Here is a 69,106-nt window from a genome sequence, read left to right on the forward strand (position 1 = left end):
TGTCCCGTGAAAAATATTATAATTCAATCACAACATATTTCTCAAATTAAACACATGCATGGATTAAAATGTACATGCTTTGTGCATGATCAGTGATTATTGAAATGCTTGAAAGATTATATTTCTTGTTTTTTGTGCCATAAATATGAAATATTATAGAAAAATGAAGGGTTTACAGAGATAAACCAAGCCCAGTGAACAAAGTGCAAACATGAGAAACAACACAATAAAATAAATTCTAAACCCAATACAAAATGATATAAGGAAAGAAAAGAAATGGCACAACCAAAATCATGCTGAACCTTAAAACAAAACTAGAAAAAAAAAAATGCTGTTGTTGTCATGAAAGCTCTAAAACACTAGAAGTCATGCATGAAATGGAGATGAGAGTTCATAGAATCATCATAACGACCTATTCCTATGAAAACAATAATGACTACTCAGAAAACATATTTACTACCTTTGTATATTAGATTACACATGGAGAGAATCAAAACCACCATAAGTGACAAACAACTAGTTACTGTTATTGTATTGTAAAAAAGCACCCCCATTCTTAGCGCAAATCATTACCCATCAAACTGAGAAGCCCATCAAATCATATTAACAACAACAGATGAAAAATGCAACATCCCACACTAACAACAATAGATGAAAAACTAACCACTAAAAAAAATAGTGAATTAGTGATGATAAAATAAATTTATATTGCTAATTTATCAACAAATTTAGTGATGAAACTTTTCATCTCTAAAATATCAATTGCTATTCCGTCATTAAACTATTAAAAATAATTTTATAAACAGAATTTCTGTCATTAAACTATAAAAAATAATTTAGCAACAAACTTTTTTGATAGACATGTCTATCGCTAATTTTTAAGATACGTTATTTTCATTTTGTGATAGTATTTGCAACAGAAAATCCTATCACAAATCTTTCTGTGTAATCCTGTTGCTAATTCTATTGCAATTGTTTTAAATTTTATTTACAATTTATAATATATATTTATATATAATTTATTATTATGCTATAATAAATAATTTAAAATTATAATTTATTATTTTAATTCATTTAGATATCAATAATAATTATAATAATTGAAGGTATCTATTTAATTTTTTTATTTTTTGATACATACCTAATTAGTTTATTTAAAAACAATTTAAAAATATAAAATATTATATATTATAAAAATTATAATATAATACACAGTGATGATAAAATATTTGTTCAACGTAATATTAAAATTTTCATCAAAAATAAGTTTTTAAAATATAATATAAAAAATTATTATATAAAAAATTAATTCATCAACTACTAAATAAAAATAATGTTAAATAAGTTAGTATATTTAAATAATATATTTATTAATGTGTGTGTAAGCGATTAAATATTATATATTTAATTTATTAATTAAAGATTAAATATTTTCTCTGCTCAACTAGCAATAAAGTTAGACACAAAAGCTTCACAAAGATGTGAGGTTGTGGGTTTAAACTTTATTAAGATACATTTAAAATTAATATATGACATGGAGGCAACGCACAAAGGATGTGGTGATGAGATCGACTGACAGTGACATGGTGATGAGGTGACACTAGTTCATTGAATAACATGACAATAATTTCTATGGAACTTTCAGCAACGACATGCTAGTAACAGGGTACATTTTACTGTGGAATTTGAATAGTTTATCTTTGTTTAGAGAAAATTTACATTGATTAGCAATAAAATTTTTCATTATTAATTCACAGTTTTTTTACAGTGAACCATACACTCACTCATGTTGGACACCCCTCCTCTCATGACAGAAGTTACTAAGAGAGGTGCGGAAGAACAAAAGTCATTTGAAAAAACCTCCCATGTAAAAACATCACTAGAGGAATTATTTCTTGATTCAAGGATAAAACTTGAAATATGCTCGTGTTAGTGGGGCCACCTCTCCACTTTTTTTCCCCGTCATCTGTCAAGAATAAAGGATTTCCGCCCTGCGAACTGAAAAACTGTTCTTTTAATTCTGATCCTTTTGCATGATCTGCCGTGTCCCTCGTTCACTTGCAAAAGCTGCCACTGTGGCCTTCTTCTTCTTCTGAGGCCAGCATGGTGGGGCTTTATTACAAAATCATTATTTACTATTACAAATTTTTTCTAACATGTCACTCACGTTGATAAAATCCCCTAATATTTTTCAACCAAAGAGTTTATATTTATTCCTGCGGCGTTCAGCAAACAGCATCGGTTATTGGCTTCCAGCCATTATATCTATATAGTTTCCATTTGATGAAAGGTTCCAGGCATTATATAGGTGCGCAAATTTCGGGTCGGCTTAATTAGACGCTTGGGTCAACGGAACACACTGGATTGCAAAACTTTTGAACTATAGGGGTCCATCTAAAATTATACATTGGATATGTAAAATGTCTTTCACACCCATAAATAAAAAAAAGTAATAAAAAATAATTACGGTTGAATAATAAGAACAGGGATATAATAGACGCGTTACTTGCACATGACGACAAAGAATTCCCTGCAAGGCCTTATTAGTTATTAAAGCTTTCGAAGCGAAAATCGTATCTACACAATTTGAAAGTTGTTCCGCCGCGTTTTCAAACCACTACGTTAGTTTGATGGTGGCTCCATAGTCCATAGAGACGTTGGAGAAAACCGTTGGCATCTCTTTGTGCATATATTCATGTAAATTCCTGGATCTACATGGTTGTCCGGTTCTGGAATCAACTAATTTAGGTCTCCATTTAAAAATCCGTGGCCAGCCTGAAAATCCGGAAGTTAGACCGTCACTTTCTCTGCCCATTCTTTTATCTCTTAACACACGTTTGCAAGATCCAAATTGGAAATTTCGTGGAATTGAAACTCTTCCATCGTGTTTGGCACTCCCATCTTGGAATTTTAGCGAGGACAGATTGTCAAGTAACATCAACATTGCATATACCAGTGAATAATCTGTTGTTTGAAGAACTAGTGCATGTTTGGATACAACAAAATAATCAATTTTAAAACTAAAATCATGATTTTATAAAAATATTATATTCAAACACTTCTATTACGCATAAAATTTAATTATAAATTTAAAACATGTTTTTTAAAAAAAAAAATCCAAACTGATGAATGTGTTTCAAGCTTTTGCTTTTGCTTGAGTACGTACTGTCAATCCTCCTTTCGAGATCTGCGATTTACAGCTGTCGTGATATGTAGTACTGATGGAAACTCATGGGCAGTCGTATATGTATGTTTCGTCATTGACGTAGCAGAAGTCAACAATTGGCAAAGCCTAGATGGATCTGAAACCCTCATTGGGCGCCGATGTCTGTGCTAAATCCACTCCTTCACTGAAATCAATAGTATAAGCAATAATTTGGATCAAAGTCGCCTTTGAAAATGCGATCCACAGATATAATAAGAATGTCAAACAATTCACGTGATGTCGGCGATCTCCCATCTTGGCCTTTTTCTGTGGTTTGACTAACGCAAAATGACCTGGAAGTGGTAGACCTATTACATGCGGCGAAGTTAGCATCGGAGTACAGTAATTTCTCTTAAATAGAAAGAAGTGAGGGGGAAAAAACTAATAGAATGCAATTACTAGGCTTTAAAGAGAAGATATTGCAGTAATGCATGATTAGACCACTAAATTATGTGATGTTTAACTCAAGATGAGCTGGACGTAGGACCGTTGAAACTTGAAAGTCTTGTGGGCCAAACTCAGTAGCTCTGAAATGCTGCAATGTATATATTGTGAAAAAGACTGCCACTAAAGCAAAGGGTTAATCTTGGATGGGAAAGGGAGACAGGGAAAGATAGCTAAACGAAGGAAGGAAATATATTAAAGATGATGTGAAGCACATCACGGACAGAAGAGAATCAATTAACTCATAAAATTATGAGAAGAATATGTTATGGACTTCATTTATTCGTCGTACGCATTTGTTTCTGCATGGTTGGTGTGATGATCAGAGATAAATATTACTCAACGTTCAATTTGCAGAAAAATGCTTTGGACGTTTATGCGCCATGCCATATCATCATTAGACATTAATGTTTCTTTAATGATATCATTTGTTAGTTGAGAACATTAATATTTTTCCAACACTATAATAAAGTAAATTAGAATCTTTCCATTCGTCGGGTGGGTGATGGCTTGCTGATCTGGTAATTTTCGGGAAGGGTAAATAACTCCTAGCTTAGGAACTGGATAGCTAAAGTAACAATTAAATATGACTTTATTGTGGTCACGGCACAAATAGCAAAATCCAGCCTTTTGAAAGACGTCACATATTTGGTCCCATCGAGCAACTTTGGTCACTGAGATTCAAACCTCTCAGACAGCTTTATAATGATCGGTTCTGAATCCCCTATGCCCTCCTCGAACAGCTGAAAGCTACGTTCTTATTAATGGCTAGCTGACCCTTTACCTTATATTTATACTCCTATTTTGGATTTCAACTGGTCGAATAGGACAAGCAAAATCTGAATCATTAGAACAAATTCACCAGGGTATATTCATCTGTTAATATTGAACCAGACGGGCACCACATCAGGCCAACCTTCTCACTGGGCTAATTCTACACTACACTCCACTCCACTTGTTATCCTCGCAAGCGTGCCTTGAACTATCATTCATCAACAGTACCAAGTGCGTTATGAATGTAACTAGACAAGAGTGTGGGTCGTGTCTTCTTTCAACAGATTAATCATTGCACGAGTTGCAACCAAAGTTTGTCACCTTGAGTTGGCCAGAGTACCAAGGAGCATCAGGCCCCAGCGCTACATGTGACAATCTTGATCCCATATCCGATGTCTCTCTCTTCTCTCATTTGATTTAACGGTGTAGCGGACTAGTCTAAATCCCACTCTAAAATGGCTTTGGTAACAGGGTATTTTAGCTTTCATCTTGTATAACATGGCATCAGGAATACCACTAAAACTATTGCATTACATAGAAATTTGAGGAGTGAGTTTGGGAAGAATGTGACCGACGGAGGAGGAGTTATAGAGAGAGAGGAAGGTTGAATGGTGATTTGAATATCGCTGTGGTCGCCGTCACAGGATTAAAGCATGATGATATGTGTCATGGTCACAAAAAACTGAGGGCTATATTAATTCATGCATATCCAAAGCAGGGCATGAATAATGGAGTGGAGTGGGTGAAGTGTCACATTTAAAAAGGATATCTTGATGGGTGAGTGGGCGAAAATAAATGCTGCTCCGTCAAAAAGCATGGAAATTAAAGTGGCATTCTCTTAATCTCATGGTGCGCGCGCGCGCGCCCGATCCTTTTGAACCTGCAACTTCCGACGTTCATCAATGTTCATAGAATCTCTTCTCGTTCTTCGGTATTCCGTTTATTGGTGGTCAACTTTTCTGGGTATCTACATGACTAAATTAAACTAACAGAATCCTGGAGATAAGAGCGTAAAATGCAAAGACATCAGTACTTTACAAGAGCGTTCTGTTTCAGTTGCGCTAGAATTTTGCAGCCATTTTTCTCATGTAACAGTGGAGATTTTTTTTTGGCCAGGATAGTGGAGATTGAAATACATGTTTTTTCTCATTCATCAGATTCATAATAATAATAATAATAATAATAATAATAATCCCTCTACATCAAATGCTCCTTCAGTTAAGATTCCAACAATATAATAAATTCCAAAATCTTAATGGAAAGACACATCCTGTGGCTGTGACAATAGGATAAAATAGTAAAAAGAAAAAAAAAATGTTGATTGAATAGGGTGAACTTCCAAAAAAGACATTCTGCAGGGCGGCCAAATCTTCTCTGATCACGGGAAGAATCAAAGCATGCGCAAATTCAATGAAGTTGGTTAGAGATTCTTTCGAATTTTGACATGATTTATATTGAACGTCATTCATGTCCCATCTGCCACAGTGATGCATCCAGATTATCTAAAGTCTATGGTACCTAATTTGTCCGTGCTTGAACGGTCCATTTCTTGACAGTGGGATGAACTTAAAAAGCTATGCTAAATCGACAGGTAAAGGAGGAATATCAATTTGATAGCAGGTTGTTTAGAGAATAAATGACCATGAACATACAGTGCATGAACTTGGAAAGCAGAAAGCTGTGTGGAAATACACAGGGGTACAACAAGAAAAAGCCATGGGGTGAGAGAGGCTCGAACTCTCGACCTCAGGATAACTCAAAGCTATGAGACCTACGCGCTAACCAACTGCGCCACCACCCCAGGAGTACTATTGCTTGAGATTTTTATGTATTAACCTAACAGTAGTAACCCAAAGTCCGCAAGCTCAGAGCCCCCAAAATGGGATTGATGAAGAATATCGGTACAGTAATGTTGGATCACATGTTTGACGGGGAAAAGCATTTATTTAAAATAAAAGGGAGAATGAATGCGCGGTGGGTTTATGGCTTTATGCTTCTCCCCACCACCAGCTTCGCGACTTTGCATATTGCCGTTTTTATTGGATCCAATGGGGGGACAACGTATGACTAGTGACGTCTTTTAAAACATCATTTGGTTTTTTTTTTTTGCCAAAAAAAAAAACATGATTTGGTTAAAATGGTTCATTTATAAAATTGTTACATATTGCTGTTTTTTAATATTAGTATGATATTTGGCTAGTTAACTAGGTGGTCCTATGCATGGAACATGTTATGTTATCCGCGCCACTCGTTACTAGTTTTATTGTCTAACTTACTTATAAACTATATTTATTCTGATGCGTGGGGATAATTTAATATTTAGAAGGTAAAAATAAAACAGAAATTAAAAAATTAAAAAAATTATTTTTGTTTAGTTAGAATTTATTATTTATTTAAATTAAAACTAAACAACAATTAATTATATTTAAAATTTTACTTTTCATATGCATATTAAAAATATAAATAATAACTTATTTTATTTTAAATTTGTTTTGTTAGGAATGATTATTAGAAATAATAACTAAGTTCTACCCCACATAATTAGTTGAAGAAGAAAATTTATCCACAAACAAATATTATTAGAATTATTTAGTAAGTGCTAGTGTGCCACATGATTTTTCAACATCTAAAAAAATTTCAAAAAATGAAATATTATTAGAATTTATCCCCTGACAAATTATGCCAGCAAAACTTAATAGTAATTTTATCTATATAATTATGTTTAATTTTATTGTAAGTGACACATAATCTTGCTAAATCTAAAAATTTTAAAATAATTAAAAAATTACCATTCATACCACTATAGATTTATAGTCAGACAAACATTTTTTATATCATTATCTTATACATATAAAAAATAGAAGCGCCAAATGATAGAGTGTGGCACATATGATTTTTGTTATAAATTTCACATATATCACTGATTTTTTACTATAAACTTCACACTTATTTTTAATATTAGATTAAAAAAATCCATTTATCCCACGAAAAATTTACCATGGACAAACATATTTTACATTATTATCGTAGACATATGAAAGTATTAACATTAAATGATAGGGTTCCGCACTTATTATTTTTATCATGGATCTTACATTTACAACTATTTTCATTATGAACGTCACACTAATTTTTACAGTGCACTATTGCAGATCTCACATAATGTCTAAAAATAAAAAATAAGAATTATTGTTCATTTCGCCATAGATTTATAATAGGACAAACACATTTTATATTACTATCTTACACATATAAAAAATATAAAAACTAAATGACATGATTTCACACCTATTATTTTTATTACGAGTTTCACACTTCTATTTTTTCACAATAAACCCCACGATTTTTTTTATATTCTGGGTCTCACATAATATCTAGAATATAAAAAAATTAAAAAGAAAAAATTATTGCTCATCTCATTACAAATTTACCATGGGACAAACACATTTTATATTATTATCTTTTACATGTAAAAAATGTAAGTACCAAACAATATAATTTCACGCCTATTATTTTTATTATGGGTCTCATATTTATCATTATTTTTTCACAATAAACCCTACACTTATTTTATCTTGCGGGTCCCATATAATCTCTAATATATAGAAAAAATTGAAAAAAATATAAAATTATTGTTAATCTCACTGTTGATCTACAGTGGGATAAGATATGCTTTACAATACAAAACAATGATTTTATAAATATATAAATTTAAATAAGATGTTTTTTCACATAAAATTTTAGGTTTGACGCAAGTCAAATTATCACTTCAGACTCAAACGAGTCGGCAAAAGAAGTTTGAGAAAAAATAATAATAATTAACATGTCAAACCTATACTGGATATCCATGGAGAGGTCTAAATGGACAGAGACCTGGTGGCCAGTTTCTACCTCCAACTTGGATATCTATGTTTCCTTGGGCAAGCCTTGCATTGCATCCTTAGGAGGCCCATTGACTTCTTGAGACCTGCAAACGTTCGCACACGATTTCGGGCCCAGCCTCACGATTGCCTGGATAAGTGCCACGGATTTCTTATCAAAGATCTAAAGGGCCTTGGTATCCCAAAAATTAAAAAAAAAAAAAACTAATTGCCAAATATTTTTTTCCAAATAAAACTTACAAATCTGTATCGTAGGTTAAAAATACTCTTTGTCGAGAAAATTATATTTCACTTTTTTTTTTTTGAAAACTCAAAGATCTCGGTTTTCAATAATAAGACAAACAATGTAATAATATAAGACAAAAAATTCTCATTTATTATGCAGACTCCTAAAATTTAAACTAAAATATATTTTATGTTAGAAGCACAAAGTTTAATAAAGATATTTGTTATTCTTTTTCTATATAATTATTGATTATTGATACCTAGTGTTATCATACCATTTGAGTACTTTTAAGCTCAATTGAAAATAGCTCTTGGGATATAATTTTTTCGTCATTTTCACTCAATCTGGGTATTGCTGGTTAAGATATTTTTGTTCTAGTATCAAAAGAACGAGATCTTACAATAGCGTGGAGGTGAATTATTCTTAGCCGGAGTTGACAATACTTAAACTTAGTTGAGTACTAAATGCCAGATGATTATGTAAAAAAAAAAATTATATGATTGTGATGCCATTTAAAATGAATATGTTTTGATAATATTGAATGAAGCAAAATGCCCAAATCAAAATCATCCTTTCAAGCAAAAGCAATGTTGAAACCTAACTAACAAAATGAATCCCTTCTATTTTGACTCCGGCTGATGAGATTGTGAAAGAGCCTTTGTGTAATTCGTGCATGTCTGAAAGTGAGGTGGACATGAGGAGGAAGGGGAGCTGAGAGTCAGTTGCCACGTAAGGAAAAGAACATCATTGTGGGCTCCTTTTCTTTAATTCAACACTCGCCGCCATGCCGGGAATGCAGCAACGAAAAAATTGAAGCCAATAGATTATGGAATCCACTTCCATATGTCGAAATTGTTCAGCTTATTTTTGCCTGCGATGTGTGCGTCTTTATTTGTTATTTTTATAACGCCAAATAGTATCTGTAAGGAGAAGAGAATGCATCTCATATTTCTTGCAACGTCCAACTGAGAAGGGGGCGCCCCCCATGTGAAGGGCTGTCTCTCCCAGTTCACGGACTACCCGTCACATATCAATTTGCACTCTCTCTTGGCCTGTCTTTTTAATAATACTGATATAAGCAGAGAAAGAGGGGGGTCCTTATAAGTTATAGTTATCTTCTCATCCCCAAGGCCGGCAACAAATTACAAGATAATAAGGATTACTTGTATGAGGTATCCTTATGGAGTAATGGTTAGGCTTGACATATATTGTTGCCAAAAATTTCAACACACACCGTCCTACATATGATCATAATTCATCAAACCTTGCCCCCCTCTTCCTGCGTCAAACATATAATAATTCAATTCACATGCATCAAACTCCGTCGTGGCTCTCCTTCTACCGTACCTTGCCAAACAATATCATTGGAATTAATTACTGTTTTCAACTCCATCACATGATTTCAACATAGCTCTGATTGAGGTCCCTCAAAACAGAAAAATACCTACCTTTACGGCTCATGTTTGTTTTTGGTTCATATGGAATTTGGGATGCCTACCTAACGCCCTATCATGGTTAGCCACTCGGCTTAACAAACTCGTTAAACATGATTCATGGATTACTAGTCTCCAATTCTTCTTTCATTTTCTTTCCACTCCCTAGCATGCACCCTTGCAAATTCACTCTCTCTTTCTCCTCTTAATTTCATTATGGCCTTTCAATGACATCCAGATAGGGCAATGTTGGTAGGATAAACATTTGGCACTTATTTTTCTTTTTCATTTCTTCCTTGTTCGACCATGAGGCTCAAAATTTTCAAGTTACATTTATATTGGTTGGGACCCCTTGAAGTCCTTTCGATGTGAGATATAATAGCCTACATAGCCAATCCGTGACACTCACATTACAGGTGGCCTATTAGAGGACCCACCGACAGTGCGAACCTAAATGTGAATGTGACTTTGATATCACTTTATTATGAAGTTGCTACTCTCTCTTCAAAAAACTAACTTTGTAGGGTGTGTGGTGTATCGAAAATTGTCATTTGGTTATATCCATATTATTTTTTCTAAATTTTAACACTTTTTATGGGTATTTTGTGTATATTAGAAGTATTTTAGATTATCCGAGCCAATTTTGTAATTTCTAGAACTTTAGGGCAAAATAGTAATTTTTAAAAATAATTTTGAAAAATAAAAAATCCTCATTTGCTAATTTTTAGTTCTTCATTAATCTCATGAGTTTAATTTAAATTAATTTAATTTAAATTTTGAACTATTCACTAAAACATCCTTTAAAATATATTATTTTTATACTTTAATTGTGTTTTCTGTAAACCTTGAAAGTATACTAGGCTTTATAACTAAGAACTTATAGGAAACTTCTGATAACTAATTTCATCTCTCAATATTTTATTTTATCACTTTAATTCATTTTACCATATTTTCATAATTTACATTTTAGTTGGATAAATTTAGAGGACTCATAAAATTAATTATACACAACCTGCTATTTAATGGGTTTACTGAATGTTTTAGGCTATGAGAAGCTCTTGAATGATGATGGTAGTTCCTTGCACAAAATTAGAGCCCTTGGATGAGCTATTTGGAATATCAAAAGGTCGTAAATATTTGATGAACTCTCAAATAAGCACAAGGATGATCATAATAGTTCTACCTTTCAATTTTAATACCCTTTTTCCTCATTTTTACTATGCATTTTTTCACTCTCCCCATCATGTTATTTTTAAATTTCTCTATCCACTTTTAAATTTTTATATGCCTTTTATTTTTATTTATTATCATTTAAATAATTCATTCTCAAAATTTGGAAGGGAGTGACTCTTGTTGTAAAAAGAAATAGAAGGTGGCGACTCTTAGACCTCGAGATGGGACAAAATGAAGTTCAAGAGTGAAAATTAACCCCTTTCTTGCATAAATAAAATTAACATCTAGTCTTAACAATGAATTATCTTCGATCCAGTCAGCATAAATAGGATTCCAAACTCTAAATAATTACATGATATTAATCATAGTAGATTGGCAATTAATTTGGTAATTGATTAGTGCAAATTTATAACATTGAAAATACAATTGTGCCCACAAATTAAAGCTATTCCAAATCAAGTGATCATCCTTATAAGGTTCAACCCGATAGAGTTCAAATGGACAAGCCAATCACAAATAATGACAGAATACAGAATTAGTAATGTGGTAGCAAGGAGAATGAGCCTTGGGAGAAATTTTAACGGAACTATATATGGAGGAGAAGGGAGGCAAAGTAGTAAAAAGTACATCCAAGATGCCATGCACCAACGCATCAAACACCTTTAAAATGATTTCAAATACTTTTCAGCTCTCTTACAATCCCACTATATTAATGGTCCGTGCTCCTAAAAAAGAATTACTGTAGTCAAAGAGGTGACATGAAAATCTCTCTAGTTTAAAGTGAGAAATTCCACCATTGGATTTATATATGCCCTAAGTGCCAATCACGTTATGCACATAAGACCATAAAATTAACTTATTATATGAGATATATTAACGAGATCATTGTCACACACACACAAATAAAGACTAAGATATGTATAAAATATTGTGAGCCAAGCAGAACTTTGGATTGTCATCGGAATTGGCTTCGCTTGCTTTCACCCTAATTTTGACCCAATCCGGAAGGGAGTGGGAAAGACAGGGCTAAAATGCTTCGCCGAAGATGGGCGCTTGCTTGCTTCGATCTGGCTATATCATATAAACAGTGTGATGGAACCCTCTATTTTAATGAACTTGAAAGAAGCAAAAATCATAAAATAAACTACGAATAGAACTGTAATTACTATTGTTGAATAATCAAGTTGGATTACAAGCAAAATAAAGAACCGAAACTACAATCAAATGACAATTTCAGAGTACATGAAACAACATAAATGTAGCCTGTGAGCAGCAGCATAAACAGAAATCTCTCACCAATACATCGTAAAGTACGGTTGTTCACAGGATAGGACACTCTTGTCCCATGTCCTGCTCCAAAAAAAAATCAAGACTGAATTTTAATCCCATATTTCATCTCATCCTTTTAGGAGTCGAGACAAGATTGGAACAAGATCGAAACATCCCGTTATCCCAATAAATTGAATAATATTGAAGAAAGATTTGAATAATAACATTCATTAAAATTTTAAATCATATAATTTACTACGTTTAAAATCAAAACAATACAAGTACATAAAACACAACAATTTAAAGTCAATTATTGAATTACATTAATTACAATTATACATTATAATAGCAAATACAAGTGATCTTTAGGTTATAAGAGTAGCAACAACAGGCAAGTCAAGCACAATATCAAATCATTGTTCTTCTACTTTAAGGAAGATGTACTGAGCTAATTACTTTTCTAAAAATAAAATAAAAAATACTTTATAACTAAAAGTTATTAAATAGATAAATATAAGAATAAATTATATTAATATAATTAATATATTATAAAAAAAGATATTATCATGTTTAATTAATGTCATTAATATAATTATAATATTATAAAAAAACTTTAGTTTTAAATAAGAATTGCAAGTATTAAAATTATAATTGATATAATTAATATAAGTATAAATTATATTAATATAATTAACATATTTAAAATAAAAATTATATATATATATATAATATTCAGGACGGAACAAGACGGGATATCCTGATGGTAATCCCTTATCCCATCCCGTCCTGAACTCTTTCCTGTCCCGTCTCATAAAGTCCCGTCTCGATTATTTTTAAATTAAGACAAGATTTATCCTGATATGATTGAGAAGATATCGGATCAATCAAAATGAATCCAAACTAAACACCTTTGTAGTAAAGTAGGGAAAAAAATGATGAAAAACAGTGATCTCTTCAAACCCTAATCTGGTATTCAAAAGGCCAAAACTCTCCTCATTTGATCATAATTTTCCAAAAATACGCGACACCCTTCCTTCTGCACGAATGGATAGATTTAAGGAGCTGAAAAGCGGTCATTCCCCTACCAGCACTACCTATACCTTTAGCTTCACCTAACCTGACTTGCCCTTTACCATTTTAATCCTACAGATAAAACCGTTGGAATAAATTTCTTGTACACTGATGTTTAGCCTTCTCCACATCACTTTCCTTCCTAGATTGTTAACCACAGATCTTAGGAAATGACATCCAAATCTTGTGAGAATCACCAGCTCTATCAGATTGCCAGGAGGTAGTATGTTGAGTTTCAAACATGACATAGATACTTGTGATAGAATCTCTCCATTTTTTTTTCTCTATTTTTTTTCACTTCTCCCATCTTACCATTCATTAATTTTATTATTTAAAAAAATTATTTAATAAAATAATTTAAATGGTGAAGATGGGAGAATTGAAAGGAAAGAGAGGGAAAAAAAATAAAGAGACCCTCTCCCTATATACTTACTTAATTCGCATATCCAGAAAGAGAGAGAAAATAGACTCATACATGATGCACGTCCATCTTCAGCTGTACTCCTTTATTAATTAGCGTGATGAGTGGCCGGTAGTGCCCACAGAAAGAACAATTTCAGGACTTACAATTAAAACTTTGTGGGGTCTAACTGTGTTATAATAGGGTAGAGAATAATAGGAGGTGTTTGCTCATTGATGATATACACGCAGGTAGGACCGAGATATGGAAAGAATATGGGCCATGGTACAACCATACCCACCCCCCACAAGACCTTCCATTCCTTGGTATGGTCATCTGATTAAGGCCACCCTTCTTTTTCCTTATTAGAAGGGCCCTTAAAGACCCCGTCCCACCGTGCTGTTGCTGTTTCATGCAACACACACAGACACCACGAACTTACGCTCATATTATTGCATTTGCATCAGTAAAATGTCAAAAAAACGCGCGCGCGCGCGCTCGCGTATTTTGAATTAGATTTATTCCATGTTACTTGTAATACAGCTGCTATTAAATTAGCATGATTGTGTAACCCGTAAGGAGTGAAGTTTGTGTGTGATTAGGGGATGTGGGACAAGGACGCAACATTGAAGCAACACGGCCTTTGTTCTTAATAATCCCAATTATGGACTGACCATGTCTGCAAGTTTAGTTACATTCAATCTGCTTAATTATATTATCTTATATTGCCTTTAGACATGCTGCGTTATCCCCTCCTACTACCTCTACTCCTTGCTGGAATCACCAAATCTTCGCTTGCTGTGCTTTTTTTTTTTTTTTTTTGACCAAAGCTGTGCTTATTCAATACCCTATCTTATTCGAAGTTATTAAAATAAACCAGCTCATTAAAAGTCCTACTTATTACATGCAATCGTCCATGTAATGCATTCTTTTGTTTATTAATTTAATTATTGTGCGGCAAAATAACCAGCTGCTATATTGAACTCTGACCAACAAACAGAAGAAAAAAAAAGGGAATCTCCGCCACGAATATATCACGAATCCGCTGCAAATATGACCAATGGAAGATTTCATTCGAAAACAAATTAAATGGCACAAATGCGAGATATAAAATTCGATAACTTTTTGTCACGATTTTTTTAAATTTACAAAATTCAAAATAAATGACAAATTTCAGTAACCGATAATTCAACTGCATAACGCCATAACCTTTTAGCGCTATATTCTCCCACTAAAAAAAAAAAGGAGATAAATTTTTGTCTTCAGGTGGGGTTTTCAAACACATGCTAATAGTTGACAGATTGATGTAGGGTGGGCATAATTAATCAAATAACTCCCATGGCCAAAGTCGCCTTTTTGGGTTCGATTCTAGCTATTTGCAGCTGTAGCAAACAAGTTTATTATATAATTGGGTAACGCGTTGCGTGAGGACGGGTGGATCATTGACTCCAACGCTCGCCATGTTCTTCTACGAAGGTTCTCGTCCTCACACATACATAGTGGCAACCTTCAAATCAAGGAGCTTCAAAACATGGGCAGGCGCCACATAATATTTCCCCTCAAATAAAAATAAATAATATTCATTTTTGTGACTAAACATTCATGGCTAGAGATTAGATAATTTGCCCCTTCTAGATTATGACGAATGGAGAGGAGCAGCCAGCAGGCTCTTCCTGATTCCTGAGAAGACGCGCAGATTTGTGTGTGTGTGGATCGTGTGTTTCAATCAAAGCCCCAGGATCCCTAATACTCGTATCGTATACAAGTCTGGAGTTAATTAATTTGATTCTGAATTAAAGATGAGGTGTGAGAAGTTTGAAGAAACATATTTGTAAGGTAAGATTCGTGGGGCCTTGTGGAAGTGGCGCGTATTATAGTATTCCTTGTGTGTGCGTGACACTGTCTGGGGCTTGGGAACCAGGCAGTTTAAGTCCAGAGGCGAAGGCACCGAGAGAGTCGCTGTACTTGTCTTGTTTGTTTACTAATACAGGGATTTTTGGCCATTGTATGCGGACGCCGGCCACGCTTTCTCTTGTTCTTTTTATTCTATGTCCTCCCTTAATCAATTCATTACACCTCACTCGTCTTATTTTAATATCCCCTGTCCTCGTGAATCCAACTTACCCCTTGGATAGTGATTAACATAATATTCTCGTGATCTTAGGTTATGGATATGTCATCAGCTTTTAATTAATTTGACAGGTGCAATGCATCTCATGTCTGTGACCCATCAAGTAATTTAGGGCCGGATTTATGCTATGGGAATTAGGAACAGCCGTTTTTTTTTTTTGTGCTTTTTAAAAATTCTTATGCCACGGCACCGTGTGGCTAGAGACAAGTAATTTATTATTATTATTATTATTATTACTATTATTATTATTCATTTTAAAAAACAAACACAACTTTTAAGATGAAGAAGAAAGCAATATGGATATGGAATTCTATGGATCAAAAGTGTTCAGTTCTTTTTGTATGATGTTTGCATTGCAAGTGGCTATGGATAGATTGTCACTATATATAGTTCATTCCACATAATGTTTAAAAAATTATAAAAAGATAAGCTGATACTAAAGAATTTTTTAAACCAATGGAAAAAAATAAAATATAATAATTTGTTAAAAGTAAATATTTAAAATTATATTCAATAATTAATTATTAAAAATAAATACTTCTTTAAAACTATATTGATTTAATTAAATTCAATGCTGTGCTTTTGTTTTTATATGCGTGGATAAAAACTGCATAATTTTATTTTTAAAATAATTTTTTTGCAATTTATAAAGTGCTCCATGTTAATTTTAAGGTACTACTAACAGGTCTTATATTAAAATTATAATAATCAATTATACTTGTCTTAATCCTTCATTCTAATTTTAATTTTTATGATCATTTATAATAAATTTTACTCTGATTTTATTTATAGGGTAGAGAGAGAAAATAAATATTTAATTCTATTTATAGGCACCTGTCAATTTTTAATATTACTCTTTATATTTTTGCTCTTATTAAATATATTAAATAAAAATATTAATAATAAAATCTAAAAATATTTATTAAGGATAAAAATAAAAATTTATTAAATTTTAAAATAAAATTAATAAATTTAAATTTTTTTAAATTTTAATAAAATATATTAAAAATAATTTATAAATAAAATAAGAGAGAGTAATAATATTATATCCATCACTCCAATTTTTTTAAATATTTTTTTATTAAAAAATATAAATTATTTTTAATTAAATCTCACATATAATAAAGTAGTTATTTACTTTTAAAGTAATTTTATTTTTTTATATTTATTTTTATTAAATATTTTATAATAAATATAATGTTATTATTAATAGAGACATTTTTAAAAATAATGATTATATTTTAAAAAATTAAAAATATTTTATATTTTTAAGTATTTAATTTTTTTAAAAAAAATTTATATTTTTAAACGGAGAGTAAAAGGCAAGTCTAAAGTGACGTTGAGCGAGCGGAGACGTGAATTGATATCACGTGCCTGGGGAGTGGTATAGCGGGAGGGGGCGCGTCATGTCACGTGCTTCCTCGGATTCTCTTCGGAGCTCCCACCAGGTGTCTGCCAGCTGGATCCACTCCCTGTTCCCAATAAAATACAGACCATCCAGGCTGTCATTTCAACGTCTCCCCTACGCTTCCCCCTTCTGCCTTCTCGGTTTCAATTCAAAGCATTTAAAATCTAGAATGCTGTATATATTATATGCGCTAAAAAAACATAAAAATAAAAATAAATTCATAGATTCAAATTTATTGTATTCCTATTCGTTCATTGTATGCTAATGCTCCTGCGGCCTTGGATGCGGTGGTCCGTGCGAAGGGCATTATTGAGAATGGCTGCTTTCAAATATCCGAACTGGACATAAGCTGGAATGCTTTTTGTTCGGTAGCGACCACGAGGAAAAAACGACACACTCATTTCCACAAAGGTTGCTCTTTTTCCTTATGCGTCGGCTTTGTAGCTCACACTTCTTTTTTTAAAATGCCTGCCCGGAACCACTCCGCGCGTTTTATATAATGCTTTGACCCTCACGCTCCACTTGAATCGAGCGTGCAATTCACCCCTCCACTCACAACTTGAACTTGCTGGTCTCGCCACGAGACGTTCGAATAAAGAAACGCGCTTAATAGTACCGTTTTGGGTCCCTCCTCAACTTTTCTTGCCTGGCAAGTCCTGGCTCGTAAATGCCACTAGCCCACTAGCCACTCTCACTGGCTCACCGCTGTCTCCTTCTCAGCATCTTCCTTAACTGCGTTCTAAACCACCATACAATTTTTTGACCCACAATTTTACTCCCATTAATTTGTATTTGCGAAATTTCCCCATTCTAAACCACGCTCGTGCTGGCACCTATATATACCGCTCTTCCCTCTCATCTCTATCCACACAAGCCAACTTTCCAGCTCTCTCATTTTCCTCTTCCTGCATCTCCCAAGCCCTAAGAGAGGAAGTTATTAAAAAAAAAAAAATGGGTGCTCTCGTCCCTTCTCAATGCATTCTTAAAATCTTTCTTTTGATCTCGGTGTTTCAGCTCTCTCTCGCCTCCAGGAGGCTGAGCGAGCTGGCTCAAGATCAGTACTCCCAGCTCCTCCATTACCACAACGGTCCTCTCCTCTCTGGCAAAATATCTATCAATCTCATATGGTATGGCCAATTCAAGCCTTCCCAAAAGGCCATAATCTCCGACTTCGTTACCTCCTTGTCATCTTCACCTGCTCAAACCTCCCAACCCTCCGTCGCCTCTTGGTGGAAGACGACCGAGAAATACTACCATCTCACCAACCAGAAGGTTTCTGCTCTTTCCCTCTCTCTGGGCAGGCAGATTCTGGACGAGAACTACTCGTTGGGAAAATCTCTCACAAGCAAACAGCTGGTGGAATTGGCCTCGAAAGGCGATCAGAGAAACGCCATTAATGTCGTTTTGACATCTGCTGATGTCGCAGTGGAAGGTTTCTGCATGAGCCGATGTGGGACTCACGGATCCTCCTCTGTGGGACACGCGAAGGGCAAGAACTACAAGTTCGCTTACATCTGGGTTGGTAACTCGGAGACTCAGTGCCCTGGTCAGTGCGCTTGGCCTTTCCACCAGCCCATATATGGTCCCCAGAGTCCGCCATTGGTCGCTCCCAACAATGATGTAGGCCTTGACGGAATGGTGATCAACCTGGCTAGCCTTTTGGCGGGCACCGCCACCAACCCCTTCGGAAATGGCTTCTTCCAGGGTCCCGCAGAGGCACCTCTCGAAGCTGCTTCCGCCTGTCCCGGCGTTTATGGGAAAGGAGCTTACCCTGGATATGCCGGGAACTTATTGGTGGACCCTTCTACTGGTTCAAGCTACAATGCTCATGGTGCTAATGGCAGGAAGTATCTCCTTCCTGCTCTGTTTGATCCTTCTACTTCCACTTGCTCCACGCTCGTGTGAAGATAGATACGGATTAGCCTGTTATAGCTACGTGGTTAGAAACACGGAATTCGTAGGTTGTATAAGCATAATGTGTAGGATGTATTCATTCATTTGTTTATTTCTTTTTGGTTGTCCCTGTTATTCATGACATAAAAGCAAATTTACTTATGTTTGCTTTAAATCATTCTTCTCACCAGTGTTCCCCTGGAAAACTCCTCATTCCTGTCTTTCGCTAATGTTTCGCTGAGTTTAACTGAACGCCCATGCCTAAAGATTCGTGAAAGAGGAGATATTTTTACATCACTGGAGATGAGAACTAGGGATAAGATTCACTGACCAGGCTAACCGATATCTGCATTTACGAATAGGAAACTCTTGCGATCGCTAAGTACCAAAAAAAAAAAAAGAATGAAATCATCGAACTGGATTAATGCTCTGTATGTAGAATTCGGCATTCTGGAGGTCAATAGAACCAGCTCATTGGTTTAGTGTTTTGAACTTGGTTACCTTCTACGCATTTATTGCAAACATGAACCGCATGGATCATATTTCAATGATACCCGGATTAATGTATTTTTTAAAAACTGTCAAGTTTAAATTATTAAATCCAATCTAATAGTTCAAATTTGCGATGTTCTCTGTACGAAACGCCTGCTTCGTTTTCTTTTGATCAGCTCCCGTTGTCCGTTAACAACTCCCTATGAATGCTAATCATGGGCCCTCAATGCCAACTTGCTAACCATAATTGGACATGAATTGATTGTTTTAATTTACCGTGCAACTTGACATGATGATAATAAAAACTAGTATTTGTTTTCATGTTGTACACTACAAACAAACAATAAGAATTATTAACAATAATTACGATTAGATTTGGCAACGACAGAAAATACGTAATCTCAAACAACGCAAAAGAACTAAGATGTGCAGCAGGACTAGCCAGGAATGTTGGTAATCTTGGTAGGGCATGGGCTTGTTAATAGGATCAATCGAATTTGTCCGAGTGTGGCATCACCATTGTCCTGTTGTGCTTGTTAAGGGGTCTGTGACTCTGTTATCCTTAGCTGGCCGTGCCCTCTCCGTGAAGTTCCGGCAAACTCGAAATGGCGCCAAAACAGATCAGTACGAATTGAATAGATAAAAAGGGGACGCCTTGAAAGTGTGGTGCGGCTGCGGCCACCTCGTTCCTTTTGCCGTGCCTTGCTTTGCATGCTATCGTGCCGTTATACCTTTCTCGGACCCTATCGCCGTTTGGCCATTTCCAAACCTTGCTGCTCCGAATGCCTACAGTTTGCAATAATGTATCAAACAGACACGAACCGCTGAGGGAGAGACTACGTGACTCTCTTAAATCTTAATTGACAGCTCCGGCCCATTCCGCCGCGTCAGCTCATGAATAAAATTACTCCCAAAACCAAAATTGTTATATATTGGGATGTAGAATGCTACTTGTGTAACATGCTATCTTTCAATAGTCTCTGGGATTTTAAGATTGTTATATACAAACATTTTAAATTATAGTAGAATACAAGTGTTAGTTAAATTCATGCTCTTTTAAGAATTATTCGTTTTTGTTTGGAGTGGTTTATATTCATAGCTAGATGCGCAGTTCGCAAGACAAAACCCCTGTTTGGCAGTAATTAGTACATGAGGGAAACGGAGAGACATGAAAATAAGTTTTCATTATTTTTTATTAAATTAAAACGATGAAATTTAATTCTTAACCTCTTTCCTGCTTGCATGCGAATAGTGGATAATTTTTTATGACTGATATATGTAAAATTTACTGCACTGCTATTATTTACTATGAAGGTAAAATACAAATTTTCTTTAGGGTATACTCCCTTTACTTAAAAATATTTGACATTTTTTAGGTTTAAATATTTAAAAATATAAGATATTTTTAATACTTTGAAATGTAATTAATGAGCTTTTATCAAAAGTACATCTAATAAATAAATCACTTTATATTTATTTTAAAGTAAAAATTTTAATACATGAATATAAATGTGAAAAGATAATGTTATTTGAAAGACAATTAATTACTTTATTAAAAAATGTAATTTAGTTAAAATTTTATATTTTTTAATAAAAATAATATTAAAGTTTGAATTTTGAATACATATTTATTAAACCTTATTTTTACTTTAAGTGTTAGGAGTACTGTTTTCCTTTTATTAATTGTCATTAAAACTTTTGTTTTATTTGATCAAAGATGTAAACAGAATAATATTCTCATTTTTAATATCATGTCGAATGTGATTATGTCATTTTATCCACATCCTTGTCTCATTCATTCCTCGAAGGGCATTTGTTACCTACATGCTATAAACAGGAAAAAAAAAACATCTAAATGGTGCAATGTAAAAAGTGTTTATCCAAACATTATGGGTCCTTTTATTTTAGCTTATTTCATAAAAAAATACTTATTTTTTTTAAAAAATCATTTTGTAAGTTTTTAATATGTTTGTTTAAATTTTTAAAAATAATCAAAATCTAAAAAAATATTTTAATTATTTTAACAATACAATAGATGAGAGAGTGTTTTAAGAAAGTGAAATACATAAAGATATTATTAAATTTTAAAATAATATAATAAATTATTTTTATAAAATAAAAATCAATGAAAATATCATAAAATTTAAAAGCAATTATAACTAATAATTACTTTTTTAACCAAATATAAAATAATGTTTGCTTTTTACAAAATGTCTACAAAATAATTTTTTTTATAAAATCTCTAAACTACTATAAATTTAATTTTTAATTTTTTAATAGGGATATCATAAAATTTTTTTATTATTCAAAAAAAGTTGCATTCATTTATTAAGTGAATAATTTTACTTTTTATTAAAAAATAATTTTTAATTATAAAATTGTTATTAGCCTGAATGATTCCCCACAAATATAATCTCATTCCCAATTTAAATAATTTTTAATATAATATTTAAATAAATACTTTTCACGTTACATCATTAAAAGAATTTATTTTATTATTTATAGCCTATGAGACAAAACCTTCCTCCAAGCGAGTTGGGGAAGGAGAACCTGATGAGGTGGCGCTGGCAGGAGGCTGGCCCGGATAAATGACAGAGGGCCCAAATCAAGTTTGTCGTCTCTCTCCGCCTAAGCTGGCCATCTACTGTGATGTCTTGATGACTCATTATTGTATGTCCCCGTCTCTCATTTAATTAAATCCCATGGCCTCCATTTGACGATGCGGCTCCCTAATTGATTAATAATCATGTAGCGAGCGCGTCATCCAGCTGGCCTTCATTCATTCCTCCATTTGACTTTCCCTACACGCCTTCCTACTTTCTTCCTTCTTGTCTAGCTCCTTCCCCCTCATGGCTCCTATATAATACCCTTCCCTCCTTCTTCCTCCTTCACAGCCTCACTTCACTGCCTATCTGCCTTTAGCTTCACATTCACTATGGCCTCTCCCTCTTTTTCCTCCTCTCTCGTTCTCCAACTCTTCCTCTCTGTCTCCCTCCTCCATTTCAGCACCGCCGCCAGAACACTCTCCCAGTCGTCCCAAAACTTCAAGTTCCAATACCACAAAGGGCCTCTCCTTACCGGCAACATCTCTCTCCACCTCATATGGTACGGTAAGTTCACTCCTTCCCAGCAAGCCATTGTCTCCGATTTCATTTCCTCCCTCTCCTCCTCCAATCCCGCCACGCCCCAACCTACCGTCTCCGCGTGGTGGAACACCATTAAAAAATTCTACAACCCCAAGCTGTCCCTCTCCCTAGCTTCCCAGGTCCTCGACGACGCCTACTCCGTCGGCAAATCTCTCACCACTCAACAAGTTGCCAAGCTGGCATCCAAGGGTGGCCAGAAAGACGCCATCAACGTGGTTCTCACTGCTTCCGATGTTGCCGTCGATGGGTTCTGCTCCAGCAGGTGCGGCACTCACGGTACCTCCGTGGGCGCTGCTGTACGAGGGAAGAGACACAGCTTTGCTTACATCTGGGTCGGTAACTCGGAAACCCAATGTCCCGGTCAGTGCTCGTGGCCGTTCCACCAGCCTATTTATGGTCCCCAGAACCCGCCCTTGGTTGCGCCTAACAACGATGTGGGACTCGATGGCATGGTGATCAACGTGGCGAGCCTGTTGGCTGGAACCGTCTCCAACCCCTTCGGCAATGGATTCTTTCAGGGACCCAAAGAAGCACCGTTGGAGGCGGCATCGGCTTGCACCGGAGTCTATGGCAAAGGAGCTTTCCCCGGCTACGCCGGCAACCTCTTGGTGGACCCAGTCACCGGCGCGAGCTTCAATGCCAATGGCGTGAATGGCAGAAAATATCTGTTGCCCGCACTTTATGACCCCGCCACCTCTTCTTGTTCTACGCTGGTATAATAACGACGGGATACACATCGCGGAACTTCGGATTGATTACGGACGCCTTCGGCGTTGAGAAACATTCTTTGATTCCTTCATTCTTTTTGCTGTGACATCGAATAAATATCTCATTTGCGTATAATTAAGATAACTATATATGTTTGTCTATATGAGTCTTTCAGTGCCCTCGACTGTTAATTTTTTCTCTATCTATTTCTTCTCCCGACTAATTTTTCTCACTTTAACAAACCGCTCGCTTCATTTATAATTATTCTTTTGCAAAATGAAAATTATAAAAAATAAAAAAGGAAAGGAAATCAATAAGTAAAAAAAGAAAGGAAAAACAGCAATAAAATCTCTTAAATGTATAAATAATAATTTATTTTTTTAAAATATTATAATTTTTTTAAAGTTTTTTTGAAAATTTTTTATCATATCAATTATTAAATTATTCTTATTAAAAAATAAATTATTCATAAATTTTATCTAAATATTTATAATTTTATTATATATTCATAATAATATAATAGTAAATAAAGCTTCACATATTAATTTTTTTATTATCATATTGTTATGAATATAAAAAAGAATTATGAATATTTAAACAGTAAAATATAGGGTATTAAAGACGAACTGATGGATTCAAAATTAAAAAGAATAATAAGTATTTCGCCAGATTCTGCCTTTTCATAAACTAATTACTGGTGATGGAATTAGTCTCATGGTTCTCCTCTGAGAATACTTTAGACAATCCAAAAAATAAAATAAAATAAAATCCTAGTGATAGTTCTTGGAGGCTAGGGACAAAGACGGTCTCGGATTAAAATAAATTGTGATGGGAGAGCCAGCAGAGGAATCCACAAAGCAACAATTGAAACGCGTGTTTCAACAGTGCCAGAAAGAGCTGTGACTTAGGACATCTTTGAAGGGTTTGGTGCTAAATGAATGAATCTCGATAAGCTCAACCATATTTCAGAATTTCATTTTGTAAAAACCGATCCTGGCGCCTAGAGCCAAAGAGCTGGCCATGTGAGCCGTCCTTATTTTTTTATTTAAAAACATATATATAATTCTAAATATAATTATTACACGGAAGATTAAGTTTAAAAAAATAAATTTAAATTAATTTACAATAAATATGTAAAATTTAAACTTTCAAATCTAATATCAAATAATAATATTAAAATTAACATAAATAAAATTTAAATTTTATTAATGTTATTAGTTAAATCTTCATGAATGAGGGAGGGAGGAATGGGTTTATAGTTTTTATTTTTTTTAGTTAGATACTTAATTTTTTATTTTTTTATATTAAAAATGATAAAAATAATCCAAAGGGCCAACTTTTTATTTTTTTTGGCTTAAAAGGGATTTTTTTAAAAACTTAAATTGCCATTTTTTACCTCACAGCAGCAGCCCCATTTTGATTAGTTTTAGGCTTAAAAATACCCACTCGATAAGTTGGATCCTAATTGACAACCATATGTCATTGTATTTGTGTACTCTCTTGTATTTGCTATCTAGTCTACGCCAATGATGCTCTCTTACTTTTCCTTTTTCAGCCTGTTCTCTATTTTAATGATGAAAGAGAAGGTAAATCTTTCATCCTATTAGTTTTTTGAAAAAAACAAGGACTTGAACCAACGCGATTACAAAAGTTCGTTGATCTCTTTCACACACCTATGCACGTATATATACACCTCTTCGGCGCTTCACGTGTAATTGGCTTAATTATATCAAGCCGTCTCGAACTAAATTGCTAAAATATTTGGGTGGAAACTGAAGTAAAATAATAAAGCATATAAACAATTAGAGCAATTTTTCTTGTTCCCCAGCTTGGACATGAATGTGCCAATAATAGCCTTAAGATGTCCAATTGACCGAAGTAACCTTGCTCGGCAACCAACAAAACCCAAGAGAGAGCAGAGCCGCTTCCTTTTGAAAACCGTGGCCACATTTTGGGCATCAAATCTGAATCTATCAGATCTCTGCTTCCTCCGTGATATTGTGCTTGATAGATCATAAATAAGATCTTCGTAGTTGTCTGAGATATCCAATTATCTATTCCCATCTGAGAACTGCAACAATAATGGCTGTCTCTACTTACACATCCTTAATCCCCACGACTTCATTTACTCTTGTTTCTTCTTCAAAACACAGCCAATATTCCTTCCCCACCAAATGGATCACAACTCCTTCCATTGTAGCCGTACACGGAGCCGAGCCTGCCAAGAAGCCCCTGGCCACTGCCACGACGACGTCTACGTCAACTGCCACCACCGGAACGGATCAGGTTAAATGGAGCCTTGAGAGCTGGAAAGCAAGAAAAGCCCTGCAGCTGCCGGAATACCCCAACCAAGAGGAACTGGAATCGGTGCTCAGGACCCTGGACGCCTTTCCTCCTATCGTATTCGCTGGGGAGGCAAGAAGCTTGGAAGAAAGACTGGGCCAGGCTGCTATGGGAAATGCATTCCTCCTCCAAGGAGGAGACTGCGCCGAGAGTTTCAAAGAGTTCAATGCTGTTAACATACGTGACACCTTCAGGGTTATTCTCCAGATGAGCGCCGTTCTCATGCTCGGAGGACAAATGCCCGTTATTAAGGTCTTTTAGAAAATCAATATTTGCCTGCGAATATAAAAACGAATGCCCGATGATACTGATACGTTGTGGTATGGGTTATTAGGTGGGAAGAATGGCGGGTCAATTTGCGAAGCCTAGATCGGAGCCGTTGGAGGAGAGGAACGGATTGAAGCTGCCCGGTTACAGAGGAGGCAACGTGAACGGAGACGCGTTTGACGAGAAGTCGAGGACTCCAGATCCGCAGAGAATGATTAGAGCGTATAGCCAATCCGCGGCTACTCTGAACCTTCTGAGAGCCTTTGCCAAGGGAGGGTATGCAGCGATGCAGAGGATCAATCACTGGAATCTGAACTTTGCGGAGCACAGTGAGCAGGGGGACAGGTCGGTGATTCCATTTTCTTAAATTCAATGCCTTGCAATTTTTTATAGGCAACGATACTTGCACCGGGGTCTGTGCTGATTCAATGCCCATATGGAATCGTCATGGCTTAGGGCGTTACCATACCAACACTTTACAGGAAATGCTCCGTGCTGCCCTTCTTTTAGCCGCCAAAGAAAACTTCAATGAATTGGGTAGAAAATGCTGAGAGGCTAATTAATTTTGAGTGAAGTCACCGCTGCACATTTATGTTTCCAACACTTTACATAAACTTTGGTAAAAAAAAAAAAAACACTTTACATAAAGTTTTTTTTTTAATTATTGAGCTAGAGTTTTTTTTACCTAGGATTATAGAAAAACTATGAAGAATCTAAATATAAAAATCTTATATAAAATTATTTTGAAATCTTATATTCTCTACTAAAGTTATCAATTTATTATATTAATGTTTTCAATCAACAATGGATACGATAGTTGTTAGTGGAGTTGACTAATTAATAATTAAGCAGGAATAATTAATTACTAATTTGCATTAATTGAATATGAAATTTCTATATTTAAAGTTATTCTGCGGGACTCGAGATTTAGGGGAGAAAAAATAGCATGATGGTTTATGGGTGACAAACACAGTACACAGTACATATTTATAAGTTTCCAACAAATGGTTGGGGTTGGGGGCAGTAAAAAAGTTGCGCAATGTGCACCTTGGTGGTTAAAAATGGGATGTAGGTGCATGCATAAATAAAATTATTGAAAGAGGTGGTGGCATGGCAGGTACCGGGAGCTGGCACACAGAGTGGACGAGGCCCTCGGATTCATGGCGGCGGCCGGCTTCACGGTGGACCATCCTCTGATGAAAACCACAGAGTTCTGGACTTCTCACGAGTGCCTGCTTCTGCCATACGAACAGTCACTCACTAGGCTGGATTCAACTTCCGGCCTCTACTACGACTGTTCTGCCCACATGCTCTGGGTGGGTGAGCGCACCAGGCAACTAGACGGCGCCCACGTCGAGTTCTTAAGAGGGGTCGCTAATCCTCTAGGCATTAAGGTCTCGTTTTTAAATATTTAATTGAGATTTGGATGATGCAAGTACACGGTAACTGATCATGAATCGGGATGTATATATGATGATAACAATTGCAGGTGAGCGATAAGATGGATCCGTATGAGCTGGTAAAGCTGATAGAGATATTGAACCCGGAAAACAAGGTGGGAAGAATAACGGTGATAACGAGGATGGGAGCGGAGAAGATACGAGTGAAACTGCCGCAGCTGATCAGGGCGGTGCGGAGGGCAGGGCAAATAGTGACGTGGGTAAGCGATCCCATGCACGGGAACACGGTGAAGGCTCCGTGCGGGCTCAAGACGCGGCCGTTCGACGCCATAAGGGACGAGGTAACGGCGTTCTTGGAGGTGCACGAGGAAGAAGGGAGCCACGCAGGAGGGGTGCATCTGGAGATGACAGGACAGAACGTGACGGAGTGCGTGGGAGGGTCGAGGACGGTGACATTCGAAGACTTGGGCTCGCGTTACCACACGCACTGCGACCCCCGCCTGAATGCTTCCCAGTCTCTGGAGCTGGCCTTCATCATCGCCCACCACCTCCGATCCTCTCCCAGCATCCCTTCCCTTCCCCCATTGTAAACTGTCATTTTTCACTCATTTATGTCCGCTAGGTTCTCGCGTCTCTTCTTTTATTTTCTTTTATATTTTTGTTCAATCCACTCTCTTCTTCAAATTCTCGTGCGTATGTTGAGGATCATCGCCCCCTTTCCCGACATCAAGGGTGGGTTTAGATTTTTTTACTTCTCACTTCTCAAAAACCCTTTTTAACTTTTCAAATGTCAAGATGTTGTTCGGATGATTGTAATACATGCAAATTGATATGACTTTGGTAACTGACTTAAAAATGAATTTCAAAATGAGCAATTTAAAAAATTTTTAAAAATCCTTTTCAACTTATTTATAGAGCTTTAATATTATTAATAAGATAGGAAATATTTATTTTAATTTTATTTATAGATATTTCAATAATTATTATATTCATCTTTATCCTTTTCTCTTATTAAATATTAGAAAAGTTAGCATAAATTAATGTATTTTTTGATAATTATATATTTAAAAGCATATTTTACCATCATATATAATCTAAATAATTTTTAGTATATCAAATTGACTTTTAAAAAAATATATTTAAATACAAATTTTGTTATAATAATTAACTTTTACTAAATAAATTTTTGATAAATTAAAAATTAAACACATGCTAATTAATTTTGGTGAAAACGTCATTACCTCCTTGCAAATGTTGCATCTAATGCCACCTCCTTCCTTCAAGCGTGGAGAGAATGGCTTGAAAAAACTGCGGCTAACTCTGAAGAACGAAGGCAATATTATTATTATTATTTTTCCATTCCAAAAAGGAAAAGATCCAACTAAAATCTACTATTACAAAAATGAATATGATCGATGCCTGGAGCATCATCCTATAACAGCTTCCTGAAGTTATCAGGTGGATGATCAGGATCGTGCACACCCATATTAGAAGCTATTCCAGTAGTACAGCAACCCAACAAGTTAATTAGCGATTGCAGTACTTCGCTTTCTCAAAGTATCTCAACACCTTAATCTTGATATTCGATATACTCTCTATTTTTTTTAAATGACATGTTTAGACAACTGAAATGTCTCGTGTGTACAAATATATTTGAAAATTAAGATTTAAGTTTTTTTTTAAAAAATGACAATGACAAAATTATTTTTATTATAATAAAATCATTAAAAATTATTAAGAAATCTGGATCATATTGACTTCATGTCATGAACATATGTTTGAAAATCTTCAACATTTGCATCAGCTTTATTATTATTATTATTATTATTTTGGAAATACCGGGTGAAAGTACTCCGGAAATTCATTATTGAGAAGTTAATTATTTACTTGAATTGCAGTGTCGTCGTTACGAATAGAAGAAGTGCTTTTACTTTTTAATAACCATGTCCTTGAGATTTTATGCTGCTTTATTAGTTCTGATATGTTGATCTATGGCTAGTTTTTTCATTACCATTCCAGTCATAGTACGCACGTTTTAATTTCCATGCTCTCAGTTATTGTCCACTGGGAGAATAATATATAAAGACCTGAAAAGAAAATTATTCACAAACAAGGATCAATAATAAATTTTATTAAAAAAACAAATTATGTTTTCATTTTAATAACAATATATTTTGTATAGTCATTATTTGTGAATAATTGTCTTTTTGGTTCTCTTTTTCATTTGGGTATTTCAGTTAATTTTACATGGCTCATTATTTATCATTTCCTTGCGTGAATTGCCATTTTTCATGTTTAACAACGTCGGCGGATGCCACTCGCTCACTAACCTTATCAGCTTCTGCCCTAATTGATAACTTAGACTAGTCTGCCAAATCATACACCATAAGGAACTTCTTTAGATTTTTTTTTTTTTGAGGAAAGGACAATTTATTAAACCATGAAAGGTTAGTCCATACAAACATAAGGCCCATTTAAAACACGAAGGAGCCTGAGAGAAACTAACACCAAAAAACGTTGAAAAGGAAAAAGGCCACACATAGATAACACATCCACGAAGAAGTCACTCCCAGGCAGGAATCCGTAGCCGCTAGAATGAAGGAGATCAATGAACATCATATGCAACGAGTGCATGTGAAGATAAAAAGAGCCATCTCCAGAGTAAAGGATACCATCAAGGTACAAAGAAGAGAACGAAAAGTTCTCACAATGGCTAAAAAGCCTACTAATAGCAACGGACTTTTGATATCCCAAAGGGATCGTCAATTCCAACCGGAAAGAAATCACAGAGAATGAACTCCAGAAGCCATTATAAAACAACCTAAACCCAAGAAACAGAGAAAACACAATGTCAGAGTGGCCTGAACTAAAAAAGAGGGTTGTGACCATACCCATTTCACAATCCTCTGAGATCAAGTGTGTCATGGTACTGCCAAGCAAGCTTTTTCGGCTACAAATCTCACGAAACCCAGATTCGGACCCCTATCAAATGTGTTAGGAAGGACCTTATCATCTCTGTGTTGATGATGTCTTGTTAGCCAACAATTTAATGAATTTTTTTAATGAGATAAAACACCTATTATCTTGCCATTTTGACATGAAGGATATGGGTGAGGCCTCCTTCATTCTTGGGATATAGATTTATCGTGATAAATTTCGTGGTATTCTTGATTTATCACATACCACTTATATTGAGCGGGTATTTAAAAAATTCAAAATGGATTTATGTTCTCCCTCACCTGCTCCTGTACAAAAAGGTGAGCTATTACCAGAGTTACAGTGTGCCAAGGATGATAAGAAGAGGACTGAAATGAAAAAGATACCATACGCTTCCGCTATCGGCAACCTTATGTATGTTCAAGTGTGTACTTGACTAGATATATCCTTTGCCATTGGAGTGTTGGGTCGATACTTAAATGAACCAAGTCCGGATCATTGGAAAGCTGCTAAGAAAGTTATGAGATATCTTTAAGATATGAAGAATTATATGTTAACTTACAAAAGGTCAAATTTTTTTGAGGTTATTGGGTATTCTGATTATGATTTTAAGGGATCAGAAGATCTTGAAATTGTTGCCTTTTTAGATTCAGATTTTGCCTCGTGTTTGAATGATCGTAAGTCCATGATCGGTTATATTTTCATGTTGTCGGGAGAAGCCGTTTCTTGAAAAAGTATGAAACAGACACTTATAGTAGTATCATCTATAGAAGCTGAGTATATTGCTTGTTTTGAGACTACATGTCATGCTATATAGTTGAGGAAGTTGATATCTGTCATGCGCCTGTTTGAGTCAACATCATGTTCTCTAACTATTTATTGTGATAATAAATCTGTAGTATACTAAGCTAATAATCACAGAAATTCCAGTCGTACAAAGCATTTTAATATCAAACTTATGTTTGTAAAAGAGAAAATTACTAAGTCTTAAACCCGTGTGGTATACATTCCTGGCACACAGATGCTTGCAGATTTGCTGACCAAGGGCTTACCTATAGAAGTTTTTCAAAATCATGTAACTTGTATGGGTATTATAAATTCCTTTGATGCTCTAGTTTGGTGGGAGTTTAAGAACCTTTTGTGTTGTAATTTCTCTTTAAACTTTATTTTCTTCTGTGAGTTATATTCAGTTTAGTTAGATGAGTCTATATCATTTGTATCCCCATAAGATTCAATGATTTTGTTGTGGTACACTATGCATGTCACTTGTTTCCCCATAGGAATTAGTGATTTATGTTGTTGTCTTACTGAACTGCGTTTTTGAAATAAAATTTCATATTTTATTTAGATTATGAGACATTATATCACTTATTTTTTCATAGAATCCAGTAATTTTGTGAAGTTTTATTTTCTGAATTTTGTTTGTGACTTGTTTATATTATTTGTTTAATTAATGCAATCCAAGTGAGAGATTGTTAGAATACGGATTAACATTAATTAATAAGCCTAAGCAGATTGGTCTTTATGATTTTGTGTGGACCGTGATAGGTGGACCATACAAGTGAGCTCAATAGGCAAAGGCCTAACCCACAATCCAATAGCTGTCAGTTATTTCCTATCTCTTAACTGACTGATTCAGAGATAATAAAATATATAATTATTTAATTATTTAATAAGGTGGTTACCGATCTGATTCTTATAAGTCGATCAGTTGATAATCACAAAACACATGATTCATTTTTTTTGCTCCATTATCTCTGCACTCTTTAATGATTCTGGGAACCAGTGGGTTGTGTGTCTATCTACACTCGAGGTAATCGAGCTTTTTTAAGTACTCATGAATTCTTCAGGTATGCATATATTACTTTACTTATTCATATAAATTGAGATGTACAAATCTAACATTTTCGGCTACAAAGCTCACGAAACCCAGATTCTGACCCCTATCAGATGTGTTAGGAAGGACCTCATCGTCTTTATGGGTCAGTATGTCGATGTCGCTTTTTACGAGGGCTGTGGAAGAACTTCTTGATTGAAAAAACATCTGAAAAACAAGACGCTCGAAAGCCAGCTAGATAAATGAACTGATGCTTGAGTAGGATCTGATACCTCAGCACAAGAGTAACGAACAAACAATAATACACTAGACTTGAATTGGTGACAGCAACAGCATAATCAAAGCAGTTTAACTGCAGGCTGAATTGATGAAATGTCTTAAGTTGCTTAAGAGGCTGAACCGTCATATGAGCAGCAGTGAGATCTTCGGCAAAAGCTTCCCGTTTTCTTTTAACCGTGGTAGAACAGCAAAGCAGCTCCAAGCAACCCAACACAGGGTACATCTTCAGTAGAAGGAGGCTTGGTCATCGAAGCTTGTGAAGGAATATCAAATGAAGTGGGCCTAGACTAGTTACAAATGCCATGTGTCCTATTAAAAACATAACGAGGCCCAAACAAAAATATGGCAACCGACTTGGAGAAGCCCGAAAAAGAGACCCGAAGATCATCACACAAATGACCCGAATCCAAAGAAACCGACTTTAGACAAAGGGAAGGCGTATGACCGACATGCAAACACATAGCGCACTCACGACCAACATTTGCGAAGAAAAAAGAAACAGGAATAGGTTCACTACAATGAGAAAATACGATCAAATTATGATGAACAGCGAAAGACAGGAAACAGAAATAAAAAAAGGAAAACCGTCAGACCGACATTACGAGAAACACAAGACACATCAATTGACAGGAAGGGACCCAGCTTATTACCAAAAAAATTAGCGATGGATTCAGGGTAATGAGCCAAAGGGACACCATAAACTCTACACCAAACATTAAATGAAACGGACTGAAACGGACAATAGAACTAATACACGAGAGTTACAGAATTGAAGCCAAACGTGTTCCGTTACCCTTCATTAAGCCAATAAAACGTTTAGCATTTACATGTGTAACGTTAGCTGATTACCTGTTTTCGTTCAGAGTCCTAACACTATAAATAAGACTCACTTTGTTGTAAGAGAGGCAGACTAGAAATAAAATTCAGAGTTTTCTCTTTTCATTCAGTTTCTATGCCATTTTGGTATCAGAGCTGGTCCAGAGAACGAGAGAGTGAGTTACAGTTGAGAAAGTACGCCGGAAAGAAGAGAGATTCAGAGGAGGAGTCCCTGACGTCTTCGCATTTTACAAACCAGGCATTTTCTCAGAAAACTAACATCACCATCGTGCTCAGGAGGTCCGAAAACATGGAACAAGAGGTTCCTCGTCACCGGAAACAGTCGCACGCGCTGCCACGCGCCACCGTCGGAATACCACGCGCCTCGCCGCCGGTCCACGCGCCGTCACGCGCTATCCGAAGGTTGAAGACGCTGATGTCAGCTGCCACGTCATTGTTCTGACCGATCAACGACAGGTCAGACCAATAGTTTTATCCCATGTGTCACAGTCGCCACGTCACTGCGCCCAGTCAGCCAACTTTTCAGAAATTACATTTTCGACCCAAATCTTTCAGTAATTGTAAATTTACCCCTATTTTTTATGAAATTTCATATTATCCCCCAAATTTTTTAGAAATTCCATTTTAACCGCTAAACTTTCCTAAAATTACACTTTTGCCCCTTGATTTTACCTGAATTCCAGTTTAACCCCTATATTTTTCATAAATTTCAATTTGACCCATCATTCTTCTAGAATCGCTATTTTACCCCCTAGATAGTCCAAAATCCCCATTTTGCCCCTAGCCTTTTGAAAAAAAAAATTCACTTTACCTCTATATCCTTCAACGTTTCCAATCGCACCCCAATCTTTATCCCTAGCCTTGACACTTATTCAAAAAGCCTCCAAGACGTAGACATGTGCACGAGGTTGAGATGGAAGAGTTGAGACGTAGGATACGAGAATTGGAAGCCACTGTGGAATTGCAGCAAACTCTGTTAAACAACAACAGAGAAAACTTAGAGAGAGATTCGGGAAGCAGTAGTTCGTCATCTACAGAAAACCGCCGCCGCCCACGACAACAACAATTCCGCCCTAATGACATCAAGGTTGACGTTCCTGAATTCGAGGGAAGGCTCCAGCCAGATGAGTTTGTAGATTGGCTACAAACTGTTGAACGAGTATTTGAATACAAGGAGATTCCAGATGTGCAGAAAGTCAAAATTGTCGCCCTCAAACTCAAGAAACATGCTTCTATTTGGTGGAAAAACCTCAGATGGAAGCTAGAACGTGAGGGAAAGCGCAAGATTGAAACCTGGGAGAAAATGAAACGCCAGCTCACCAGGAAATTTTTACCAGATTATTACCACCAGGATAATTTTATCCAGTTGCAAAATCTTCGACAGAGATCTTTATCTGTAGAAGAATATACTAGAGAGTTTGAACAACTCATGATGAAGTGTGATATTCAGGAGAAGGAGGAGCAAACAATAGCCCGGTACCTTACAGGCTTAAACACAGATATCAGTCGTCCAGTCCAGCTTCAACAATATTGGACCTTGGATGATGTCATCCGTCTGGCCGTGTGTGTTGAGAAGCAGATGCCCAAGAGATCCGCTTTCCAACCTTCATCCTCTAGGAGTTATCTAGAAGGCCGTAAAGAAGAATTTCAGCAGACTAACTCCTCAAGCAAGCCACAACCTACTGCTATGCGCAAACCACCATCCAATGCTGCCAAGGAATCTGGTTCCAAAGCAATCAAATGCTTTAAATGCCAAGGATTTGGCCATATTGCTGCGGACTGTCTTACACGAAGGGTTGTCACCATTCGAGAAGGATCAAGGTATGAAACACTTGAAGAAGGTGAGGAGGACGATGAGTTCTACGGCACTGATCCCGTATATGACGAGGAGGTCACACCTGCTGATCAAGGAGAAGCATTGGTGCTTAGACGAAGTCTGCATACAATAGTAGTCAAAGAACAACCTTGGTTACGACGCAACATTTTTCACACTCGTTGCACGGCCCAAGGAAAAGTTTGTAATGTCATCATTGACAGTGAAAGCTGTGAAAATGTAGTATCTAACTACATGGTGGAGAAATTGAAGTTGCCAATACAAGATCGTCCACAACCTTACAAGCTTCACTGGCTCAATAAAGGGAATGAGGTAAAAGTTTCTAAACAATGCCTTGTGACCTTTTCTATTGGGAATCGATATTGTGATGAAGTTTTATATGATGTTGTTCCCATGGATGCATGCCACCTTCTCTTGGGGAGGCTACGGCAATATGACCGACATGCTATGCATAACGGGCGAGCGAACACTTATTCTTTTACGAAAGATGGTGTCAAGTTTACACTAGCGCCTCTACCACCCAATGAGATTAGCCAATCTTTAAGGGAATCTAGTGTTTCTAAGCCGTTAGTGTCTTTGTTGACTAAGGAGGAATTCAAGGTGTCAAAATCCGAAGCCCAAATGATGAGTATTATTCTGGTGCTTGAGGTGAACGATGAGACGGTCAATCCACCTGGAGTCATTCCGTTATTGTCAGAATTTTCAGATGTAATATCCGATGAGATACCACCAGGGTTGCCTCCAATGCGAGACATACAGCATGCCATTGACTTCGTTCCAGGAGCAGTCATTCCTAATAAGCCTGCTTATAGGATGAGTCCCCAGGAACATGCCGAAGTCCAACGACAAGTTGAAGAGTTGTTAAAGAAAGGGTTAGTTCGAGAAAGTATCAGCCCTTGTGCTGTACCTGTTCTTCTAGTACCTAAGAAGGATGGGAGTTGGAGAATGTGCATTGACTGCCGAGCCGTCAACAAGATCACTATTAAGTATCGGTTTTCGATACCTCGGCTTGATGATATGCTGGACCAATTGCATGGTGCCACTACTTTCTCCAAAATTGATCTTCGTAGTGGGTACCATCAAATCAGAATTCGACCAGGAGATGAGTGGAAGACTGATTTCAAGACCAGAGATGGCTTATATGAGTGGAATGTGATGCCTTTTGGGTTAACAAATGCTCCTAGCACATTTATGCGCCTGATAAATCAGGTATTGAGACCCTTCATTGGTAAATTTGTTGTTGTGTACTTTGATGATATTCTTATTTACAGTAAGAATCAAGAGGAGCATTTAGATCACTTGCGGCAAGTTTTGCAAGCCTTGCGTGAGCAGAAGCTTTATGCAAATCTCAAGAAGTGCGCCTTCCTCACCAACGAAGTTGTGTTCTTGGGTTACATCATTACCGCGGAAGGTGTTTGCGTTGATCCAAGCAAAGTTGCAGCCATTGACAGCTGGCCAATTCCAAAATCCATCCAGGAGGTTCGAAGCTTCCACGGATTAGCTTCTTTCTACAGGAGGTTCATCCGTAATTTTAGCTCAATTGCCGCACCACTTACAGACTGCACCAAAGGAGAGAAGTTTCAGTGGAAAGAGCAAGCTCAGAAAAGCTTTGAGGAGCTTAAGAAGAAGTTGACCAAAGCTCCAGTCCTAGCTCTTCCTAATTTTGATCAAGTATTTGAAGTTAGCTGTGATGCTTCTAACACTGGCATTGGTGCTGTCTTAAGCCAGGAGGGCCATCCCATTGCCTTTTTTAGTGAGAAGCTCAATGATGCCAAGCTCAAATATTCTACCTATGATAAGGAATTCTATGCCATTGTCCGAGCTCTTCAATATTGGAGTCATTATCTCCTAAATAAAGAGTTCATACTTTTTTCGGACCATGAGGCTCTCAAGTATTTGAATTCCCAGTAGAAGATCAGCCGTAGACATGCTCGTTGGAGTAAACTCTTACAGTCTTATCCATTCCTTATCAAACATAAGGCTGGAACTCTGAACTCCGTAGCTGATGCCCTTAGTCGTCGCCATGTACTACTTACAACACTACAAACCAAGGTTGTTGGATTTGACCTTGTTAAAGAGTTATATCAAGATGATCCTGATTTTCGAGGAGTGTGGGAAGCAACTATAAATCAGCCTTTCCACCAGTTCTACAGACACGACGGGTTTTTATTTCGAGGTAAAACCCTCTGTATTCCACAGGGTTCCTTGAGAGAAGCCATAATTTGGGAAGCACATGATGGTGGATTAGCTGGACATTTTGGATGAGATAAGACAATTAACCTAGTGAAGGAGAACTTTTACTGGCCTCGACTTGAACGGGATGTCAACAGGTATATACAGAGATGCAGAATTTATCACTTGGCTAAATCCAAGGGTCAGAATACTGGACTATACATGCCTCTGCCAATTTCAAAAGCACCTTGGGAAGATATAACTATGGATTTTGTTCTGGGTTTACCACGGACTCAGAGGCAAAAAGATTCTGTCATGGTAGTTGTGGATCGCTTCTCAAAAATGGCCCATTTCATCCCATGCCAGAAGACCAACGATGCTGTTCAAGTAGCCGACTTGTATTTTAAGGAGATTGTGCGTCTTCATGGCATTCCTAGAACTATCACTTCTGACCGTGATGTGAAGTTTCTTAGCCACTTTTGGCGGACGTTATGGAAGAAGATGGGAACTAAGCTCCAGTTTAGCAGCGCTAGTCACCCCCAGACAGACGGTCAAACTGAAGCTATAAATAGGATTCTTAGTAATCTTCTTCGCAGTTTCATAGGGAAGAATTTGAAGCAGTGGGATCTTATTCTTGCTCAAGTTGAGTTTGCTTATAATAACTCTGTCAACCAAGCAACTGGGAAGTGTCCGTTTGAAGTTGTTTATGGCACTCGTCCCCTTAGTCCACTAGACTTGACCCTTTCACTTGATAAGCAGCAATATAGCTCTGATGCTAACCAAAGGGCTAAGGAAATTAAGAAGTTACATGAGCAAGTTCGCGAGCGAATCCAAAAGCAGAATTTGAGATACAAGGCTCAACATGACAAACATCGAAGACAGCAGACTTTTAAGGTAGGAGACTTGGTTTGGATACATCTACGAAAGGAACGATTTCCTAAACAACCAAACGCCAAGTTGTCCCCAAGAGCTGATGGTCCGTTCAAGATAGTGCAAAGGATCAACAACAACGCTTACAAAGTGGAATTACCTGGTTCTTATGGTGTATCTGCCACCTTTAATGTTGCTGATCTATTCCCTTACATTGACGATAATGCCGAATTTGACTCGAGGGCGAGTTCTGCTGAACCCGGGAAGGATGAAACGGACTGAAACGGACAACAGAACTAATACACGAGAGTTACAGAATTGAAGCCAAACGTGTTCCGTTACCCTTCATTAAGCCAATAAAACGTTTAGCATTTACATTTGTAACGTTAGCTGATTACCTGTTTTCGTTCAGAGTCCTAACACTATAAATAGGACTCACTTTGTTGTAAGAGAGGCAGACTAGAAATAAAATTCAGAGTTTTCTCTTTTCATTCGGTTTCTGTGCCATTAAAACAAGGAAAAGACTTTTAAAGAGAAAGAGAAAGACTGATCCCATCTAAAGACTCACAGTGTAAAACCTTGAAGTCACACGCCGTGAGCAAGAATAAAATTAAGGTCCAAAACAGAGCTGAAAAAGACAACGAAGAACAGACCTTGATGCTGAACCACATTAATAGAACCTCTAAGATGCCAATAAACTTTGAGGAGAGCTTGAAGTCAGAAACACATGTACACCTGTGTACATATATACAAGTGGCGTACAATTTGCAGACAAAATACTAAAGCCTGCCTTCAAATCAACTTCATTGAAAAGTCTAACCAACCATGGGATGGGAGAGCACGTGCATTGATTAATTAATTGATTAAATATAGCCACAGCCGCAGGTAAGTTGTAAATCTGTTTACTGATAAGAGCAGTATTGAGGTGAAACCGGAGGTCCAAGATATGGCGCTGCTCTCACAACTAGATCTGCAGGCAGAAGTATGGCCTCAAGCAGGGCATAATCTGCACACACGGGTCGTATTTGGATCAATGGACAGGAATAGACTGGAAGAATCAGAAGAGTGAATTACCAGAAGAAGGGGAAGGAAAAGGGGAGTCAGAGAAGTATGTGGAAGGCCTTCCCAATTCTTCAGAGTACTGCGGAGAGAGCACGTCCAGTATTGCACATGGCGTCAAAGCGGTGAAACCATGTATGTTGCCTCCTCTTGTTGGAAATAATATGGACGTCTCCTGTGGTGCTTTCATTATTCCATCTACCACCCTGCCTGCTAACCCTACTGCTGCATCGACAACAATTCTAAGCGCTTGTTTGATTTGGGCTGAATGCAGAGAGTAGTAATTACACTTACGTCTTTGGCTGGCTCTGTTATCCACTTTGATCCAGTCGTAAGCTTTCACATAAACAGAGCCATAAAGGAGTTTGCTTAGAACTATCATTCCCGGGTGATCGTGAAGTGGGAAAGTTTTTCCTGCTGGCAAACAAAACACCCCTATCTGCATCCATCTCATCATCAATCTTCTCATTATTATTTATTCGAATACCATAGCAATCAACTGATATGCTTGGGGTTTGTGTACTCACTGAGAAACTATCGCATTCATGAATATGAATGTATGTAATCTCCGAGAAGCCTCGTCCACAGAGCAATCCCCTGCTGCCACCAGCCTCCTGGAGTGAGATGGCAGAATCACACGACCCAAACTCGTCTATCCCAACATCTTTAGCTTCCATACTGTCTACAAATTCATGCATGTACGGGAATTGTGACTCTACACTGCTTCGATTCTTATCTGCAGAACTTTACAAGGCCCAAAAAGGGAAAAGGGGGGGGGGAGCATTTAATAATCGAAGATAACAACCCACCAAGTATATTTTTCAGATGCTGGATTCGTTGAAAAGTTGGAAGCCCCTGCTGAGAAAATATAGCATGGCAATATTCATAAGCCGCTTGTATTTTGCTTTTCTCCATCGTTTGTGTGTAGCTTTAATTCTTGTGCAAGGCCTAGCTAGTGCTTGAAATTTCAAAGCATCCTAGCAATGACTGATGACTTTAAATAGCTGCATTGGAGTACAAAGGAAACAAATTAAACGAAGGAAGGAAATTGTGAGCAAAAAAACCGGACAAAACCGTGGCTTATCTGAATAGTATATTACAGTGGGCTTCTATTTCAGTATTTGAACTAGTTTACTTGAAAATAGACGCAAGAGGTTGAAAGTGACTTAAAGCAAACGATGCTGGCAACAGCTACCAATATCATTTTCACGTTGCAAGTTATTTCCGCAGTGTTATAGGGATGAATAAGCAATCGGTTCTATAATTCACCAAATATGAAAGGTGATGCTGCCTAATTGAACTGAACTTAGGAGCTTCTTCGAAAGACGCAACTCAGATTCCAAGAAACCAAAAGTGCCCGGTCTTACGTCACATCATTATTACGATGGACTAAGTGCGCCATATTGACCAAGACTCTTGATATTCATTGTTGAACAAGCAAACATGTTGAGATAATTGAAAATAAGATTAATATTGCAAAAAGATGACCTCTGGTTCGAAATATATGGACCGCCACTGCGTAAAGAAGATGACTTCAGTTCACGGGGAACTGTTCTTATTCCATCAATAGTTATTTTGATTGAAGAACTCGATAGTTCCATCCATAGATACCTTTCGGTCAAGCAAAACATGACTTAGAGCAGTAGCGCTGTTTTCCTGCGTCAAGGTTGGTGCGGGCATGGGAGTTTGGATAGTTAAGTTGTGGGCAGACATGGTTCTACTATTTTACTCTACTTTGCCAAGGAGAGCTGGCTAGAAAAACAGATATGACTTCTGAGTGGGGATGTGAACAGAGTTATTTTTATCATGTTATTTGGCTCCTACCTGTCAGTTGTCTTTGTCAAATGCTTAGACATTTAGTCTGCAATTGTCATCCTCGAGGAATTTTAATTCCATAACAGCTATCGATTTCACATTTTCTAAGACACTGGCACTTCCTCTGTTCAACCATTCAGTGTGCTATGCCGATAATTTCATTAATTGGAATCTTGCATTGTGATCAATCTATAATTTAACTCCATTTGTTTACAGCCCAGCCGTGAAGTACTCCTTTCCGCCATTGGTATGCTTCGTAATTTCACCCAAGGTTTATATTTCAAGACGTTGTCCTGGCTTGCTTGTATGAGCGATGGCTCTCTCATCATGCATTCAACACCCCTTCTCCATCAACTATACATGTAATTGAAATAAATCCATGTTCATCAGATGTACAAAAAAGATTCTTATAGACGAATCAATATATTATCAGCTGGGCAGTCTCTCAGCGTAGAACAAAGAAATTAAATCAAAGAGAAATTCGGATTGTTTCTTAACTAGTTAATTTCAAATTGTTCGGTTAGGTCTTTCTCCAACAGCCCACAAAGGGGGGTAAAGTAAAACGAGGCCCATGTGGTATTTTGTGGTGAGAGAACTGGGAATACAGAATAAAGCCATCTCGACTCTGTACGGTTTCCTTCGTGAGACGCCACAAATTTTTGAAATGACATATTTTCTTGGTCGAAAAACAGGACGTTTAAGTTTAAGTTTAATTTAATTTAATTAATAATTAATAACTGGGAGGGATTCAAACTTTCCGCCACACAAAATCAAACCCCGTGGTGAACAGCTGTCTCTTCTCCGGTTCTTTTTCATTTTATTTGTTCTCATTCAAATAGAAAAAGAAAAGGAGGTATCAGTTTATTTGGTATAGTGGGGTGGGATCCGACGGCCCATATTGAGTGTTGGAAACGGAGACCGTCCCCTGAACGCAATTATCGCTGCCACTACCGTCCACAAAATATTCGCCACCCCCAATTGCCCCCTCAAAATCCACGGTCTCCTCCTTTTTACTCTCTCTCTCTCTCACAATCCCTAGCCAAATCAAATCTCACCCCTTTCTCCCTCTCTTTGATTCCCACAATGTTGGCCGCTGTCGCTCTTTCGCCTCGCGAAGAGTTCGTCTACATGGCGAAGCTTGCCGAACAGGCCGAACGCTACGAAGAGATGGTCGAGTTCATGGAGAAGGTCTCCGCCGCCGTCGACAAAGACGAGCTCACCGTCGAAGAGAGGAATCTCCTCTCCGTCGCCTACAAGAACGTCATCGGTGCCCGCCGTGCCTCCTGGCGTATCATTTCCTCCATCGAGCAGAAGGAGGAGAGCCGAGGAAACGAGGATCATGTCTCCATGATCCGCGACTACCGATCCAAGATCGAGAGTGAGCTCTCCAACATCTGCGATGGGATCCTGAAGCTCCTCGATACCCGCCTTATCCCTTCTGCTTCTGCCGGCGATTCCAGGGTCTTTTATCTCAAGATGAAGGGCGATTACCATAGGTACCTTGCCGAGTTCAAGACCGGAAACGAGCGTAAGGAGGCTGCCGAGAGCACTCTTACTGCTTACAAATCTGCTCAGGTATTCTCTCTCTCTCTCTCTCTCTTCTTGGGTGAGTTTTTGGGCGTATTTCTTGGGTACTTCCGGTGGCTGAATTTGTCCTGTCTGTTCTGGCTATTCTGTCAGTTCTCTGATTTTGTGATGCAGATTTTCACCGGATTATCCTTGTCTCTTTATTATTATGCATCTCATTGAATTGCATTTATCATACATACGGTTAGTTTAGCTCCCACCGCCCCCCAACCCAAAAAAACAACCAAAGGAAAAAAAAAATACAAACAAGACTGCCGTAGTTCATGATGCATTGTTTTTTATTTTTGAGCTTTCCTCGAAACAATTAAAGCAATTCGATTTTGTTGCTGTGTGTTTATTCTTTCCTTTCAGTGTTTCCCGGTTTATACTAAACGTCGGAATTGCTTGATCCTGACGCTCTTTCATTGTTCTGGCCATTTTAAGAATTGAAAGATTCTGAGTCTGATATTTTTCTCACATTCCTCTTGATCTTACTTTTGAAATTATGCACTTCGAAAATCTTTATGCCAATCTTTCCCTGCAGGACATTGCAAATGCCGAACTGCCTCCGACTCATCCAATCAGACTTGGTCTTGCTTTGAACTTTTCTGTGTTCTACTATGAGATTCTCAACTCTCCGGACCGTGCTTGCAACCTTGCAAAGCAGGTTAGGGCTGGAGGATCTGCTTATCATCTCTATGCTGCTTCATTTTTTTTGTCATTTGATCAATTTATTTGTTATTCTATTTGGGATGTAAGAAAACGAAGCGCATGCCGCAAAAATTGCTTTTATTTGATGGCCATAAAATTGAACCACTTCCGTGGCAACTTCATCTTTGCTTTTCCTTATTGTTTAAAAACCTTGCTGCTGGGTTGTGGCTACTAAATGCTGAATATATTCCTTTTACTTATTATCTATCTCTTTCTTGAATAGCGAAAGTTTTGCTATGAAGCAGCAAGAGCACCACTCATATGTGGCTATTAGTGGTCGTGCTTATAGTATATTTATTGAATTATAAGGAATGTTTATATTTTCGATATTCGCTAGGCCTTTGATGAAGCAATCGCTGAATTGGATACGTTGGGAGAGGAATCATACAAGGATAGCACGTTGATCATGCAACTTCTTCGTGATAACCTTACCCTATGGACCTCTGACATGCAGGTAATGTTATTTTGAATTTTATCAAACTCTTGTTTCTCATCACTTTATTACATAATTGAAGTTTACTTAATCTACTATTTATTTATTTGGTTTCATGTTGTGGTTGGATTTCAGGATGAGGGAGCGGACGAAATTAAAGAAGCAGCAGCTGCTCCTAAACCTGACGAGGAAAAGCAGTAAACAGTTATTTAAACTATTCACTTCACCTCTACATGTTTTTGAAGGGAGTTGTCTGTCGTTAAGTTCGACGCTACAGATATATTTTAGGCACTCATGTCTTTGTGATGAATTATGGATGTTCTGGGCCCCTTTTAGTTTGTCCTTCCATTGTTTACTTGTTTTTAATCTATTTTCTTGTGAACATCGCGCAGTTTAGTTTAATCATGTGGAAGTGGAATTTCAAGATTCTACTCTCCCTGCTCTATGGAATGGGAATGTTGGCAATTGGTCACTAAAAGCGGGGTCCTGGCAAACGGTTTTTTATGGAAAGGGAGAAAAATGCTTGATATATTTGCTAAAAAATAAACATTAATAGTTCCAGCATGACGATATATTATGAACCTACACAGGCCACAGGCCCGCGAAGCTATTGAGACTAGAATTCAAGAATTGTTGGAATGATTGAAAAAGTAATTTTATTAGTTTTTGGGTCTGTTTGGATTTGAATATAATTGATTATTAAAGTAATATAATTAATTATAAAAAAAATTAATTAATATGATTGAGTTTAATTATAATTAATTATGTTATAATATAATTTATTTGAATGTTAGAAATTAATTTTGGCTGTATAAATTATTAAAAAATATTATTTTTAAAAATTAAATTATTAATAAAATTGTAGTTTATTTAATATTAGTTTGTTAAATTTTATTTAAAAACAAATATATTATTTAACAGTAAAATTGAATTTACGAACAACTTCTCAAAAAGCTTATTTCAAAATGTGATTATGATTTAATGATCAATTATTAATTTTTTTTGTTGTTTGGGTAATTTTTTTAAAAGAAAAATTATAATAAAATTTTTTTAAAATATATAAATGACAATTTAATCTTTCAAAATATTATAATTTTTTTGAAGTTTTTAAAAATTTTTTTATCATTAATAAATTTTTATAAATTATTAAATTATTCTTATTAAAAATAAATTATTTACAAATCTTTTTGTTATATTTACAACTTTTTTTTAAATTCACAATAATACAATAAAAAATTACAACTTCACATGTTAAATTTTTTATTTGTTGTTGCATTATTGTGAATATTAAAAAGAAAGTTGCGAATCATTTATTTTAAATAAGGATAATTTGATAGTTTATATAAATTTATTAATGACACAAAAGCCTTTAAAAATTTTAAGAAAATTATGGTATTTCAAAGGATCAAATTATTATTTATATAATTTAGAGGGATTTTATCATCATTTTTTTTCAAAAATTGATTATTTGCACCCTAAAATCAATTATAATGTCAATCCAAACAAGTTTTTTGTAGTCTATATTTACAATTTTTATTCTTAAATTTACAACAATGCAATAACAAATCACAGCTTCGCATGTTAAATTCTTTATTTGCTGTTATATTGTTGTGAATATAAGAAGAAAAGTTGTGAATCATTTATTTTTAACAAAGGTAATTTAATAATTTATATAAATTCATTAATGATAAAAAAATCTTAGAAACTTTAGGAGAATTATGGCATTTTGAAGGATCAAATTGTTATTTATACATTTCAAAAGGATTTTATTATCATTTTTCTTTTTTCAAAAATGGATTATTTGGACCCTTAAAATCAATTATAATGTCAATCCAAACAAGTTGTTTGTAGTCTATATTAATTCGTGGGGAGGTTTCTGTAGTTTGAATATTTTAATACGTTTCTATATAGTTAATAGTCTAATTTCTCAGGATGATGACGTGGCATTATGACATTAAAAATGAGTTTATGTGACCGTTGTATGTTAAAAGGAAAAATTGCTTAGAAGGACTTGCAATTTGAGAAAGGAATTGGATCCTGCGATGTTAAATGAGCAAAAGAGTTAAATGTCTTTAATCAAATCCTCTCCCTCCCCCACGCCTCTTCTACTCCTCTCTCCATTGTTCAGCTGTAGGTCCGCGATTCCATCAATGAGTCTCGATTTCAACGGCAATAGCAGCAAAGGAGAGTAAGGTGAGGTTTTGGTTTTGAAGACGGTGGAAGACAGAATAAAGAAGGTTCATCGTGATTATTAAGTCTTGAGGTCACATCGTTCTCTGATTCTTCCTTTCTCATCTTAGATCTATCCGCTGCCGCTTGTTTGCTTCTTCATATTTGCGATCAGCTGGTTATTCTTTGTGCCCTTCATCTTTTATTTGCTCCAATTTTTTTCTTCATTCTTTGTTGCAGAGGCGACAAGAAAACCATAAAGGGTGCACTTCAATCACTCCTTGGGAAATGTAACCTCTCTTCGCATTTCTCCCTTTTAAAATTTGTTGATTCCTTCTGTTTTTTGTGGAAATCTATTTCGTTGTTCTAGATCTAAGGAGAACAAATACCCACAGTATGCAACATTTTGTTTTGTTCTTGTTGTGCACTTGTGCACGATATAGGATAATTTCAAGTGTTTGTGTTTAATTTTGAGACTCCTGCTTGTGATGATAATGTGGTTTCTCTATGAGATAGTGTATCTGGGCATTTCAAGCTGATGTCAAATCAATGAATTACTTATCTAGAAATGAATGCTAAGAAACCACTTCAGCTTTAGGACTCGGGCAGACGCAGATTTTCTTTGTGGAGATTTCTCTTTCTGCCTACAAATTCTTCTACTAAAAGAATCAGTAGGAGAATTAGTGGTTGGAAAAGTGAAGCATGATTCTGGCGGCAATTGACTAACAACAATTGGATAAAAGCAGCAGATAATCAACAAAAATCTCATTTTGTCACAAAGGACATGAATTAAAAGTCATGCTTAATTGCTTGTATTTGTGTAATGTGTTGACCCTTACCTTTTTCGTTGAACATAAAACCTTGAACTCTTTTTCGTTGGATCGAGTGCTTCAAGAAGTGCTTAAGAAAAATTTACAATACAGGGGACAAATATTCTTTTTGCAAAGAACCATGCCCCAATCTTTGCATTTCCATGGCTGTATTAGCAACAGGACCAGGCAAAGGAGGACTGCTAGAGAAGCCAATTATTGAAAAAGGAACTCCTGGTTGTGAGTCTGAATCTGATGGGGCTTAGTTTTATTACTCCACTGTATTAACTGCAATTAGTATGCTTGATGCATATTAATTGATCATGACTCCGGTCTAGAGCTTAGCTGGCAATTTTGGCATTTCTTCAAATCTGCTTGGTGCATATTAATTGATCATTCGCGATGAAGCTAGGTTTGCAGAACTTGGATTGGAATACTTGCAATCCATTGTCAAATGCTAGTGTATATATAAGAAATTGGTGTGAATTGTAAATGTTATGTTGAAGTATTAAACCAGACATGTAAAAGTTGTCAAGAGATGTAATATTTTATAGTATAATGTAGTTTATTTTGCCAAAACATGGAAGAACATGTTATTGTTTAACGTGAGTGCCGTATTTTGTCTAAGCTTTCATATATAAACTAGAAATAAAAGCTCAATAAAATTAAGTAAGCTAAAAAAAAAGGGTTTTATGAAAAAAACAATTAAAATAAAATAATATCTTCATAATTTAAAGGATATTTTTTTCGTTTTTATTGATTCTCAAATCCTCTCATTTTTATTGCTATCAAATTGATTGCCTTTAATGTAAATTTAAAATATGAAATGATGAAAAAAAATCAAAATAAAAAATTGTCTTATTTTGCTTGATTTTGTAATTAAGTAAGAAAATTTTAATTAGTGCCTGTAAAAGAGATATCTAAAGAAAAAGAAGGGGGATGAAAAAATTGAAAAGAAGAAATTGGGAGAGAGGACGAAAGGAGGAGGAGAAAAAGCACCCACAATTCATTGTTAGTGCAAGGATTTTAGGAATTAATCATTATATGTTCGCTTAAGTAATACACTCTCTTAGTGATGTCATGCTTCATTTGATTATATTCTACTTGTACGCAGCACGTTCCTTTATTCCTTCAATTGATATACTGACAATTTTTGGCTTGCTTTTTTACCTGTACATTCCTTTACTCGTAATAAATATTTGCTTTTAGTTTGATGGAATTATCAACAATTTAAAGTTTTTCACATCACTGTTTATTCCCTTTCTTGCTTTAGTTCATGTAATTGATCTCAGTATGGTTGTCTGATCTTGCTTAGGCATACGGTATGTAGGTTATATCAATTCTTATTTTAAACTAAATAATCATTTATTTTTATTTTTTTAAAAAGAAAAAGAAAAGAAAAGAGTCTCAATGATAATACATTTTTTTAAATTTTTTTTTAAAAAGAGAAATTCATTAGTGATACTAAATTACTGTGGATATTTGATGTATTGTGAGTAATACTAAATCATCGCAATTGTCAAATGTTAAGAAAATTCTCTTTGTATATTATTTCAAAATAACAAGATTTGTTGACATACTTTGAAACTAGTCCATGAGTGATATTAAATCACTGTAAATTACTAAAAATATCAAATAAGATATTACGAGTGACACTAAGTCATTGAGGTATTAATTTTTACACTAAAAGTTCATAATTAAATCATTTTATAGAAATTTTATGTTGAAAATTCTTTTAGAGTTTGCCATGAGTGATACTAAATCACTGTGTGTACTTAGAGCGTCAACCAGTGGACTATGAGTGATGCTAAATTACTGCAAACTTCAATACTAGTTAAATTCCCTTCTCTTGTGCATTATTTAAAAATAATAAAATTTTAGCATATTTTAGGTTATGTCATGAGTGATTCTAAATCAATGTGGATCCTTTAAAATATCAAACAAGATATTGTGAATGACACTAAGTAATCGTAGGCAAAAAAAATATTAATAAAATTGTTGGCAATTTTTAGGATACACCATAACTGATACTAAGTTATCGTGGGTTCTTAAAAATCTCAAATGAGATACTGTGAATGACACTAAGTCATCGCAGGTATCATATTTTGTATGAAAATTTTATAATTAAATTATTTTATAGAAAATTCATGTAAAAATTTCTTTTAAAGTTTGTTATGAGTGATACTAAATCACCATACGCACTTAAAGTGTCAAATAATGAATTATGAGTGATACTAAATCACTGCATATTTCAATACTGGTTATTTTCCTTTTATCCAAAGGTTCTTCCTTATTTTTTATTTAAACATAAATATAATTATATAACACAAAATAACATTCTCTTCATAGAATAAATTAATAAAAATTAAAAGAAAACTTAAATAATAAAATTTCAAACTATGTGAACTTTGATCTCCATTACAGAATATGTAGGTCCTAGGCTTTGATCTTAGATTAAATTATCTCATGTAAATAAATAATTTGTTTTCCTTTATTTTTTATCTTTATTTTTCATGTGAAATAAAGGGTAATTAAGATATTATTAAAAGTTCAATTAATTTTACACAATCAACTTAGGATAATTGTTCTTATAAACGAATGTCGCGAGGTGCCTAACACCTTCTCCATACATAATCAATTCCTAAATCCTTTTGTAGACTATCCTTTTTCATTATACATTTTTTCAAGGTTTCTTAAAAATTTTGGTGGCGACTCTCATTTTTCTACATTTATCGACCTTCTCTCACTAGGGAAAGGCACGATTGGGCACGACATTTAATAATAAATGGATTTGCTAATATTCAATTGTTTTCCTTTATGCTTTAATTAAGTTGGTGTGATTAAGGTTTACATATAACAATAATGATCATTGAGAATATTCATTAGTGTTTTCATAAAAAATAAGTAAAGTTTTAAAATATCTTGAATAACTATCATGAAAAGTGAAGAATATACATAAACTTATCCTAAAAATTTATCAAACAGAGGCTATGCTAAAATTAAACACCTTATTTTTCAAGATATCATGAATGGTTTTCATGAAAAATGTACTTGTATTCGAATATACAAAAGGGACATCATGAAAAACGATGTGGTGTATGCTTACAACATGTGCAATTTATATGCAAAGACCTTTTTGCTAAATGTAACACATTTTTCAACATATGCAGGACTCTTCCTGTATATGCAACACCCTATGCAGCAATTTTTTATGAATATAGATTTCTTTCACAATATGCGATGTTTCTTCTGTTACATGCAACAGTCTCCCATTATATGCAATACTCTCTAACAAATGTAGATTTCTTTCATGACATGCAACACTTTTTTACATATGCAACAGTCTTCTATCATATGCGATACTCTTATAAATGCAAATTTCTTTCATGATATACAACATTCTACCATAAGGGTGAACAGGTAACCCACAACCCATCAAACCTACTTGTACTCGGATAAAATGGGCAAGTTTTAACCTACCCATTTAAAAATAAATGTGCGGACTAATTTTATGGGCTAGCCTGTATTTAAACTAAACAGGTGGGACAGGTTGCAAGTTACCACTCGAGTAGCCCGTCCCGTCCCGTATATAGGTATGTATACATAAAAAAAATTCTAAAATGTTGCGTTGTATTATTTTGTCTAAAACATATAACTTTTATCTAATATTTCAAAATTTTTATAATGTGCCAACTTAAAATGTTGAAAACATATAACTTCTATATTTTATTAAAAAAATTAAAAAATTAGGGAAGGACATGGCCTCCGCCGATCCTTCCTTGTATGTACCCTTGCTTTTGGGCTTTCGAAAGATAGTGCTTTTTTTTTTAATCAATAGGAGATGGTGTTTAAGTTAATTACCAAATCATGGGGCCCACTTATTTGAGGTCCTAGTTTTCCTGTCATAGACAGTGTCACAAAAAATTAAGAAAAAATTACATTTAGCCCTCTCACAAGATAATCAATTATATATAAGGATCAATATAGAATAGGTTATTGTTAAGATGAGAATATGACTTATTTTTTTTAATGAGACTTATTATTAATCTTTACTTGTGACTAATTCTCTTAGAAGAAGGTTGGATGTAATTTTTTCAAAAATTGAACTTGAGCTACTTATTGTTGGTGACAACATTATATCTTCCTTGAAATCGACTGCACTTGTTCACATTGTATGAGACATCGTCTATCTAACATCAACCTATAGGTCCTGTACTTCTTCGTGTTTTCACTCCGTCACTTGAGATGCCTATTCATAGGTTTTGTTGCCTTGATTTATGGTTAAGTCACTTGAGAGACGATTTTAGTTTTTGAGTTTGGGATTAGTCTATATCCCTCACTTCAAAGTTTTTATACCATCTGAGTATCTTATTTTTCTTTCTCTACTTTTTATTCATGAATATTTTCTCCCGTTTTTTGGGTGAGAGAACTTATTTCCTTTTAGTCATACCAACATATTTTCATAAAATGTGCATGACTAATAATAGGGAGAGATAAATTGTGCAATAAAAGCGTGCAGCTCTCCATGCAATATATTTTCTTTGTTGTTTCTTTCTTTCTTTTTTATAATTACAGGGTAAAAGTGCATTTTGGTCATTTAAATATTTTTCAAGGAACAGCCAACATTTTAATCTATTGGCCAAAATAATTTTACTTTTAAAGTAACTAAAACTAGACATTTTTACCTTTATCATTAAATTCTTTAACAATCAACATTGGAGTCATAATTAGCATTTTCTAATGATCAATGTTGGGAATTTAATGACAATGGCAAAAATGCTCCAACCAATAGTTTAGAGTGTTAAGTGCTCCTTGAAAAATATTTCAAAGGTAAAAATGCACGTTGATCCTTAATGATAAAACTCCTAACTTCACATCTTACTTGAAAAGGAATATGTTGGACTTAAAACCAACAAAATTAATTATGAATATGGTAATATAGGATTTGCATTTGATGAGAACCGCATGCTCATCACCCTCTTGGGTGATCGTGACCCATCATTTCATCTCCAATGATCTTGGCCATTTAGTTTAAATTAATTCTTAAATATTATATTTGTTAAAATAAAAATTATGAAAAATTTGCTATTAAATCTAGGTTGTCTTTAATACTTAGTAGAGGATGAGCACCATAGTACTCATCACCTTTGATGAGATTGAATAGTTTGGATTTAAATTTTTAATTTTTATATTATATTCATCAAAATAGAAATATAATTTTTTTTTTGTTAAATCTATTAATCAGCGATTTGGCCAATGCAGATTTAATTTAAATGGTTTAATTTACTATTAAATTTTTATAATTTTTATAAATTGACTATTTAACTGTATTTTGGATTGTAGGTGTCTAATATGGATGATCTAATTTAATTTTTAAATTTTTATAATTTTTAAAAATAGATTATCACAAATATAATATTAAAAATATTTAAAAAAACAGTTTAAAATCAACTATAGAAATCATTTAAAAATGATGAAAAGCCACAATCACCTGTTGGGTGATTACCGAATGCGATCCGGGTAAATATAATATATCTTACTTAATATACACTTCATATTGCTTATAAAGACACGTGATCTTTTGCTTTTGACATTTTAACTTAATTTTTTAATCATACTGAAAACATAAATTTCAATACTATAGCGTTTAAGTCTTGCAGAAATTATTTAAATCGGTAACGTATTCAAAATCTTCTATTAAAGTGCTAGGCTTTTGACATTGAATGGTGAACGCCCACTATCATCAGAGATCCATTCGAAGCAGCAGGATAAGTTTTCAGGCCACATTTAATACGTACATATTATAATTTGTTTTTCCAAATTTAACTTTCAATAATACACACACACATATTTCAGAGCTTACAAGTTAAAATAGGTGGACTTAGCTAATCGGCTTTTTTGCCAATATACTGTAAACAGTAAGTAAAATAACCTAAATGTTGCAGTGTGAGAAATATTTTCTCAAATAATATATTAAAAATCATTCAGAGAAGAAATGAATTTATATATGTGAAAAAACTTGTTCATACAAGGAAAAATTTTGTAATTAGAAAATCTAACATTAAATTTTTTTTATGAAAAGTGAAATCATTTATTTAGTGAATGAATTCAACTTATTTTACTGATAAGACATATCATTTATTTAGTAAATGAGTTCAACTTATTTTACTGGTAAGACATAATGTTCATTGCAAAGATGGGACCTATCCCTGTGAGAATCTCCTTACATACTTTTCTTTTTTTGTTTACATGATGGCTACTTGTCTATCTAATTATCAATTGCAAATGAAAATATAAGATAACAAGAACTTTAAAATTTTAGTCAATCTTATTACACGCGACCCTCGTCGTTATCTAGTTTCAACTCATCCACTCCTATTTAATTTAGATCGTTCATGCTTTTATTTGATGACTCGCACTATTTTTAGTTGAATGCAATACTTTTATTTTTGAACATAGTGAACCATCAAATAAAGCAAATGCCTTCCCTTGATAGTTAAATTTTTTTTTTACTTGAATCAAATGAAGCATATATCATGGTGTTGTTGTATATTCCCCTTTGCTTGAGATTCAAGTGTTTCATTTATCTATACAATTGCCATATTTAAATCAAACCAATGTAATTTAACTAAAGAAATTGATTGTCAAGGGGTCGCATATGCTTCATTTGATAATCTATCATGTTCAAAAATAAAAGTGTTATATTCAGCTAAAAATAGTGCGAGATCATTAAATAAAGATGTGAATGATCCAAATTGAGTAACAGTATAATAACCTATTGAAATTGATGCCAATTCAATACATTTTTCCATACTTTCATTTCCTATTTGATTCAATTGTGAATATTTTGGGTTTGAATATAAAAAAACAAGCTTTGGTTGAATTTAGCCTTGATAAATAGAATTTATTGACAATTTTTGTAAAACAAAAACTTGCCTTGATTTGAAATATTTTGTAGTGTGCCTTTTTGTTTCAGGTGACTTTTAATGAGTAATTGTGTTAATGGAAAGTTAATCGATGCTTAAGGATGTATTCAGATGCATAAAGGTAGTCAAAAGTAGACCACAAATGAAGCACAAGCTCTCTATACCATGTGCAATGGCATATGACATAAAGAAGGAGGAATTTTGTAAAGGTGGAGATGTGCCGCGGCACATGATCCTTATACTACAACGCACATCTATAAAATGATCATATGCTGTGGTGCATGAACATATGCCGCAACATATGGAGTAAAATTGTTGCTGTGCGTTTTAGCTGTTGAAGTGAAAATTAGGGTTCTATATGATAATGTCCACACCTCCAGAGATTTGGGTATTTGAGGGAGATTTGTCTAATGAATGAAGATTTGAAAAGATTTAAGTGAATTTGCTCCAATATTTTTTTTTTGCTTCCCTTCCCTTTTCTCTCTTTGTATTTGATATGGGTGTTAAATATTTAGATATTTATTATTCTTTTCTGAAATTGAGTAGCTAGTCTTCTTATTTTAGGGTTATTTCAAATCTTTGTATGGATTAATACTTGATTATTCCTCTCTTTTGATAGTTAATAATATATATGTGTTTATTTTATCCTGTACTTAATGCTTGTAAGTGTTTGGCTATCATTTGAATTGTTTTGTTTATGTAAGTAGTGCTTGAGAAAGCTAATTTAGATATAAAACTTGAATAAAATAATGTTGAATTTGAAATTTACAAAGATAAATGGATAATTTAGTTGGTAAAATAAAAATATTTTATTAACCCTTCATAGTCAAATTAAAATTTGTGCTTAAAATTTGTTTTCACAAATTATTTTCAAGAGAATGCAAAATTTCAGTGTTGACAAATATAATTGATTTAGACTTGAGAAAGTTTTTTTTCAAATAAATTATAATTTTAGAATAACACTTATTTTCTTATTATAAATCATTTTGAGATGAATTAATTAAAGTCTTATAAAATACAAAGGAGAGAGATAATCCCAGGTCTTTATCTCTTGAATTTGTAGTTTCTATTAATTTACTTGTTTTTAAAATACCTCATTAATCTAATTTTCATATTTTCACACAACCATATTACTTGACTTTGTTCAACCTAACTCATAACTTAATAGTGATTTTTTAGCCCTCCTTTCTTTAAATCCTTTTGGAAACCTATCCCTGTAATATTTTATACTTGTGATGACCCATACACTTGCAATAACACTTGATGGTGAATAGAGTAAGTGAGTTGAAAATGAATGATAATGAATGTGGCATGTGAGATTCAAATTAGGTAGGATTGAAAGAGGTAAAAGAGAGTGATGATAATGATGAGATTGATATATAATGAGATTGACTAAACTTTTAAAACTCTAATTTCTCTACATTTTCATTTTCAATTGGTAGTTGGATAAACAAGTAGCCATCATATAATGAGAATAGGGAAGGAAAGAATGTAGGGAGATTCTGCTAGGGACGGATCGTATCTTTGCAATAAATATTTTTTATCAGTGAAAAAAGTTAAACTCGTTCACTAATTAAACGATTTTACTTTTCATTAAAAAACATGAACGTTAGATTTTCTAACTATAAACTTGTTCTTTGCATGAACAAGTTCTTCATGAATGTAAACTCATTTTCTTCATATAGTATTTAGGTAAATACTTCAAGGTATAGCATTTAGACAATTTTGTTTACTGGTTATAGCATATTGGTGAAAAAGGCTAGATAAGTTCTTGAAAATGGGAAGAACCAGGGGCTAACAAGTGAAGCAAAAATTAAGCACGCAATTTTGCTTCTTTTTTTTTTTTTCCTTGGATGTGCTCTTCTAGTGTTCTGTTCTCCATGCTTGCATCTCCTTTTCATTATAAGTGTCATATGTATTGATATCAAATGTGCTCTTTTTTATAAGAAATACTTAAGTAGAATATACATTTAATTTTTTACCTTTTCTTTTTATATTATCATTAATATCAGAATTATTTATATTTAATATTATCTAAATATTATATTTTTATTGAACAGATCATAAATGATGTAATACACTTGATTTATCTAAGTATTTCTTCATTCTTGATTTCACTTTGCAGGAAATAATAACTGTCTCATTACTAGCCGTTGAACCGAGGAGCAAAATTATAGCATCGTGAAAAAGGAGAAACAGAACATGATCGGGGCTTTTGGCATGGTAGGATAGTTTTGGCAACAAATAATTTTGTCTTTCTTTCTTTCTTTCTTTCTTCATGTATTTATGTAACTAGGCATTTTTCTTTAATGTTGTTTGAAATTATATAAAAGTAATTCATGATGAAAGTAACAGGCAATTAGATCAAGACTTCATTACATCCATTCAAATATTACATGTACAAAAAGATCACAATTAAATTTTGTCGATTTTAATTTTTTTTTTTAGATCTAAGAGAATGTTTATGAAAAGTATCATCAATGTGCTCATAAGAGATATCAGCCATTCAAAATAAAAAATAAATAAATAAATCTGAATTGTTTAGTTTGGATTTGGACGTCCATATTGATGCCAAAATGATCAGTCTTTTTTCATTTCAAGAATATGCTTTCATGAAATGGGCATTGGGGACGAAACTGCACTCTCCATCTCTCTACCAAGGAGAGTGGTCGGTGTTGAGCAATTCAACAACAAAAACCGGAGGGGCACCGTCGGCGTGAAATTTCACGTTGGGTGTTGGGCTATTGGCAAATGGGACAGAAAAATCGTTAAAATCTGCTTCTAATTAATTCCCAACCGATTGCGCAGTACCTCAGTCGCATTTGGCAGTCAACTTGGCACATTTGAACAATGAACATCGCTTATTTATGTATCTATCCTTCACTTAAAGTTAGAACTTAAAAGCCACGCGTTTCTGGAATTAAAACGAATTACCAGAACTCATCAATCCCCATATCTAAAGTCGATGCCACATGCGAATTGTTCATGTGAGACATGCACGAGGACCCACCACCCCACTGTAGTCCACTCTCCTGGTATCGAGTTTTTATTTAGCAGACTGTTCTCGAACTCCATGTCCACACTGCATAATCAGACCTTCTATATTTGTGATCAAACCAACGTTATAATGGAATTCAGATGTATGCTAATAATTATTTCTACCGTCAGCACTCAGCACTGCAGCATATTTTATGCATGCAATGGGGAATTGCCATCCTGTTCTAATAGCATCGTGTCAAACTCAAAATTCAGTAAAAACTTGCAACGTTCATGGTAAAGACGAACATTCAAAAATATCCCCATCCCTTCGTTCGAGATCGAGGTTTGCCAGTGAATGAATGCCCACTATTCCATTTTTGAGCATCGAAGCCCCCAACATATAAAATTGAATTAGTCAGCTAATTTGCCTCAGCTTCAGAGGCGTCAGGCAACAGCGAGGCAGCAACATGGGGGACCATGAATAAACAGGTTCAGTGATTCCAGAACAACATTGGTTGCCTGTACCCAAATGATTAGGTCTGGCTATTCCGTTTAAAGAGTGCCACAAGACTTACCCATGAGGAATTCGATATAACAGGTTTTGGACCAATATTATCATATATTGAAATTGCAATGCAACAACTTTCCACTGTATTTGTATGACTTGTAAGCCTTCCCCCCCCCCCCCCAACCCCCAAAAATGTCTAAAAAGCACAAACATAACAAAGATTGTTCTTTGAGTTTTGAATGCCTTGCCCCATCTACAGAATAAACTAAGCAATGGTTGACTAGTTCCACTTTCAGTCCCACCACTAGAAAATGAATAAACTCCATTCCCTCTGCCTAAAAGCCATGTACATGAGCCACAAAAACAAATCCTAAACCTTAACCAACAATATTTTTCTAACCAGTGACCAGTCTTACCCTTAGCTGAAGAAGTACGAGTTCAGAGACCTCTATATTTCGGGCTTGGAAGAGGCACCGTAGGCGAAAGGGGGAACTGGGGAAATCCTAATTGACCCGACGATGGCGAAAACAGAAGACCGGGGGAAAGCAGAGGGTACGGCGATCTCGGCGAGTTCAAGCAACCGAAAGGAACCGGCGAAGCCGGCATCTGAAACTGTGACTGCGATTGTGCCGTGGCTGTTGTTTGCGAAGAAGTAATCTCCTGAGCCTGCCAACGTGGCTCCGGCTGAGGCTGTTGCGGAGTAAAATTGTTCCAGCGCGGCGAGACCAGGGGAGCCAAGGGCGAGAATCCCGAGAATTGCTTGGAATTAGAATCGATGTTGGACACCGAATTCTGCAGATAGCGCATGTACGCTGAGATAGGAGACTCGGCTGCCGCATGGACGGTTGGAAATGGCGGAAGAGGAGATAAGGGCGCGACGGGTCTTCCAAAGCCCGAGAAATTGTTGACGGGAAACGAGTTGACGGGGTTGTTGGGGATTGCCGAGGGAGGGTTCATAATGGGTGGTTGAGGATGGGGTGCGGCGCCGTTTAGCAACGGGGGAGGGCGATTGCTAATCTGCACGAGGGGAGGAGGGCGAATCCGCTGCAGCCGAGAACTTGGAGGTTTAGGTTGCTGAATAGGTGGAGGTGTCGACATGCGCTCGTGAGCAGGCGAACCCGTGAGCTTCTGAACCACGTCCCTGAAATCGTTCTTGTTGATGTTGTACACAGGGGGCTGATGCTGCAAACTCTGCTGCTGCTGCGGAGGCGGAGGCGGTGGCGGATTGTGGCTTAAGCTATGGTTTTGTTGTTGATTTTGAGGAGAATCGAAGGTCGGCTTTTTAGCAACGACGGGCTTGGAAATCTTGTGAGAAAACTTGTTGAGCTGCCGGATATATTGGTCTCTGCCATTCTTGCCGGTGAAGTTTGCGTTACTGCTGCTGCCTATGGCTGTAGTAACAGAAGAATCACGGGAAGATGCTGCAGAGGATTGACAGCCTTTATCCATCGCAGAAAAAACAGATTCTTTTTTAGTCTTTGTAGATCCAAATAATCTCCGCTCGGCTTTAGAGCAGAGGTGTGCCGGTGTGAGTTTGTGTGGTTGTTCGGGGGCTTCGTCTCATCACAGAACGGCGGGTAGGGACAGAGCACGGAGAAGATTATATGGAAATAATTTTGAGTCAAAGGCCTCGGAGGTGTGGTCAAATTCCCAAAATGACTCGCTTTTTTCAGTAATGAAAGAAAAAGGTAGAATCTTATGGCTGTTTTCTTCTGTATTATAGGGGGGCTTTAACTTCAAAGAAGAGAGGAGACTACAGCAGCGAAAGAAGGAAAAGCCGTGAAAACTATACCATATTTCTTTCTTCCTCGTTAATTAATTATTATTAATTTAATGGTACAATATGGTTATCAATTAATGAACCTTTCCCTCGGACGCGCTGTGAGAAAGGTGGGGCGTCGGGGCAGGGGCTATCTTCAAACAGGAACATTTTATTCTATTTATTTTTGGATTTGGGAAGCCCTAACGGGGCCACGGTCGTGCATCGCCATGGCTGGTCAAAAGTGTTACTACGTGATTGGAGCAGTGTTGGAAGCATCAGTGATTGGCTGAGGCTCGAGCATGATGGAGATGCCATGGCTCGTAGCCTACTGTAGATTTCACTGCAGAATCTGAAATAATGTATTCTATTAACTAATTTATATTTTTGATAAATTAATTATCATTTAATAATATTTAAAATTATCCATTATTTTTATTTAATAGATTATCTTAATTTAAAAAATTATAAATCACAGTGACATTTTTTAAAAATCATATCAATTACATGTTAAATGATTTGAAATGCCTTATTTTTTTAAATATAATAGACATATATATATATATATATAATATCATATAATACTAAATACTGAATGAAATACTTCCGTTAAGGTCTGGACGGGATGAACAACGGAGGAATTATAATTGATGTCCACTTCGAGTTCTCTAACGCATCCCCAAATCACGCGGCCATGAAGCGACTATGAATTAAGTGTAGGATAGAATAAGGGAAGTGCACATTTACTCTATGAGGCGGCACAGGGAATAAGACTAGTGGGTTATTTTGTTTGTATGTGTGGAGGCGGAATTAAGCACTTGAAGTTCATAATCAAAGGCGCTAATGAATTTCCAAAATCTATACAAGGGTCATTCAATTTCAGAGCTTCCTGTTACGGTCAAAAGGCAGTTACACTGCGCTGTGCTAGTCAGTGATGCTACTGGATCCTTCTTTTCCAAACTTCCAACGAGCTTTTGACTCAATCTTCTTCATCATTGTCACAGCCTTTAAAATTCTCTTGGATGGCTCATTTCAGGAAATTAATTAAATAAATCAATAAAGCTGCAAAAAATGATTATAGAATCCCTTGTATCTTATTTTCCCTCGTAGATAAGTCGACAAAAGTCGCTCGTCACCATCCTACCCCACCTTTCACGCTTTGATATTTTGTTGAAGAACACAGGGTACGAGAGGAGGATGACTCTCTCCACCTCCTCAATTTTTATTATTCATTTTGTTTTATTAAATAATTTTTTAAATGATAGAATTAATGAAGGGTGAATATGGAGAGAAAAAAAAAAAGAGAGTCCCCTCTCTCACTGTTGCAATACTTGCTGAAAAATGGCAAGATACTAAAAATAACTCATCTTTTGGATTTTATTATTTTCCTTATAAATTATATTCCTTCTTCTCCATTTTCCGAGGGATTGTTGATTTGTTTTATTCATAAAAAAATAATTTATTTTGAGTGGGTAGCTCTTAGGTCGATTCTAATATCATCCTATTCTACAAGTTTTGCTGCTATGCAGGTATCTTTCCCTTTGAATTAAAAAAGAAAATAAAGAAGTGATTACACTTCCCTTGTTCGAAGAATACTAGAATCATGGTTCTTTCTGGCCATAATATGCGCCTAACATTTATTTGGCAGGAATAAAATAAAAGGTCACTCGAATTAAGAAGGGGAAAAAAAGGGAAAGATTTTTAAAATTTCAGTCCACTGTCACTGTTCCGGTCAACAAAATTTGTAAAAGCCAATCCATATCCAGAATTCTCTTTTGATGCAGTGTGCCACGACGGCCACGAAAGTGATTGGGAGACACAAGAAGGCCTAAGAAAAGGACCGAAGCCATAATTATTTGAAGGTCTTGGGGACGCTTGAGGAAACTGAAACTCGAGTTTTTAATATTTTTATCAGCAGGAAATACTGCAGAAGCATTGTATAATGGAAAGCAAACCCATGAAGGTAGAGGCGAAATCCCAAAAGCGGTCAGCGTTGGAGCGGACAAATTAAAGATGGCCTTTCATGGATCTTGAAATACATACAGATACAGCTCTGTGCATTTAAACGCCAGCAGTGACCCACCACGCAATTGAATTCGGAACTGGCGAGCCTGTGTTTCTTTAACTTACTCTTGACGTGCCGCTTCTCTTTTGACCCCTGAACAAGGAAATCGCCACCTCATGGCGGTGTTGTTTTCAGCGTGTGTACATGGGGCAACCGCGTTAGAATTTCCCACATCCCCTCCACAGCTTATGCATCTCATTGCTTACAATTTTTTCTTAAAAAAAATATATAATTTTATATTTCTATATTTTGTTCAAATTTTGTTATAAATTTTTACATTTTTTCAGTATTTTATATTTTTATATTTTTTTTTGTGTTTTAAATCTTCATAACATCACTCATTGAGGAATTTAGAACACCAGAAAATAAAAGTATGTAAATTTATAATATTAAAAAAATATAGAACTTATAACAAAACTCAAACAAAATATAAAGACTTAAAATTATATATTTTTTCTATATCATTTATTGTATTATTTCATCCATGTCTTTGTCTACAGAGTTGACAATCTGATTGTGATGTTGCGCTTTGGCCTCAATTGTAAGAATACTGCTCGAATATATCCTCAATCATCCTCATCCAAATTTATTGTCACTTGAATTTTTATTGGATATAATTAATTATAAAAAAATTAATTAATATGATTGATTTTTATTATAATTGATTATGTTATAATGTGATTTATTTGAATGTTTTTTTTTAAAATTAATTTTGTTAGAATTAAATATGTTTGTATATTTTAATTAGAATCAATTTTAAATGTATAAATTATCATAAAAATATTATTTTTAAAATTAAATATTGATAAATTTGTACATACAAAATTATTAAATATGTTAAACATTATTTAAAAATTAAAATATATTATTTAACTTATATATTTGATTAATTATAAAAATTTAAATTATATTAATATTAATAATTTAATTTATGTAAAAAATAACTCAATATATCTAAATTTAAATAAATTAAATAAAATAAAAAGATATAATTCTTAAATATTAAATATCAATTTTACAATAACATAAAATTTAATTAATAATATACAAGTTGATCTATAATAATATTATAAATGTATGCCATATGAATAATGGCAAGGATGAACATCCATCAATGTGATAAGTGGCAATGACGGACCTACATGAGTGTGAGAGGGTGGGCAAATGCCCCCACTTACTTGAAAAAAAATTATATGTTAATGTAAGAAAATTTTACACTTTGTGCCCACAAAATTTATGATTTTGAACCCACTAAAATATTAATCTTCCTTACTTGAAAAAAAAATGTTTCAATGTAGTATTAAAATTTAAATATAATTCTATATTTTGAATAGAGGAATATAAATATAATTAGTTAATTAATTTTATTTAACTTAATCTTAAAATTAAATATGTTGTATTTAAATAATAAATTTTCAAAATTTTTATAGGTTTTTTTTAATAAAAATGCCCTATTGACCAAAGGTCCTTAGTCTGCCACTAAATATGATAATCTTTTTCATGCTTTATTTAACCTTTTCTTTCATGCTACATAAAATCAGAATCAGCTTCTAATGAAAGCATGCAACAATAATGATGGTTCCAAAATCTTGATTGCTTTAGCAACTAAATCACATGGAATCATCAAATTCTTTGCAAAACACTGCAAATTATAAGAACTCCTGGCATCTCCCGAAGCCCCATCAACTTCACAGTTCGCAATTCACATGTGACATAAGAAATGTTACTTAACAAATTTACTTTTCCGCTCTCAATTCATTGAATAAAAAAAAAGGCATTTAGCCACTATTTGTGACCAAATATTTCATCGCCCTTGCACTATTGATTGACGAACCTATATCATTCATTCCCCGCATCCGCAAACCATCAACCACTTATTGCTGTTCTACTATACTTTCAATAACTGGACATGTTCTTCAAAAACCATACATCCCAACAGCTACAAAATCTATATCTTCATTCATGAAACGAATTTAAAAATTTCACATGGCCTATGGAAAATAAAAAGATAGAGAGGACTGTGGAAAATATTAGTCGAGAAGATACCCATATAAAACACATTAGATCAAAATAAAACACACCAGATCTACTAAGCTAAAGACCCAAATAACATGAAAGACGATGGAGGAATGCATATTGGGCAACAAAAATGCATGCAAAACAAAGGACCCATCAGATCGAAAGAGTTATATCCAGATCTTAAAAAAAGGTTGGAGAAGCTCACATACCTTGCAGGAGGCTTACAATGGTGCTGGAGGAGACTTGAACTGATTGGAGGAGAAGACGAAGAAGACGCTGGAGGAGGAGCAGATTGGAGATGGACCAACCAGATCGGGGCAACACAGACCTTGTTCAATGATGGTCGGAGATTGCAGTCAGTGGCCATTGATCGAAGATGGCAAATGACGACAATTGCAGGTGGGAGGAGGACGGCACGCATGAAGGAGCACATGAAGAGATAGATCGACTGTTAGACAGGAAGGGTACATGTTTTGAGTTAAGGGCAACATTGGCAGGTGAAAATTTCTGGCAGGTAATAAATATTGTAATGGTATTAGATGATATGGAGAAGCTATCCCAGGGAGCTTATTTCATAAGGTGGCCATGGCCCTCATAATTTATTATAAACAAATGGGGGTGTTTAGTTTTTTTTTCCCCCCCAAACCATGGATTTGCCAAGAATAATCAATTAACTTCTGTATCCAAACAGGCACTTGTTATGCATAAAATTAAATATGATACAACTTACAAATACATTTGTACAAAACAGTTGCAATCAAGGTGGTCAAACTTAAAATTTAAGTAAACTTATGATAAGAATATAAAGAAAAATCATAAACTCAAATTTAAACTCACAAAAGTTTACATTTATTAATAAATAACTATTAAGAATGTATAATTAAATAGTTAAAATATAAAATATGATCCAAATATGGTTTTAAGTATGTTTCAAATATAAGTCATTGAAATTAAATTTGTTTACATTGATATATTCTTTTACAAAACATGAAAATTCCAAAATAAGGCAACTTATCTTTTGTATTTTTGGTCTTCTTTTTCATTAATATTAATTTTTTTATTTTTTTTTTTTTTGAACCGGGTTCTAGCACTTCTAAAAATTGAATTCCACATAGCATATACTTAACTTACTCAATTAGATAAAAAAATTGATGAGCTTAATAAGTGTAACCAAATTTACATGTAATTCGAATTTATAAATAAATTGATATGATTGTATGAGTTATAAATATAAAAATGGTAAACTTAGAGGCCAACTTGTGAGCTTAACTAAATTTTTATTTAGTTCAAGTTTATGAGTGAATTAACACCATTTCATAAGGTAGAAGCATAAAAATTATAAATTCATAGATTTAACTCAAATATTTGATAATAATGGTCACAATTGCTTGTCATTTTCCCATGGATATAAGTCTAAAGGACATATTCGTGTGTTTGGATAAAAAAAAAGTAGTCATTTTATATTATGTTTTAATCAATAATCTAATGAAGGTAGTCATTTTTCAAGACTATTAATAATTATTGAGGGCAAATATGTTATTTTGTCAAAATAAAAAATATCACACAAGTCTCTAGACACTAAACAATAGTTATCACACTTCATGATATTTAGTTGTGATTTTCATCTTCAGGGGTATTTTTTATTCTTTGTTATTATCCCCTTTTGCCACTATTAGATTCATTTAGATCTCCTTTACTATTTTAGAGCTTGTAACTAATTAAAATAAAATACTGTTTGGGCTAAAACTGAAACAACACCTATTCAAAACGTCTCAACAGCTATGGTAAGAATTGGGTCGAGTGAGTGAAATATCAAGCTCAACAAGGGATCCAATAATGACAAGTTTGATCCATAACATGATGAAATGGCTTGACTGAGTAAACACAAGTTTTTGAATCCCTTAAGACTTTGAACTACTAGTTGTATTGTTGCTTTACACAAGAATATGATCTAAATGAGCCCCAAATCTCACAAGATCATGACCTTCACCCGCAGATATTTTATGAACATGGGTTGGCAATTACAAATAGACAACATAGCCTGTGCACACTATAAATAAGAGAACAGTAGTAGAGAAAAGGAGGAGGACACACAAAAAGATACCTTAAAATTCTTAAGAGCTCTATCAATCATTAGCCTTTAGCCTTAGTTTACCTTCTTGTTTAGTTCATGTTATCAATTTACCCATTGCAATTTCATGCTCACGCGCAACATTCTTGTTCCATTCTATTTCAACTTGCATCTCTACATCCAAGTGAAATGAGACTTACTATCTATAGTATGCCTGATACTTCAATTGTTTGGTTGATTTGCTTTCTAAACACAAACAAATGCTTAAAATTTGTAGGAGTTCTTTAACCAGTTGCAAAGGTAAGTTTTGATCTTTTTTTTTTGGTCCAAAAGAAGAAGGAAATTCTAATCAAGCACCATCAAGGTTTAAGAACTTCTACAGACATTTATGTCTATAACTATGATCACTATGGATGCTTAGTTTAATATAGTATTTTCACTTGTTCTTGTCCAATCCTTAGCATCTGAACATTAAAAAAAATTCATTACAGGGCCAACCTGCTAGTTTCTGCCCAAAAAAGTGCTTGTATACCAAAGGCAATTGTAGAAGTCACAAGACTGAAGAAAATTCAAATTTTTTGTGACAAAGCACAAGAAATGATTGTGAATGGCAAACCACAAGAGGGTTATTAGTATGGTCTTTTCGTTGGCCAGAGAGAGCCAAATATTGATTCAATTTTTTTCTTTTTTTAATAATAATTCACAATTTTTAGTGATAATTTATATTTATTTTGTATTCATGTTAGATTTATTTTTGAATTGTGAGTATCAAAGTATATTTAAGGTGTTTAGGTCAAAAAAAGTATGTTTAAGATGCTTTCAGTATGGTAAAAAGAATTTGAAAAAAAAAGTATGGTGAAGATCAAGGTGAAAAAATAAGATGGTCAAAAACCTTTGTTTGGTCATTGAACCTAATTGTAATTTCTATGATTACTCACAATAAATATTAATTATTTTTTGTTAAAAATTATAGTAATATATTGTTTAAACTATCCGTTGATTGAGGAATCAAACAATTAATAAAAGTTACAAACTGTTTTTGCTTAAAAAAACATATATATGAGAAATGCATTCGAGTTATACCAATAATATTTGGATTTGGAGTAGTGAGCTTGGTTGTGAATGTAAAGCTCAAACATTAGGCCTTTGTTCGGCCCAACAATACTCTTCGTCAATGTGAGAGTAGAGTTTTCTCTTACTGTCATTCCATCATCACTAAACGCTGGCTGAAAAGAAATAAGGAGATATAAAACACTGATATTTCAAATTGTTTTGCATATTCGTATCGATATCATATACTGATACTTATCGATATTTCTTGATACATATTTATAAAGTATTAGAACATTTTTAATTTAAAATATTTTAATTTTTGATACGTATATGATATTTCAAGATTGTGAGCTGACGCTTCAAGAAATTTTGTAAAAAATTAAATTTTATTAAAGATCACGATATTAATCTTGTTATTACTAATATCTTTTTTTATTTTATTTTAATGTCAATGATTATATTTTTCATAAAAAATAAGTTTTAGATGTAATAAAAAATAGAGACTGCATTTTTCTTAATTATAAAAACTTGGGAATGTCATCTTATGATTTACAAATTTATAAAGTCTAAGCAAGTTGCGAGTAGAACCAGATATAGAAGTTATCCTTTTTAAAATGATGGTTGAGAAGGAAAATACATTGATATTATACCTGTTAGTAGGATTAGGTGATAAATAATTAGGTATAGATAGAGTAAAAGTATAGTTTCATTTCTTTTATTGGCTATTATTATATAAGAATTTAATATTTTTTAGATTTTTTTGAATGATTATATTTTTAAATTTATTTTTTTTTTAAATAAATGTATACACAATAGATCGTATCATACTATTTTTTATAAGGTATTAATGTATTTGATATGTATATCAGTATTTGTGCATTAAAGTAGGGAGTAAAAGAGAGACAATGATAGGAAAATGTTGTACTGTACATGCATGTTTTACTGCTGAATCTTAATGATCATAAAATGAATGACTAGTTCAATTCATATATTTTATACAAATTGAAATAACAATGAAATAATATCATATTGGAACTTATCACCATCTTATTTGGGTATAATTTTTTAAAAATTTATTAAAAATAAATTGGAAAGTAAAATAAAATGATTAGTGGGTTAGCCCATTTAACCCACTAGTTCTTAAGGGATGGGTTAGAATTTTTTTAAGCTATATGAAAATGGGTCTAACCTAACCTAACTTGTATCTTTTCTAAACCATATAGGCCATGTAATGTCTATCTTAATATCATCAAAATTAGCACAACCAATCACTCCACATAATGGTAATTAAAATCATTAAATCCTCTTAAGTATACCACAATCATGGAAGGCTTAAATCACTTAAATATTTGAAATATAATTAAAAACTTTTGGAATCATAAAAAACTTTTAAATATGTAGTTTGAGCTCAAATTTGTTTATATTCAAAAGCAAAGGGAGTATGGAAAACAAAGGAAAGCAAAACAGTAAAAAAAAATATCATTTTAGTACATTCTAATAGAGACGTTAGGGCGTGTGGTCCACGCGCCATGATATGTGATATCGAGAAGGCAATTCAACCTTCATGCCATGCATCGTGGCTTGTGCACAACATGTCATGGTGCATATGCCCCTGTCATGATAGCCTTATAAGGTAAACTTCAGATATGTGTCATTTTTACATTTAATGTCTGATCAAAGTGATTCAAGTATTCACGTAAAGCTTAGTTGATAATCTAGTTAATAAAAAATTTTCTTCACAATTTGACATCATTGTGAAATTAGGACATTAGATGCAAAGAGTTAAATTTTATAACCAATTTAAGGCATCCGAGTGTTCAAATATCAAAACTCATACATTGACTTAATTTGGAACTTAAACTAAGTTTAATGGACTAATATACATGTGATTCAATAAGTAATCACATAATATCACATTAAACATAAGATTTAACCACCTAAGATCCCTATTTCACACAAAATATGACCAATCGTAATGTATTTGCATAATTATCACCACATATCACATATATTCATCTCTATATACACTTGTAATATCATTTAGTTAAGAAAATGGCTGGAATTGGCAATTAACTTTACAATCAATTGGTCATTTTTAAGTATAATTTGTTCTACGGGTTAATTAAGGATCCTTGTTAGTCTAAAAAAAACTTAAGAATGCTAATTCCTAATTGTTACTAGGATGACTTTAAAAGCAATTGGGATAAAGAGAAAATTAATTAGATTGAGCAAGGATAAGAGATTATGTGCCTACGAAGACTATAACATTGCATTTTAATCATGAACCAATCAATTTTCTAGATCTATCCAATCTTTGAAAAAAATAGCAAAGAAATTAGTTTTCATTTAATCTTTTCTTGTTTAATTTCTATTTCTTAATCAATTAAACTCAATCAAGTTGTTATTGTTCTTGGTTAATTTAAATAACTAAGGTTTTAATTTTAATCAACTTCATGAGAGATTCGACCTAGGTTGTATGCTATACTCATGAAGGTGTTTCTTAGTTTAATTTGGGTGTTTAAGCAACTAGTGTACATCAGTGGCACAATGAGAACTCTCTCACTTGCCTCATGCCATCCGATCTTGATCTAATGCAATCTCCACCCTAGCTCATTCTTAGAGTTGTCTATTGATTCAAAATATTAATTAACAATCTTAAAGCATGGTTAATTTAATTAATCTACTAATTTTCATTCATTAGTAATTAAGTTATGGATTAGAAACTTATGATATT

General features: G+C 34.6%; 6 protein-coding genes and 1 non-coding gene across 9 annotated transcripts; 4 read left to right on the forward strand and 3 right to left on the reverse strand.

Annotated features, from left to right (window-relative positions):
* Window positions 1-6,140: 6,140 nt before the first annotated feature.
* On the reverse strand, window positions 6,141-6,224 carry TRNAM-CAU (transfer RNA methionine (anticodon CAU)). Its single transcript is given in 2 exon segments — window positions 6,141-6,176; window positions 6,187-6,224. It is a non-coding gene; the product is annotated as a tRNA-Met (tRNA).
* Window positions 6,225-18,271: 12,047 nt separating this feature from the next.
* Window positions 18,272-19,483, forward strand: LOC129301838 (protein PHOSPHATE-INDUCED 1-like). The gene has a single exon (XM_054940444.1). It carries the CDS (start codon window positions 18,367-18,369, stop codon window positions 19,318-19,320), a length of 954 nt encoding a protein of 317 aa, XP_054796419.1. The 5' UTR covers window positions 18,272-18,366; the 3' UTR covers window positions 19,321-19,483.
* Window positions 19,484-22,682: 3,199 nt separating this feature from the next.
* Window positions 22,683-23,815, forward strand: LOC129303583 (protein PHOSPHATE-INDUCED 1-like). Its single transcript, XM_054942995.1, has one exon. It carries the CDS (start codon window positions 22,736-22,738, stop codon window positions 23,663-23,665), a length of 930 nt encoding a protein of 309 aa, XP_054798970.1. The 5' UTR covers window positions 22,683-22,735; the 3' UTR covers window positions 23,666-23,815.
* A 1,921-nt stretch (window positions 23,816-25,736) lies between these two features.
* LOC129302168 (phospho-2-dehydro-3-deoxyheptonate aldolase 1, chloroplastic-like) lies at window positions 25,737-28,499 on the forward strand. Its single transcript, XM_054940849.1, has 4 exons — window positions 25,737-26,249; window positions 26,332-26,609; window positions 27,382-27,658; window positions 27,754-28,499. The coding sequence occupies exons 1-4, from the start codon at window positions 25,737-25,739 to the stop codon at window positions 28,252-28,254; spliced, it is 1,569 nt and encodes a 522-aa protein (XP_054796824.1). The 3' UTR covers window positions 28,255-28,499.
* A 3,948-nt stretch (window positions 28,500-32,447) lies between these two features.
* LOC129302295 (plant cysteine oxidase 4-like) lies at window positions 32,448-40,534 on the reverse strand. 3 transcript variants are annotated; one of them, XM_054941069.1, is made up of 6 exons: window positions 40,299-40,534; window positions 40,017-40,171; window positions 39,784-39,928; window positions 39,505-39,711; window positions 39,337-39,436; window positions 32,448-32,940 (listed from the first exon to the last, which is right to left on the reverse strand). In XM_054941069.1, exons 1-6 carry the CDS (start codon window positions 40,402-40,404, stop codon window positions 32,841-32,843), a joined length of 813 nt encoding a protein of 270 aa, XP_054797044.1. In that variant the 5' UTR covers window positions 40,405-40,534; the 3' UTR covers window positions 32,448-32,840. The 3 variants fall into 3 exon arrangements, with proteins under 3 accessions (XP_054797044.1, XP_054797043.1, XP_054797042.1); XM_054941068.1 differs by having other exon boundaries at window positions 39,505-39,714; window positions 40,017-40,225; XM_054941067.1 differs by having other exon boundaries at window positions 39,505-39,928.
* A 1,731-nt stretch (window positions 40,535-42,265) lies between these two features.
* LOC129302959 (14-3-3-like protein) lies at window positions 42,266-44,459 on the forward strand. Its single transcript, XM_054941906.1, has 4 exons — window positions 42,266-42,879; window positions 43,415-43,537; window positions 43,919-44,035; window positions 44,150-44,459. Exons 1-4 carry the CDS (start codon window positions 42,388-42,390, stop codon window positions 44,213-44,215), a joined length of 798 nt encoding a protein of 265 aa, XP_054797881.1. The 5' UTR covers window positions 42,266-42,387; the 3' UTR covers window positions 44,216-44,459.
* Window positions 44,460-57,607: 13,148 nt separating this feature from the next.
* On the reverse strand, window positions 57,608-59,205 carry LOC129303515 (VQ motif-containing protein 9-like). The gene has a single exon (XM_054942889.1). It carries the CDS (start codon window positions 58,852-58,854, stop codon window positions 57,844-57,846), a length of 1,011 nt encoding a protein of 336 aa, XP_054798864.1. The 5' UTR covers window positions 58,855-59,205; the 3' UTR covers window positions 57,608-57,843.
* Window positions 59,206-69,106: the final 9,901 nt, after the last annotated feature.

This window comes from Prosopis cineraria, unplaced genomic scaffold (assembly GCF_029017545.1).
Source record: "Prosopis cineraria cultivar Desert tree isolate PC_DT_omini unplaced genomic scaffold, ASM2901754v1 PC2, whole genome shotgun sequence".
Classification (NCBI taxonomy): domain Eukaryota; kingdom Viridiplantae; phylum Streptophyta; class Magnoliopsida; order Fabales; family Fabaceae; genus Prosopis; species Prosopis cineraria.

Bases quoted from the DNA above. Each gene is read 5' to 3' on its own strand.
- LOC129302168 (XM_054940849.1), top strand. From the start codon at position 25,737: ATGGCTGTCTCTACTTACACATCCTTAATCCCCACGACTTCATTTACT. The intron at 26,250-26,331 runs GTCTTTTAGAAA...ATGGGTTATTAG, and splicing joins GACAAATGCCCGTTATTAAG to GTGGGAAGAATGGCGGGTCA. The intron at 26,610-27,381 runs GTCGGTGATTCC...GTGGCATGGCAG, and splicing joins CACAGTGAGCAGGGGGACAG to GTACCGGGAGCTGGCACACA.
- LOC129303583 (XM_054942995.1), top strand. From the start codon at position 22,736: ATGGCCTCTCCCTCTTTTTCCTCCTCTCTCGTTCTCCAACTCTTCCTC.
- LOC129302959 (XM_054941906.1), top strand. From the start codon at position 42,388: ATGTTGGCCGCTGTCGCTCTTTCGCCTCGCGAAGAGTTCGTCTACATG. The intron at 42,880-43,414 runs GTATTCTCTCTC...CTTTCCCTGCAG, and splicing joins CTGCTTACAAATCTGCTCAG to GACATTGCAAATGCCGAACT. The intron at 44,036-44,149 runs GTAATGTTATTT...GTTGGATTTCAG, and splicing joins TATGGACCTCTGACATGCAG to GATGAGGGAGCGGACGAAAT.
- LOC129303515 (XM_054942889.1), bottom strand. From the start codon at position 58,854: ATGGATAAAGGCTGTCAATCCTCTGCAGCATCTTCCCGTGATTCTTCT.
- LOC129301838 (XM_054940444.1), top strand. From the start codon at position 18,367: ATGGGTGCTCTCGTCCCTTCTCAATGCATTCTTAAAATCTTTCTTTTG.
- LOC129302295 (XM_054941067.1), bottom strand. From the start codon at position 40,404: ATGGAGAAAAGCAAAATACAAGCGGCTTATGAATATTGCCATGCTATA. The intron at 39,929-40,016 runs GTGAGTACACAA...AGATGGATGCAG, and splicing joins ATGAATGCGATAGTTTCTCA to ATAGGGGTGTTTTGTTTGCC. The intron at 32,941-39,336 runs GTAAACAGATTT...CTTCTACTGAAG, and splicing joins CCTCAATACTGCTCTTATCA to ATGTACCCTGTGTTGGGTTG.